Source organism: Ambystoma mexicanum, chromosome 6q (genome assembly GCF_040938575.1).
Source record: "Ambystoma mexicanum isolate Mex_15411 chromosome 6q, UKY_AmexF1_1, whole genome shotgun sequence".
Taxonomy (NCBI): Eukaryota; Metazoa; Chordata; class Amphibia; order Caudata; family Ambystomatidae; genus Ambystoma; species Ambystoma mexicanum.
This window is the reverse complement of record NC_090937.1, coordinates 1270692917-1270765005: the sequence shown is the minus strand read 5'-3', so window position 1 is coordinate 1270765005 and position 72089 is coordinate 1270692917.

Sequence of the window (72089 nt, the reverse complement as noted above, 5' to 3'; positions counted from 1 at the left end):
GTCTAATTTGTTTTGGTGTTCTACTGGAAGGAATAGTAATCGGTGTAAAGTGACACCACCTATGTTGTAGGCAGCTAAACCTGTGGGGGAAGTTACAACAGCTGACAGTTTGTTGTTTGTCAATTGTTGAAGGAACTTGCTGATGATTTTGATTAAGAATGTTTTGCCTGAACCAGCCTCACCACTGACATACTCCTGTTTGGGTAGTATGTGTCTAGTAAATTGTTTTTCAAAATGTCTTGGCTGTTGGGATCATTTTTGGCTATATGTTCTCATATGATTTGAGAACTCCTTTTCTAGATTTAGCAGGACCAAGACTTTGCCATACTATATTTTCAGATTTTCCATACAAAGCAGTACCGGTTAAACAATCTGCTGCTTCATAGGTGCCACATACTCTATGGGAGAGGTTTTTATGCCTAGGCTGTGCAATTTCTGAGATAGTGTTTTGTCTGATGATAGGTGATTCCAGAGGTCTTGAAGCTATGTTTTTTTCTGCTTTTTTTTAAGTAGGCTGTAACATATTATGCAACTGCAGTGGAATTGTTTGCAATGTACTGCACATCTATGTTTGCATTCCATAAGAGGGAAATGATTGAATTGTAATCATTGATATATTTTGATTCTTCTGTTCTTTTTATGTAATACGTGTTCTTAGGTGATTTACCTTTAACGCTATGTCTAACTGAAGACATGAAGTTGTTCACTTCACCTGTTTCTGTAACTGGTCTAGGGAAACCAAAGCGGCATTTGGTGTAGTATTTCCCTTTGTTTTTGTATTTGCGACGACAATATTTGCCACATTTGTGTATTTGAAATTGTACAATTTGTCCATGAAGGTCACTATGTCTCGTTTGTGAAGGGATTTCACAAGTGACATATTTTTGGATGAACTGCAAAACAGTGGTATCACTGTCCTGACCAATTTAGGTGCACCTTTAATCCATAAAAGCATTTGGATATGTGGTGCTCCTCTGGCTTGGTATTCTTTTCTCCAAAAGAAGTGTTGCACTTCTCCGAGGGGTGGAACAGTTTTATTACAAATAAAGTATAGAATAGCAATGAAACGATGGTGGAAATATCTTGAAACATTAACTAGAGAGAAAAGTTCTCCAAGTGCTAGTATATCTATGTTGGTTTTGTTTTTGCTTGATATGCGTAGGAAGTCATGTAAATCTTCCCATGCATATTCTGCACAACTTAATGTAACAAACCAAGTGGGTGGTCCAAGGTTTCTGATCATACAACGTAATCTCCGTGACGTCGGAACCAATATTCTTTTGTGCCATGCATGTTTGCAAACAGATTTGTTATGCTTGATTGTAAAACCTCATCTTTTTCTTGCACTTTTTGTATAAATTGCGTAGCTGACATATTTTGAATGTGGGTTCCCGATTTCAATATGTGTGCAACTCCGTAACATAGGGTTGCTAGTTCACTTTCAAAGAGTAGGTGGAATATGTATTCCACATTTTGTCTAAATCTGGGATCTTCAGAATACATTTGTAATGAGCGCTATTCTGATGCTGTTATCTGAGTGGGTCTATCATCGTATCTTCCTCCTTTGCCAGTAGGAAATAGTAGAGGAAAAGCACGTGCTTCTATACTTTTTTCCCATATGCTCATTGGTGAACCTTTGGTTTGTCGCATTTGGTAAGTTTCTAGTGCATCATCTATGCTGTAATTAGAGTGCAATGGATGAATTGTATAATGGTCTAAAAGATTGCATACTGCTGCAGTATCCAGAAGTTCAAATTTACCAGTTTCTGATGACTCTTGAATTATTTCAGTTGTTTCCCTTAAGCTTTCTTCAATATTTATTTCTTTGTAGTATTCATTATTGTCTTTCAGATAATGCAAGGTTTGTCTAACATTATGTAAATCCACGAGTTGTCGCCAAATTATTTTATCTTTTGTTGGTACACCATTTACTAAGACAATTAAAGAGTGCTCTATTGGACGTTGCACATTTTCTGTCAGATCTAATGGTAAATAAACTTCATTGCCACGGATGACTTTCACCAATTCAGAGGGACATAATTTTGCTGTTTTTGGTTGAAGGCGTATTATTGCATGAAATGGGTGTACACTTTGAATTATGATGCTCTCATACAAATTGAGTTGTTGCAGGGGTTTTGGTAGTGGGAATAATTCCAAGTTATTTGTGATAGCACATGAAGGAGTTTGGTTGTTGTCATGTTTTGTAGTGCAGTAACTGCAAAATATTAAGGGTTCACTTATTTCATATTTGTTTTCTGCTAAAAGGTAGATAGCTAATTCAAACCAATTGGAATCTTCATTGTCTTCTATTTTGTATGTTACGTCTATAGTTTTTGTGTTACTTTTGTAAAAAGTTCTGCTGCAACACACACACACATGGTTTGGTACTTCAGTGGATGTACTTTTAAATTTTAGTATTTCTTTTGTGTGTGTGTGTGTAATAAAAGTTTTCCATGTGCAGAATTGTTGCTAGTCTGTTCTAAAGCTATTGCATTTTGTAAGTGGCTTTCACTTCCAAAATATTTTCTCTGGATACGATTGATTTCTTCCTGTAGGTATTTGGGTGTACCATGCAGAAGAGTGTTATTTAAATTGGCTAGTTCTAAATCAGGACTTTTAGCATAGTACAGTTTATATACTAGATTTCTTACATTTGAATGATGTGTTGATATCATTTTGATATCATGGTAGGTGCTTTTGCAAATAGGTCCTGAAATGCAGGCTAATGAATGTCCTTATAGTCCTGTGTATTTGGGCACTGGATAGGTATCCATATTTTGCAGCACTTTCATTTTGATTTTGTCTTTACCTTTCACATACTGATTGAGGAACTGGTGTAAAGATTTGAAAGATTTGTTGGGAATGTTACACATTGACGTGCACGGCCATTTGTATACTGGATGTTCTGGTTCAGTCGAATGGAGAGGTAATTCTGAGTTGTCTGGGGATATTTTTGTAAGCAGTGTTTCTTGTTCCATGATGGTATTATTAATGTTTTCAAATCCTCGTCCACTGCAATGGATGGCAATTGTGTTTGTTTGGTTTTGTTTGTATGCATCTTCATTAAAATATGGTTCTGTGGTCGTGGTGTGACTCCATTCACCTCCACAGATATTTAAGAAGTTATTTTTGTTGACATTCCATTTATTGAGAAGTTTTGTTGTAGTTTAGTACTTCAAAAGTGGTTTATCCTGTTTAAAACTAAAATAAATAACTTCCTTTTGAGAAGGATTGCACTGTCTACGAGAGCTTCTAGGATTAATTTTCTGGGGTAGGTTTTAAGGGTTGTGGATGATTTCGTTCCTGTTCTTATTAGATTCTGAAGGACTCTGTGGCAGGACATTTTTGCTAAAATACTTTTTTTAGTATGGTTACTTGCTAGTATCTGAGGATTTATAGGAGCATTGTTAGCAGTAGTGGTAGCCGAATTCGTGTTAAGCATTTTCTGCTTCGTTTCACATTTTGATAGAGGAGGCAAAGTTTCTGTAGTTGAAGCGTCTTTTGTTTCGCTAAATGACTGCATTAGCTGTTTTGTTTGAATGTTTTGTACAAACTCTGGTAGAGATGCATGCTTATTTTTGACACTTTTATTTTCATTTGCTCTATTTCTACGTTGCTTTCTACGGACTTGCTTTTTGGTAGGCCTTCTTTGGGGTCTGTTGAAAAAAAAAGAAGGTAAGGGTTGGTCTGTTTTACAATGTATGTGTGCTGTGTGCATGCGTGTATGAGTTTGATGTGGAAGAAGTTTGTGGTGGTGTGTGAATGTGCATTGGGCAGTTACAATGAGTTGGGAAGGCTATTTTCCTGTTTGTGTGTTACTACACTGTGGTTCAGATGAGAGTAGAAAGTGAGCTAGTGGTGAGGAGAAGCATTAATAGTAAACGTAATGGTATAAAATTAAAACAGTTATTTGTTTTGTAGTACTAACATTCCAAGGCTTGAGTATGTTATTTGTGTTCCAAAAAAACAGGGATTTGTGTGCCATTCTGCCTGTTAATCTCTGTTTAATAAATGGCGATTTGTGAGCAGAATGATTAAGAATTCAATGTTTTTTTTGGTGCGCAAATTACATGAATGAACCACACAGTCTCTTTGAGGAACAGTAAGAATATAAAGGTAGTATTGTACTTACTTTTTTTGTGGAATGAGCAGGTTTCTTCGGATATGTTGTTTGTAGTTTAGATGCTGTTGATTTTTAGGAGAGTGGTCTTCACTGCAATTGTAAAAGGAAGAAGTTAGTAATTTTGTGTGTTTACAGCACTGATGTTAATGTACACGTTGATTTTTATGTTTTCGTGGTAGTATTCTCGTTTGATATCTGAACATAGTTTATGCATTTATTTCATTTGACTATGTGCCGCCTTTATATGTTATTTTCAGTATGTTAGTTGAACCTGCTTCACAAATGAGTAGAATTTTAAGTTCATGAAATTCCCTTGTTTTTTTGCAGCTGTGTTGTAGATAGCAGAGAGGTTTGGAAGTGATAGTTCATTGTAGTAGATGGGAAAAATTTGAATAATTTCATATTATAACTAGATATGCGACAATCGGGAGCACCTGAGAGGGAGATTTCACCACAGCAAACGGGAACGTTTATTTTTCTCATACGATCGCATTTGGATTAGCATTAATTTAGGCGGGAGACAGTAAAAAATAATGACATTTTTTAATGAAAAATCGAGTCTCGCGCTTAAAGCGGGAACGTTGGCATGTATGTATTGGCTATGCAGATTTAGTGGCATTACTTTTTTTTATATGGAATCATAAGAGTTGTACATGTACTCTGAATAAAATATGCATACCTGTACTTTGTAATCATGCATGTGGATATGCATGGAGCTCTAAGTAGAAATCTTCGAAACTTGCACAGTAGTTTTTGTAGTAGGTGCTTTCCAATGATATGAGACTTGTATTCAGAGTGATCAACAGTACATTTGAAGTGCAGAACTCTGATGATAGAGTTAGATGTAGAGGTCTTGGATGTGATTGGTGGATGGCTGTCTGACTGCTTAGCTGTGTCCAATGAGGAAATGGAATTGCGAGTGATGTGGAAAGGGTAGAAGAGCTGGCTTACAGTTATGTGCCGTGCAGACACCGTGCCTGTCTGCGAGTAGGGCGTGCCACATACAGGGTTTTACAGCAAATCCAGCATGGAAAGGGGACTGTAGGGATCAGCCAATCAGATGTTGATGTTGTTGATTTGTGTAGAAAGAGAGTGTGTGTAGTGAAGATGGCAGAGGTGGAGACAGTCAGGGTGTTGGTGCTCGGAGATGTTTCTCCATGGTTTACAGCACTATTCTCAATGCAGGCATGTGGCAAACAATTTCGATTTTAGAGGAGTGGAGGTGGTGTGGAGCGCTGCGACTGACTGCAATGTAGAGGCAATTTTCCAAGTTTGTAGAAGTTTGTAGAGATATGTGTAGGATGAATTGTCTCCATGTGGTAGTTTTGCACTATGGTGCTCTCCATTTGGGCTATGTGAGTTCCCCTACTTTGTTGAGAGATTTGGAACAGTTGGTTCAAGCAGTAATCAACATCCTTCCAAATGCGAAAGTTATTTTTTCTGGATTACTTCCTAGAGCAAAATGGGACAACAGTTCTGTTTTTTGTGCTGATCAAAGCATTGCTAGGTGTGCAATCACGAGAATATTGTTTTGTGAAATGCAGCTTGTTTTGAAGCAGATGGTGTTTTTTTTATCTTTTGTGGGAAATGCCATGTTCTTTTGGAATGTAAGGGTTGCTTTGGAACAGGTTATGTGAAGATTTCTGGAGTAAACTAAGAAGAAAAAAAAAAACAAAAAATACAAAATAACATGTGTCTGTCAGGCATCTGCAAAACCCCCCCAAAAAACAGCTCTTCTCAGAGCCCACATTAAAGGGGAAATGGGGAACACTATTTAAATATACATTCGCCACGCTCAGATCGTCTACATGTCCGCGAACATGGTGGTAGTCTGCGGACAGCGCGTATTACATACGTGGGCTCTAGGGTAGAGAGGCATGCAAATGAGAATGAGCGGAGCTAGGGATTGGTCAGTAAAGTTTAGTGGGTGTGTTGTGTATGGAGAGATTTAGAGAGGACGTCTTTTTCCTGAGAGGAGAACAGACAGCTATGGCTGTGTGTGCTCGAAAACAGATTATTTGGATTTTGGGAGACTCATGGATACATTGGTTGAAGGTGCATGCAGAACGTTGTGGTATATCTGCAGATATTGGATTCCCTCATGTGGAAGAGTACTGACATGGAGTGCGTGGAATGAAGTGGCTGAACTTGGTACCTCTCTGTGCTACTTTACAGACAGAGTGTCATCCTGACATAATTATAATTCATTGTGGAGGGAACAGTTTAGGACATGTGTCTGGAATGTCTTTGCAATTTGCAATGAAGGAAGGACTTGAGAAGGTCATGGACATGTTTCCAAATTGCCAAGTAATTTTTTCTCGTATTGCGCAAAGACAAATGTGGCTGCGTTCTTCTTTATTTGGTCCACAAATGGATAAAGTGAGGCGCAGTGTCAATAAGGCTGTTTGTGCCTTTCTAAGAGATGTTGGCATGTCCACAATGAAAATATTATGTTTCGTAGCACATTCATTTTTCGCAGAGATGGAGTCCATCTTACATATGCTGGCAATCAGATTTTTATTCAAAATGTACAAAATGCATTGCAACCTTTTTTCGAAGTATAGTTATCTATTTTGCATTACATGTTGGCGAATCAAACACACAAAACACCACCAAAAGGCTTTTTTCAGAGCCACCACTTACTTGCAGAGAAAAGTGCATTGGTTTTGCGGGGGTTGCACCCCAAAATTTTATCTATCCTAGTACTGTCCGCAAACTTTTAAAAGAATGTGCAGGGGCCTGCACCGTTTACTTGATAGTTCTATTTTTAAACTGAGAAAGGTGGCTCTGAAAAGAGCCTTTTTATTTTTTTTACTTTTTGTTGTTTTATATATTTTTTGGGCTTTTTCTACACCCGACACACTAGGAGAGGAGGGGAAAGGAGGGTAAGGAAGGGACACCAACCACAGGGATAACAAAGGGCACATGGAGAGAGGAAGATGTAGGGTGGTCCTTATTTAGGTAGGTAGCAGCTATTCTGGTGCTCCGTGACCATAGGCTCGAAAGCACTTCGAAGACTCTCCCCCCTGCAGAGTACTGTGTTGCAGTACATACACAATATTGTGACCCTCAAAAGGTAAGGGTCAACAGCATCTCAAATGGCCTGTGAAGCAGCTGGAGGATGTGCTCTCCCACAGGAGTGTCTCTTGTGGTGAGAGGATGCTGCGAAGGAACTCAACCTACTACGTTCTTTACATGGTACAATCTTGCGAATGGCCGCACCGTGGAACAAAGTTAGGTGTCGCTTCATGGATGTCGTACCAAAGCTGTACAAGCCACGACTCAGCACCAAATTGCACTGGTTACAGGTGATCTTGTTCGCACGTGCTTTCGGTACGTTACCATGAACAGTAAACAACCACCACACAGGGTTTGGGGGTGGTGCTGAGGCTGATGTAGCAACAGCAGCTATGGATGCCATTAGGGTTTGTGAGGTAATCTCCGCTAGAGCACTAAAGGCAGTAAAAGTCAATCTCCAATAGCCAGAAGTACAATGAAGATGAGCTCTGGGGTGTGGCCTTTTATAGAGGTGAAGGGGTGCGCCTCGTGACCATATCGATCACTCAAAAGTGATCAAAAAGTTCCAAAAAATATGTGGAAAGCTAGGGCCATTGTCTGGGATATGAGAAATGGTGATTTTTTACTGTAAAATAATTTGGATTGTCTGCCTAAGTTATTTTAAAATGTTGGGGAAGCGGACAAAGTGCGCAAATTAGGACACAAACTCAGCGTGGGTGCGGTCACATGATGACGTCGTGAACATGTCCGCAAAGGGAATGGGTGTCCGCAGGACACCAAATGCACAGGAACGGTCGTGCGCATGCGTGGGGGTGTTCTACGGACAGTGTTCGGGTCCTCAAACTAATTAAAAGTAAGTCACAAGTGAGATGGACAGTTACGGACAGGCATGATGTTTGCAGGACTTACGGGTATGATGCGCATGTGCGTAGATGCTGTGCAAAGTGTACGGCCAGGTACAGTGTCCTTTGGACACCTCCATTTTGTTTCACTGCGGACATCCCGTATACCGCGCATGTTTTACAAACAGTTGCATCTTGGTTGCGCACTGTACGGACAGGTACAGTGTCCTTAGGACATCCCTTTTTTGTACATTTACGGACATCCCGGACAGCTGGTGCGTTCTAAGAACAATTACATCTTGGGTGCGGACGGTACAGAGAGGTATAGTGTCCTTGGACACCCCCTTTTTGTACATTTACGGATATCCTGGACAGCTGGTGTGTTCTAAGAACAATTACATCTTGGTTGTGAATGTTTTCGAGAGGTGTACTGTCCTTAGGACATCCATATTTTGTTAATTACGGACAGGCTGGACAGGCGCACTGTCCGCAGACATTTTAACTGTTTTTTTAAGAAAAAATAGACACAAACAATTTCATTAAAACTAACAAAACATTTTTTTTTATTATACACATATACAGCAATTAAGAAAGAGAGGGGGAAGGAGAAACTGAAACAAATATAGGGGAATTAGGGCTTTGCAGAGGATCGTTGTGAGGGGATGAAGGGATGGAAGTTTCGTCGAAATGTTTATGTTATTGGTGAGGGTTTGGGGATAGTTCACTGGGACATGGAGAGGAGGGACAGGTACAGGTAGTATAGTGGTATCTAATTTTTCTTTGATGTGGTCCTCCACAAATTGCTTTAAACCAGTGAAATTATCTTTCAGTATGTCCACTTTCTGTTTTATCCATTGCAAGGTCTTGTGCATTGTGTCTTTTGGTGGAATTTCTTCAATTTTTGCATGGTCTGTTAAAAATAAATATATATATGTTAAGTACACATGCTGACTATTAATTTGCTTATGCAGAGAAGTGTGTACCATTATTATCGCTATCTTCCGACATTCTCCTTGAGCCACTCCAAAGTACTGCACATTTCTGTGTGAAAAACACAAATACATTAAAGGCATGGTCTAGTAAAAAATTTTATTTCAAAAATAGATAGGCCACATTAAAAAAAAATACTAGCATCCTCCGTTTTAAAACTTCCTATGTAAAATTTTGAGATATTCAAGCTCAAAAGAAAGCACAAGGGCGCCGCCATTTTGTGAAATGGAGGCCCTCCTGTGCTGGCTTTTGCGGCACTGATGAAGGAAAAGCCAGCCAGCTGTAGTAAACAAAGTCTACCGCTGGGTGGCTTTCCCTTCATTAGTGCCGGGACTCGGAGGACGCGGACCGGAGACCAGAGCAGGAAAGCTGCAGCTGAATCTCGGTAAGTGCTATTTATTTTTTTTACAAAAAATAAGCACTAGCTGCGGAGGAGCCCGGAAAACTTAGAAATAAAACCGCAGCTTTAAAAACGTTGTATTTATGTTTGCGGTCGCTTTTGAAGCGACCGCAAACATAAATACAACGTTATTGTGTTGGAAAACGCTGCGGTTTTTCGTTCCAAGTTTCTCAGGCTCCTCCGGCTCCGGATGTGTACATCCATTCGGAATCCATTCGGGCTGAGAATAAAGCCCAGGAATTCCACCTCTGAGATGTGGAATGAGCACTTTTCGAGCTTGGCGTAGAGCTGGTGTTGACAGAGTTTCTCCAATACGGATCGGACGTGTTTAACGTGGTCCTGCTTTGATGCGAAATATACTAGGATATCGTCGATGTACACTGGAGCACAGACATCAATCAATTCCCGTAGGACATCGTTCATGAAGTATTGAAATGCAGAAGGTGCATTGCAAAAGCCAAAGGACATTACTTGATATTCGTACAAGCCGTATTTGGTGCGAAAAGCGGTTTTCCGTTTGTCCCCTGTTTTACGCGAACAAGGTGATATGCCCCCCTCAGGTCTAGTTTTGTGTAGATTTGGGCATCTTTGACTTGATCAAGCAATTCAGGGATCAGTGGCAGGGGGTAGCGATTTTTTACGGTAATCTGGTTCAGTGCGCGATAGTCAATGCACGTTCTCAAGTCCCCCTCCTTTTTCGGTACGAAGAATAGAGGACTGGCTGCTGGAGACTTCGAGGGACGGATGAACCCGTTGGCCAGGTATTGGTCAAGATAGGTCTTCAGGTTCTGGTTTTCTGGTTCTATGAGTGCGTAAATTCACCCACAAGGGATTTGTGCACCAGGTATCAGGTCGATTTGGCAATCGTATCGTCTATGCGGTGGCAGGGTATTAGCCTGTTCTTTCTGAAAGGCATCTTGAAAGTCCTGGTATTCACTTGGTAGGGTGCCGATTCCCACAGTCGCAAGCATGGAGGTTCTAGTGTCTATTGGTTGTTTCTCTTGGCGATAAAATGTGTGGGCGCAAGTCTCGGGAAAGGCCAATTCTTTTGCTCGCCAATCGATTTGAGGATTGTGAGCTACCAACCATGGCATTCCCAAAATCAACCGGAACTGTGGTGCCTTAATGAGGTCGAAAATGAAAGATTCTTGGTGTCCATCCTGGCACAGAAGTGTTAAAGCTGCAGTGCATTGGGATACTGGACCAGAAGCTATTTCCGTGCCGTTGACAGTGGTAACAGTGTCAGTGGTTGATTTAGGGCGTAACGGAAACCCCATCTTTGCAGCAAAATCCTGGTCTATGTAATTCCCAATGGCTCCACTGTCTATGTACGCTCTTACTGTGTGCATCTGGTTGTTGGTGATTGATCAAGACCACAGTGCAAAATGGGAGGTCTGTAGTTCACTTTCTTCACTTGACAAGTGGACCCCTACACTTGCCGGGCTGGGGAGTTTTCCGGTTACTTGATGGTATCTTCCTTGTCCGTGGCCCCTACCGTCCTCCTCAGTGGCTTCACAGGGCATTCTTTAAGGAAATTACCTGACCTTCCACAGTACAGACATAACTGCTGCTGTCTCCTTTTATCCCTTTCCGCTTTAGTCAAGGGGGATCTGACCCCCCTGATTTGCATTGGTTCTCCTGAACCTTCCGTTGTTTGGGCAGTATTGTCCTTTGAACGCACATACATAGGGCGAGGGTCTGGTCTGGTTCGATCTGCTCTTCGGTCCTTCAACCTATGATCCAGTTGAACAACAAGGTCAATGAGCAGTCTTTCTGGGGGTTCACTACTTGTGTGAGAACATCCTTAAGCTCCCCCCGCAACACCTGATGAAATAACATGGTCCTCTTCCCCACTGGCCATTCTGCTTCAACTATGAGTCTATTGTACGTGGCTATGTATGTTTATAGGTCTTGATTCCCTTGGCGTAGGGACAGAAGTTTGTTGTCTAATGCCTGCCCATGAGGACGACGGGCAAACAGCTTTTCCATCTCCTGCTGAAAGCCCCTGAAGTCATGCAGCAAATGATCGTCTTGGGCCACAAAGGGTACAGACCAGTCCGCGGCGCTACCAATCAAGTAGGATAGCACAAAAGTGACCCGTGATTGGTCATTCGGAAAGGCCCCTGGCCTACAAAGGAAGTGCAGGCGGCACTGGTTTATGAACTTTGCAAACCTCTTGGGATCCCCCGTAAATCGCTCGGGTGGGGCCAAGGGAACTGCCCCAGGAAGGGTTATCTAAACGGGATTGGCTGATGGTGCTGGCATCGAGGGCACGCTTCCGGGCAATGGTGCATGCCCTGCTTGTGACTGGAGAAGTTGCCGGCTTAAATCATCAGTGCGTTCTTTGGCTACTATCAGCTCTCTCCTCAGGGTGTTGGTCTCCTGCCTGGCTGCATGTACTTCGGAACGTAGCTGCCCCAACATGTGGACTAACTGGTCAGTTTCTGATGTTTCCATGACGCCCAGGTGAATTTTGATGTGAGGCTTTGCGTTCTGTAACGCTCACCTGGTATCCACGGGGACGTCACTCAGCCTGTTCTGACCTCTTACGACCTCGAACCCTTCCCTGGAGGCTATTCGACTGGAGTCTGGGCCTGAAACGGTCCAACCGTTCCCTTTCATGCACAGCTCACCTTGTTTTCTTGGATAGTGTGCTCTCTGTCCTGCTTTCAGCACAGGGGCGAGTTGATTGATGCGGGCTCCGTTCTGCCTAGTTACTTCACTGGCAAGAGTCCGACAGGTAAGTATAATGAGTTTTTTTAACAGTTCTCTAACTTCGTTCCTTTCCTTCCTTAGATGATGGCTGGCATCCGGGGATGGCGGTGTGCTGCTGAGATGAGCAGTGCTGAAGGTGAGTGAGAGCGCGATGCACGATGCACCCCTTTCGTATTTGCATTGAACTGAGTTCTTTTTCTGTGTCTTTTAGGTAGCGCAACGTTTGCAGCGTGGATGCCGGTTATGAAGAACAAATGCGGTGGGTAAGCGCGGTATGCAGTGCCTTTAAATGTTTCCACGCTAACCTGGAGTGTCTTTTCCCTCTTGCAGATGGATGAGACGTTCCGGAGACAGAGTTCCCCCAGAGCGGCTTGGATTCAGGTAATCGTTTGAAGCTTGTACAGTATTTAAAAAATAAGCAGAGATTTGCAAAATGCTTACTAATGCCTTTTTTCTGTTCTTTTCCATTTTCCTTAGGAAGCGGCGTGCCGGGATGGGAATGACACCACCGAAGATGCTGCAGAACAGAAGGAGCGATGACTGATGGGCAGCAGTGCCACAAGGTAAGGCTGTTCCTAACGGTGTTCTTGTTCTTGCAGGAGCTGAGCGCAGAAGAAGGATGCAGACCTATTGGAGACCAATCCGAACACGGTGAGTGTCGCGCTGCAGGTGCAGAAAATGCAAAGCATGTTTCTCAGCCTGGGTGTGGCTTAAATAGTCTCTGGGTATCCCAGGTACCTCTGGGCTGAACCACAACGAAAAGACTAGACCGCACATGCAGTTCTGGGAACCGAAATATGTGGGGGGCATCCATCTTGTCCCCATCAATGCACTACAAGTCCAATCCCCAATGTTATCCTATGGGAGTGAGTGAGTTTGGTGCCACATGTGTCTGACTCCAAGTGGGTCTTTGGAGGGATGGAGAGGCCCTTGAGGGCCATGTAGGTGATCGTGGCCTGGCTCCAGCCTGACATCTTGGAGGGCTGGGGACATGAGGGGCAGGAATCATGACGCACTTTGACTGCAGATTGTGTCACATCCTCCACTATGAACATGCCATTAAAACAAGGCTTGTGCCACCTTCTAGTGAAATTGTGGATTAGGACCGCATCTCTGGGGAAAATTTTGGGAAGATGTAACTTTTCATTTTCCGTTGTTGTAGCATCTCCTTCTGTGTTCTGCGCTGCCCCACACCACTCGCTTTAGCTGATCTGAAATGATAGAGATACCTGAAGTCAGACATGTAAGATAATCACGTAACTCCTTTCCTAACAATTCTGCTGTTGTTTGGGCATCACTTCTAGTCCTAGACAGAGGTGTGAGATGTGTCCTCATTTGCCTGCCTGTTTGTTTGTTTGTTTGTTTGTTTGTTTGTTTGTTTGTTTGTTTATAGGGCGCCAGAAAACCCCTGGGTAGCTGGGCGCACACAGTAACAAGAATACTTAGAACTTGGTTACAGGTTACAGGTTACAGTGTTATCACATGTTGGTATTATATGAATATACAGTAATTACATTATACACAATCTTTACTTTACATATAGGTACATATAAACAGGAGATGCATTATGTACGTTTTACATGATAGAGTGGAGAGGTGCATATGGTATCTGAGTGGGAAGGTGCGTATGGTATCAGTAAGCAATACACAAGGTCTCAAGTTTCAAAGGTCATTGCGATGGAGCCAGGTGCGTGGATGGTGCCTGAAGCTGTTGTAGGACTGATCCCGTCTTAGTTCAACTGGTAGGGCATTCCAATAGTGAGCTGCTTGCACAGGGAAGCTATTGCCTCCTGTTTTTTTTAGTCTGAATCTTGGGGTTTGGAGGCAGAAAGAGTTGGCTGTTCTGGTTGGTCGTGAAGAGGTTTTTCCTATTATTCTGTCCCTGAGGTATGGGGGGGCAGCATTGTTCAGGCATTTGAATGTTAGTGTGACAATTTTGAAGGTGATCCTATCGCTGATGTTTAGCCAATTGTAGTTTCTACACGCATTTGAAATGTGCTCTCTGGTTGGGAGGTTCAAGGCCGTTCTGAGTGCGTTGTTTTGCAGGGTTTGGAGTTTATTGATGATGTATTTGTTAGTGCCTGCATAAAGTGTGTTGCAATAATCCAGTTTTGAGAGGATCAGTGCATTAGCTAGGATAATGCAGCTAGCTGGTGAGAGGAAGGGTCTGCATGCTTTAATGAGTTTGCCAGTGTAGGCAGTGGATGAGGCCAGGGAGTTCACTTGTTTCTTTGAGGACAAGGTCGAGTCCAAGTAGAAACCAAGGGTCTTCACCTCTTTGGCGACGGGGATTATATTGCCGTCGATATTGAAGGAACTGTAGTTGGAATCGAGTTTTTTAAAGTTATTAGGTGAGCCTAGAATGAGGATCGCTGTTTTTTCGTCATTCAGGCAGAGGCCATGGGTTGCCATCCATGCCTGAATGAGGGTGTACATTTTATTTACTAAAGCTGTATCCGTAGCGAAATTGCCCGAAAGGGGGATGAGGATCTGGGTGTCGTATGCATAATTTGTGTAGGTGACACCCAGTCTGTCCAATTTGTCGAATAGAGGTTTAGTAAAGATATTTTACATCGTTGGCGAGACACAAGAGCCCTGTGGGACTCTACATGCTGTCTGGATATGTTCTGCAGAGTCTAAGGTGGAGAAGACTCGTATACTTCTATTGTCGAGAAAGGATTGAACCCAGGCTATAGCTTCGCTTGAGAAGTGGGCGGCTGACGCTAGGTGTTTGCAAAGTACTACGTGGTCCACTAGCTCAAAGGCCGCCGACAGGTCAAGGAGGAGTAGCATAGCTGTGTTTCCTTTGTCGTTAAGTTCATCAATTTGTGCTTTGAGATCTATAAGTGCGGTCTCAGTGCCGTGCTGAAGTCTGAAGCCAGATTGACGAGTGCCAAGGAGTTGGTTAGTCTCCAGGTATTTTTGAATTTGGAGATTGGCCACTCTGCCGATTATCTTCAGGAGGAAGGGGACCGTGGTGATGGGCCTATAGTTAGTGGGGACGGAGGGGTCCAGGGTTTGTTTTTTTTAGCAGGGGGAGAACCCAGGACTCTTTTAAACTGCTTAGGACTGTGCTAGATGAGAAGGAGGCGTTGATAAGTTTGGTGACGAATGGGGCTAGGTCTCTGGTGGCATTCTTAATTATCTGGGCCAGGCAGTAATCACCTTTGCAGTTTGAGGGTTTTAGTGAGGCAATGATTTTTTCAGTTTCATGAGCAGAGACTTTAGCAAATTTGAAAGGTGTTAAGCTAGGATTGGGAGTAGTTGTGGGTGTGGATGTACTGGGAGTTTCGCTGATAGGGAGCGGGGCTTTTTTTAGGGTAATTTTGGATTGTAGTGTTTTCACTTTATTTGCGAGGCCGTTTTGGATATTGGTACACCATTGCTTATCTTTGGGTAAGTTGTCAGGTGGTGGTATAGGAGATTCAAGTTCTCGCAGGATTGCAAATAATTCCTTTGTATTGGAGCACACGTTAGAGATTCTGTCATTATAGACGTCTTTTTTAGCTTGAATGTTTGTTTTCTTGTAGTTAGTAGCGCATAGTTTGAGTTTAACTTTGTTTTCAGCTGTAGGGGTATGTCACCATACAGTTTCAAGCTTCCTTTTTTCCAATCTCAGTTCTTTTAGATGGGGTGTGAACCAAGTATTGAGGTGGGATTGTTGTTTACTTTTACAATTCTTCAGTGGGGCAACGGTGTCCATGGCTGTGGCCATGGTGTTGTTGTATATTCTGCCCATGGTATCTGGGTCAGAATCTGTTGGCAGGGCATTGATGGTTGGTAGGAGTAGGGGTAAGATATCAAGTGGTTAATAACCACCGAACAGGTTATCATGTCTGTTCTTGCGAGAGAGGGGCGCCCGCTACCTTTGTTAAACTATTTGTTAAGGAACCTGGGATTGGTAACCCTAGGTCTCCTGGGGGCAACCAGACGTGGTCTCCCTCTCACTGTGCTTAGAGAGGCATCAGCTTCACCTCACTGATGATCCCCAACAAGGGTGAAACACGTGTATGGGGTTGCTGGTGGTACTCTCGTTCAGATTGGAATTGCCATTGTATTTCGGTGCTGGACTGCCCCTGGGCAGGACAAAGACTGATATGCAAATGGATATTTCCCATCTGTGAAAGGCACAGTGAGTAAAAGCAGTGGCTGCGAACTCTCAAGTGGTTAATAACCACCGAACAGGTTATCATGTCTGTTCTTGCGAGAGAGGGGCGCCCGCTACCTTTGTTAAACTATTTGTTAAGGAACCTGGGATTGGTAACCCTAGGTCTCCTGGGGGCAACCAGACGTGGTCTCCCTCTCACTGTGCTTAGAGAGGCATCAGCTTCACCTCACTGATGATCCCCAACAAGGGTGAAACACGTGTATGGGGTTGCTGGTGGTACTCTCGTTCAGATTGGAATTGCCATTGTATTTCGGTGCTGGACTGCCCCTGGGCAGGACAAAGACTGATATGCAAATGGATATTTCCCATCTGTGAAAGGCACAGTGAGTAAAAGCAGTGGCTGCGAACTCTCAAGTGGTTAATAACCACCGAACAGGTTATCATGTCTGTTCTTGCGAGAGAGGGGCGCCCGCTACCTTTGTTAAACTATTTGTTAAGGAACCTGGGATTGGTAACCCTAGGTCTCCTGGGGGCAACCAGACGTGGTCTCCCTCTCACTGTGCTTAGAGAGGCATCAGCTTCACCTCACTGATGATCCCCAACAAGGGTGAAACACGTGTATGGGGTTGCTGGTGGTACTCTCGTTCAGATTGGAATTGCCATTGTATTTCGGTGCTGGACTGCCCCTGGGCAGGACAAAGACTGATATGCAAATGGATATTTCCCATCTGTGAAAGGCACAGTGAGTAAAAGCAGTGGCTGCGAACTCTCAAGTGGTTAATAACCACCGAACAGGTTATCATGTCTGTTCTTGCGAGAGAGGGGCGCCCGCTACCTTTGTTAAACTATTTGTTAAGGAACCTGGGATTGGTAACCCTAGGTCTCCTGGGGGCAACCAGACGTGGTCTCCCTCTCACTGTGCTTAGAGAGGCATCAGCTTCACCTCACTGATGATCCCCAACAAGGGTGAAACACGTGTATGGGGTTGCTGGTGGTACTCTCGTTTAGATTGGAATTGCCATTGTATTTCGGTGCTGGACTGCCCCTGGGCAGGACAAAGACTGATATGCAAATGGATATTTCCCATCTGTGAAAGGCACAGTGAGTAAAAGCAGTGGCTGCGAACTCTCAAGTGGTTAATAACCACCGAACAGGTTATCATGTCTGTTCTTGCGAGAGAGGGGCGCCCGCTACCTTTGTTAAACTATTTTTTAAGGAACCTGGGATTGGTAACCCTAGGTCTCCTGGGGGCAACCAGACGTGGTCTCCCTCTCACTGTGCTTAGAGAGGCATCAGCTTCACCTCACTGATGATCCCCAACAAGGGTGAAACACGTGTATGGGGTTGCTGGTGGTAGTCTCGTTCAGATTGGAATTGCCATTGTATTTCGGTGCTGGACTGCCCCTGGGCAGGACAAAGACTGATATGCAAATGGATATTTCCCATCTGTGAAAGGCACAGTGAGTAAAAGCAGTGGCTGCGAACTCTCAAGTGGTTAATAACCACCGAACAGGTTATCATGTCTGTTCTTGCGAGAGAGGGGCGCCCGCTACCTTTGTTAAACTATTTGTTAAGGAACCTGGGATTGGTAACCCTAGGTCTCCTGGGGGCAACCAGACGTGGTCTCCCTCTCACTGTGCTTAGAGAGGCATCAGCTTCACCTCACTGATGATCCCCAACAAGGGTGAAACACGTATATGGGGTTGCTGGTGGTACTCTCGTTCAGATTGGAATTGCCATTGTATTTCGGTGCTGGACTGCCCCTGGGCAGGACAAAGACTGATATGCAAATGGATATTTCCCATCTGTGAAAGGCACAGTGAGTAAAAGCAGTGGCTGCGAACTCTCAAGTGGTTAATAACCACCGAACAGGTTATCATGTCTGTTCTTGCGAGAGAGGGGACGCCCGCTACCTTTGTTAAACTATTTGTTAAGGAACCTGGGATTGGTAACCCTAGGTCTCCTGGGGGCAACCAGACGTGTTCTCCATCTCACTGTGCTTAGAGAGGCATCAGCTTCACCTCACTGATGATCCCCAACAAGGGTGAAACACGTGTATGGGGTTGCTGGTGGTACTCTCGTTCAGATTGGAATTGCCATTGTATTTCGGTGCTGGACTGCCCCTGGGCAGGACAAAGACTGATATGCAAATGGATATTTCCCATCTGTGAAAGGCACAGTGAGTAAAAGCAGTGGCTGCGAACTCTCAAGTGGTTAATAACCACCGAACAGGTTATCATGTCTGTTCTTGCGAGAGAGGGGTGCCTGCTACCTTTGTTAAACTATAAGATATTGTCAGGTGTGATATTTTTTCTGGATCTAGTGGGCACCGATGGTGCCATTATTTTTTCAATCCTGAGCATCTTGTTGAATGTTAGGTAGAAGTTAATGAGGAAGTAGTCAGTCCATGGCTGGGGTGTAATTTTGGTGATGGTAGTAGGGCAGTTGGAGGTGGCTACTCAGTATAATATTCTCCCTTTGTCGTGGGTGGGGGTGAGAACTTTTGGGTGAGTCCGTGTCCCTCAAGCATGGTGGCAATAGCTTGCGCTTGTTTGTCATCTGGGTCATTAAGACCTAGGTTAAGATCACCAAGGATCATTGTCTGGGATGACTTTTTTGTGTTGCTCGCCAAGAGGCTGGATAATTCCTCTTTGAATAGGCCCAGGGGCCCGGGTGGCCTATATATGAGATAGATAGTTATGGTTTGGCATGGGGATATTGGTAATTTAGCAGTCAGGAGTTCACAGGATTTTAGGGTGGGTGGTGGTGTTAATCTTACATTCAGGTTGCATTTGGAGATGATGGCTAAGCCGCCGCCTCTGGCGTTCTGGCAGTCTAGTCTTAGTAGTTGATACTCCTTGGGTATAGCTAGGGAGAGGGCTGGACCTGCTGCGTCATGTAGCCAGGTTTCTGTGACTGCTAGGAGGTCGAGGTTATCTATTGTAAGGAGGTCGGCTATTTCAGCGGCATGGGCCACGACTGATCTAGCATTGATCAGTGCTCCTGTTATGGACATTGTTTTAGCAAGACAGTTGATGTCAGAGGTAGCTAGGGTGGGTTCTTTCGTTATGGTACTAGCAGGTATTTGTGGTTTGAGATGCGTTAAGTTCCTAGTCTGGTTTTTGGGAATGGTGCGACGGTTCGAGTAGACATTGCTAGGTGCCTTCGGTTCGTAGAGGGTGGAAAGTCTAGCGCAAAGCCTAGAGTTTCTATGGATAGTAGGGCAGGGTACATATTTAGATTGGTCCATAGTTACCAGTATTAGTTGTAGGAGCAGCAGTGGGGCATATGTTGATAGAGTTGTGCTAATATGCATTCTGCTGACGTATAGGGTATTATATCTTATACTATAGCGTATAGCTGGGTAGGCTGAGAACACAGGGGCACAGGGGTGGCACGGTTGACCGGCTAAAGCAGCTAAAAAGCACAATATAGTGGCAGGCTAGATGCAACTATCAAGGCACGGTGTGATAACAGGTCAAAGCAGCTACAAAACACAATATAGTGGCAGGCTAGATGCAACTATCAAGGCACGGTGTGATAACAGGTTAAAGCAGCTACAAAGCACAATATAGTGGCAGGCTAGATGCAACTATCAAGGCACGGTGTGATAACAGGTCAAAGCAGCTACAAAACACAATATAGTGGCAGGCTAGATGCAACTATCAAGGCACGGTGTGATAACAGGTTAAAGCAGCTACAAAACACAATATAGTGGCAGGCTGGATGCAACTATCAAGGCACGGTGTGATAACAGGCTAAAGCAGCTACAAAACACAATATAGTGGCAGGCTAGATGCAAATATCAAGGCACGGTGTAGTGGCAGGTTAAAGCAGCTAAAAGCACAATATAGTGGCAGGCTGGATGCAACTATCAAGGCACGGTGTGATAACAGGCTAAAGCAGCTACAAAACACAATATAGTGGCAGGCTAGATGCAACTATCAAGGCACGGTGTAGTGGCAGGTTAAAGCAGCTAAAAGCACAATATAGTGGCAGGCTGGATGCAACTATCAAGGCACGGTGTGATAACAGGCTATAGTAGCTACAAAACACAATATGATGGCAGGCTAAATCACCTAGGAAACACAGTGTGATGGTAGGCTGGATGCAGCTTGCAGTGGTAGTGCACTTTCAAATGACTAAATGTATTTGCATCAGTAGGGCAATACAGTAGCTAACAGTTGATACAGCATATGACTAGGTGTAGGTAGCATGTGGCAGTCTTGGGAGCAGTGATCAGATATTGCTGCAAGTGGTTTCACAGTTACATATTGTAGGTGTTCAATGGTCATATGTAAATTACCTCTCTGAAGTAGAGCACAGCGTCGGAGCACCAAAGTGATCTGTTGTGCTTCAAGTGTGAGGTCCAGGCTCTTGGTGGGTTCAGGTGCCAGGGGGGCAAGGGAAAGTAGGGTGGTGGGCAGCACCAGTGGTGATGGGGCTAAGTGTTCTGGGGCAGCCTGCAGCTTGGTCAGCTCAGTCAGGACCTGAGCCTTTCCACAGTGCCTGTCACTATCTCGTGGGGGATGAGATGGTGGTCTCAACGCATACAATGCCAGTGGTAGACAATGCAACCATCCTTTCTTCAGGATAAGCTTCAATTTGGCTATTCTCTCTTTAAGCAAGCCGTTGAGTCTCTTACAGACCCTGTCGCTTGCCGGTGATATGCTGATGAAAACCTGTGCTTTATGCTAAGCAACAAACTTATTTGTTCAAAGACTTCGTTAACAAAATGAGGGCCATTATCTGATCTTAATACTTCACATATTTCCCATCTAGGAAACACTTCTCATACTAAAAATGTTGCTCAACAGGTGGAGTCTGGCTGTGTACACGGTCCATGATCAATCCACCTTGAGAAAGGACATACCACTACGATCATATGCCTATATCTTAAATACTTTCAGCATGTCGACATAGTCGATATGTAAATGCTGAATTGGTCTATTAGGTCTTGGAATAACTCCTCTAATTGTGTTCAATGTGTGCCCAGCAGTAAACTTTTGACATACGATACAATGGGCTTCATTACGAGATTGGTGGTAGTCATGGCGCTATTTGCGCCATTACTGCCACCAATAACGTGTCCGGCATCGGTCTTGTTCAATGGGGACTTACCGGTGTAGTCCGACCTTTGCGGGACCGGTATGTCCCCATTGAAAAAGCCATTCCCCATTCCCATTTGAGCCCCCATCGGGCGGCGTTGGAGAGGTGTGAGGTGACGATATTATGGTCAACAAGATCAAACATGGCCGAGAGATTTAGGAGAAGCAGGAGAGTAGGTTTGCCTGTATCCATTATTTTTGTTATTTGGTTCTTAAGATCTAAGAGGGTGGTTTCTGTACCATTGCCTTTGTGGAAGCCTGATTGTCTTCTGCCTAGGATGGCATTGGCTTCCAGGTATTGTTGGCTTCGGATGTGGGCGGCTTTACCCAAGGTCTTAAGGAGGAAGGGAACAGTAGTGATAGGGCGGTAGTTGATGGGGCAGGGGGAATCTAGGGAAGTTTTTTTGTTATCAGTGGGCAAACCCAGGCTTCTTTTAGGCTTTGTGGTATGACTCCGGATGAGAATGAAGAATTGATAAATGATGTGATGATGGGAGTGAGAGAGTCTGCACATTCTTTGATGATGGTAATGTCTCCTTTGCAGGTTGAGGGTTTGATATGTTAAAGAAGATTGGTGACTTCTATATCTGTGAGGTCTCTGAAAACGAAGAGGGGTGTTTGAGAGAGGTGTTTAGGTGTTGGGGAGGGAGTGGGTTGTCTAGAATAGGCTGGGCTTTGTGCTGAGTGGACATTTTTTATTGGAGCATTTTAACTTTGTTGATGAGGGCGTCCTGAATGCTGGAGCACCATGCTTTGTCTTTAATGATTTTATCAGGGGTAATGGCAGGGGATGAGAACTTTAAAAATAGTGAAGATTTCTCTGGATTTAGAGTTTGCTTTGGAGATTCTTTGATTAAAGGATTCTGATTTGGCTAGGAAGATGGCTTTTTTGTATGCGGATGAGACCTTTTTAAATTCATTTAAGGAGGACTGGTTGGGTGAGGATTGCCAGTTAGCTAAAGCTCGACGCGTCTTGGTGCGTAGGGTGTCTAATTCTTCTGTAAACCAAGAATTAGAGTGCATTGATTTTATCTCTTTCATGGGGAGCTATATATTTGATAGATTGATTGACTACATAGGCATAGGTGTTGGCCAGCGAGATAGGGTTATTGCTAAATGGAGATTTAAGTTCAGGGATGTTGAGGAGTGGTGCGAGGTTGATTTTGGTCCATTTTTTGTGCTTCAAATTTTGGCGGGAGGGGCGTACAAAGGTAATTTGCAATTAGGCGTGGAGGTAATGGTAAATTGGATGAGGTGGTGGTCAGTCCAGGGGAGGGCTGAGATTTTGGTGATGGTCGATGCGCAGTTGTGATCTGCGATCCAGTCTATGGTTTGTCCTTTGCAGTGGGTAGGTGCAGTGATTTTATGTGTGAACTCCATGTGGGTAAGTTCTTTAGCTAGGGAGGAAGCAGCCTTATCCTTCGTGTCAAGCAAGACTAGATTAAGGGCGCCGAGTAGGATGGTTTTTGGAGAACTTTTTTAGATTATTCTCTAGGATTAGGAGGAGGAGTTCTTGGTAGTCTTGTGATGAGCCATGTGGTTGGTAAGTGATTAGGATATTTATGGTGCAGTAGGGGGAAAGGGAGAGTTTGGCAGTGAACAGGTCAGCGTTGTTTTCCCATTGTTGGCTGAGAAGTCTGATGGAGAGGGTGCCTTTGAAAATGAGGGCGACACCTCCACCTTTGGAAGTTTTGCAATCCTGTCTCAGAATAGTTTAACCTTGAGGGAGGGAAAGGGAAAGGGATCCGCCTGATTTTAGGGATCCGCCTTATGCTTAATGTAGCCAGGTTTCAGTGATTGCCAATAAGTCAAGTTTGAGGTCATTGATCTCCAATGAATGTGCTGGGAGGGACCTGGCGTTGATAAGTGCAAAGTTTAGTTATGTGTGAGGTGGAGTGAGAGGTTGTTGAGTGTGAGAGATGGGGTTAGGGATGGAGGGAGAGATAGTTGTGACATTGTGTGGATGTGTAAGGGAGGGGCTAGGTGTGGAGCATTGTGCAGAGGGAAGGGTGTTAAGTGGCATATGGCGTGGGGGATGTGGGTGAATGTTAGGCTGGCAAGAGCTGAGTCTGGTGTTTCTAAGGTCGATGGTGGGTGGGGTGCATCGGTGGGAAACATGTAGTTTGGTGCGAGCTCTAAGTCTGCAGTGCCTGGGGTTGATGAGGGTGTGGATATTGAGCTTGGTGGAGTGTTTGTTGTGTTGAGTGCTCTGTGGAGAGCATTGGAGGGTAAAGTGGTAGTCCAGTGGAGGTGTGGGGTCTATGTGTGTGTGAGACATGTTGAGGATGGACCAAAGTTGAGGGATATGGCTACATAAGTGAGATGAGGTGAGATGCGTAGTGGTGGTGGTAACGTTAGGCAGGACATGAGAGGAAGCATTTGGGTAGTACAGTGAAGAGACTATATTCTAGAGCTGTAGGTCTAGGGCCAGTACACAGTATGCAGTTTGGAGTAGGCTAGTCTGATAATCAAATAGAGTAGGCTAGTCCAGCATAGGGGCAACATCACAATATGCAGTTAGGACAGACTAGCATGATAAACACATAGAAGAGGCTAGTCCGAGATAGGGGCAAAATCACAATATGCATTTAGGACAGACTAGCATGATAAACACACTGAATAGGCTAGTCCGACATAGGGGCACAATCACAATATGCAGTTATGACAGACTAGCATGATAAAAAAACATAGAATAGGCTAGTCCGACATGGGGCAAAATCATAATATGCAGTAGGGTAGGTTGTTTCTCGATGTGGTGTGGTGATGGCTTGAGTAGTGCAATAGTGTGTTGTGATCAGTGGCTTGCTTGAATACTGTGCACTGCAGGGTGTTAGGATTGGTCCATATGGTCAAGTCAAGAAAGTTTAGACTTTCATGACTCCAGGACATGGTGAACTGGATATTGGGAATCCTGGCATTGAGCCATTGAAGGAACTCCTCAAGGTGCTCAGGGGTTCTGTGCCAGATGAAGATCACATCATCAGTATATTGCTTGCATTTCTGTATTTTATCATGAAACGGATTGGTTGGAGTCATAACATGTTGTCTTTCGCACTGTGCCATGCATAAAATAGCCAAACTGGGTGCACAGGCTGCACCCATGGCTGTGCGGCTGGCTTGTAAATTAAAGCTTTTATGAAAAAATAAGAAGTTCCTTGTGAGAGCTTTGGTCAATATATGAATCAGAAAGTCTGTGGGGACTCTGTTTTGGATGTCTTCGGTGTTGAGTTCTTCCCTGAGTTCTATGGCCTCCAACTGTGGTATGCTCATGTACAAAACTTGGATGTCCATGGTGAACAGTAGGTCAGTGGGTTGTTCGATGGTGGTACCTTTGTAGCATTTGATGGAATCCATAGTCTCTCTCAAAAACGTTTCTGTCAGTTGGTTGAGTGGTTTAAAAAATTAATTCATGAATTTTACAATTGGTTCCAAAATGGAACCACATCCGAGATTATGGGTCTCCCCGATGGGTTTGAAGGGTGCGTGTGTATTTTAGGGATGACATTCATGGTGGGTGTTCTTCTTTCACAGGTATTGGGGAAAGCATGCTCCTGCTTCGTTTTCCATTCATTATTGAGTCTGATGCTTGTTACTTCAGACAGAATCTGCCTTATATCCCCCGTGGAGTCTTTGGTAGGTTTCTTGTAGTTAGTGTTGTCATCAAGGAGGTTGCTCACCCTTTTGTGATACCTGTCATTTTCTAGAACGATTATTCCACGTCCTTTGTCTGCAGGTTTTATTATGATCTTGGTGATGACCCTCAGATATGTGAGGGCTGCTCTTTCTTCATTTGCCAGGTTGCCAGGTTGTTGCATGCAGAAGTTTTTGGTTTCTGCAATTTGAGGATTTCCTGTAGAACGGCTTTTTTAAAAGCCAGGATTTCCTTGGGGATTTGATTATCCTGAGGTGTAAAAGTGGATTTTGGTCTCAGGCCGGTGTCTTCAATGGGTTCCTCATTTTGTTGCTTCTGAAAGAATATTTTGAATCTAAGACTTCTGAAGAATCTGCGCATTTCTAGTTCTAGTTGGTACCAGTCTGTATGGCAGCAGGCAGCGCAAGACCTCTGTCCAGAGGAAGGCTCCCATAGGGTCCTCCATCAGGGACAACGTGGCAGCGGTGGGCATCGTTCCGCGAGACTCAGCCTCATTTCCTACCACAGGAGGGAGAGTGCAGCCATGTGAGGTGGCACTGTGGAACCCTCACACTGTGGTAGGAGAAGGCCAGCTCCATCTTCACTGGGCAAAAGTATGCATCCCCCAGCATAGATGGGCACAATGGGATAGGGAATGGGCAAACACATGCCAATCAGTGCAAAGGCACAGTGAGTACACGCATGTGCCTGACAAGGTGAGAACATTTAGCAATACACATGCACCTATAGGCTTGTGTTAGGTTTTGACACCAGACATTAATGTCGGTGCTCATATTCAATCATTTCTTTGGCAGAGAGGAGGTATAACTTGCATTTCCGCATCCTCCTTCCTCTCTGGCGTACAAATGCTGACCCATCTATGCTGGCATGGCATATGGGGTCTGCCTGCTTCATGCACTACCATTAAGCAGGAGGTCCTCATGGGGATCCATTGTACATGCTCCCTGCCATACAAGCATGCAAGCAGTGCTCTCAAAAAAAGTCTGCACACTTTGAACTGCGGATTGTACACGTTAAGGTCAAAGGTTGGTGTGCAAAAGACAGTCATTTTGCACTGGGTAGCAACATACTTCACTGTATAAATGTAATGGCTCTCCACGGCCAAAACACTATTTTTGCCTGGAAATATGAGAAGCACCCATGTATGCCAAATCAGTCATTCGCAAGTGAACCCCCAGTGCCCCCACAACAACTAACAAGTATGGCAAGACAAGAGGCAATGTGCACATGCATGCACCATGGACAGGCTCAGTGGCACTACCTCCACCTAACAGTAGCTGCACTAATTGGCCTAAAACCACCAATGGCAATTATACAAAATGTGTGTATGCAGACAAACCCAAAGCCGCATAAATGTCTTGCAAGCCCATTGACATGTATGCAAGATGACTGACAGCATGCACATTCCATGGATGGGGAAGAGGCCAGGCCCTCCACTGCCCTGGACACCTCCACTGCTGCTACTTTGTCAACCTCTACCCCTGCACAAGCCAGACCTGTAGGTAGCAGGAGGAAGAGCAGGAGTAAGGCAGCAAGGCCTCCGTATACCACCGCTTTCGAATCTCTGGCAGGGATGGAGGAAAGAAGCAACCCCATATCAGAGCCCAGTGGCCCCTCCACAGGCCTTGGATGTGGCGCGGCTAATGCCGAAGCTGCCACAGCCACTCCACAGCCAACCCCTGTGCTAATTCACAGGACTCCAATCCCCGCTCCGGCACCCAGACATCAAGCACTGGCACACCCTCCACACCATCTTGAGAAGTGCATCACCAGCCCCAACACCATTGTGGCACAGGCAACAATGGCACTACTGATTAGGAGGAGGGGGAGGACATGTGCTTCCTCTCACTGTACTTAAGCCCCATTGCTCCCCACAGTCTGCCAGATGTTCCCCAACACCGTAGCATGGCTCGATTACATTGAGCAATGCCAGGCATCACTGGAAACATTAGGGGCCAGCAGGTGGAACACCTGCAGGCCATGAGGAACAGCCTGCAGGTATCATGCTGCAGGATTCCCTGTTCCCTCTGCCAGGCCATCGTGGCCCTCACCACGGTCGGGCAGAGGATGAGGGAACATAAAGAGGGCAAATCGTCCTTTGTTGAGTCCCTCAATTCCAGCATCTTGCTGACTCTGCAGCATATCTAGGGGCAGGGGTCTAAGCCCTCCATCTCAGTCACCCCCACAGAGCAATCACAGCCCAGAATCCCAAGGGGCCACTCCCAGCATCACGAAACACCAACGGTGCTGGAGCAGACTACTGAAGCCAAGAGACACTGGAAGTGACTGTAATGACATACATTGTGTCTGATATCACAAGGGAGGTGTTTAGGTATGGTGTTTTGGGGAGAGGGGAGGTGTTTTGGGGTGGTATTTTGGGGAGGGTGTTTTAGGGAGGTGCAATGGGTAAGGAGTGTGTTTTGACATTAGTTAATTAAAGGATAGTTCCGGGACTTTTTTTTATTGTCCCTACGGTTCGGCCATGTGTTTTTAAGCATAAATCGGTAGATCGTAGAAAACTTTCCTATGGACCTTACCCGACTTTTCGTCCATTAACGCACTCGAAATCAGCCGCCATTTTGTGATAATCCTATCATTTCACCCCATCGACCTGGCTCACCTGCGTTTGCGGCACTAAATCAAATCCCCCGCCCCTGAGTCTGACATCAGCAGACGCGTACCGCCCATTTGCCAACGCCAAAGCACGTTTCGTGTCAACAATCGCTGCGCCTCAGCTAATGAAGTGTCGCCATGGAAATGGCAGGACGCCTCTTTCCTCAATAAGTATAAACACACCGTTTCACAACACACAGCTGCAGATTTTCGATTCCATTCCTCTCTCTGTGTTACTTTGAGTATTCTGTGACTCGTTTCTGTGCTCTGGTCAGCTACCTTCGCCGCTTCTAGGCCTTGTGAACACCTGTACCATCTCTGTAAATTATTTTACTTTCTTTACCACACAATGGCTACAATAATGCCGTATATGTACGAGCCCGAGTACACCGAGGAGGAACTACTGGAAAGGCAAGCACGCGAAAACGATGGGGATTCGGACGGCAGTTGGGAGGACCAGTCAACGGATGAAGAGCCTGGACCATGTCGCATGGACGGCGTCTCCACCTGGTGCACGTGCAATCGGTGCGAGCTAATGCCAACTGAGGAGGAGAACTGCTGCTGCCGTGAAAATTCCGGGTGCTTGGCCTACATTTCGGAAGGCGAGCCAAGTCCGCAATGCATCACCGAGCTGCCAGAGTTCAGGGAAGCCTGCCTCTCACGGACCGTGTTGAGGATGATGATGGTGCTTAAGCACGAACTTCGCGGCACTGTTCGTCCGCGTAATCCGAGTAACGAGTAAGTATACTCTGGTTGTGATGTCAGTGATGCCACTTGGTTCCATATTGTGCATTTTCTAGATAGAATTTTTTTCAAAGCAGAATGACATTTTTTACCTGAATCGACATTGATAAGAAAGTTTTGTCATTTTAATACAGTTTGCATCTTTCTTTTTCACAGGTGGTACAGGCTGGTGGCCTATCGTTGCTTCACTTGGTGGCTTCACGGGAGGCTCGGACACCGCGTTCGGAGAGTAATACCTGCCTGTGCGGTACTTGCCATTAGACAACATTTCCCCAGCGACAGTGGACAATACCGCGGATTTTCCCTGGATGTGCTGCAACCGGAACTTTACAATGTGCAATGTTTATTATTTATGTTCAATTGAAAATAAGATCTAAAATAAAACCCAACATATATTTTAACAATGGTTGTTACCACACCACTTTGTTCAAGCGTTGGCAATAAAAGGCCGTTGGATTTTATTGATACAAAACCTGGTTATAGGTAAATAATCAATATGGTTGATCATAATAAATCATCCTTTTGGGCACCGGGTACAGAGATGACCCCCTCTGGCCCGTGCCGCCTTGCCACCACAGGCCAGCCTGCTGCTGACTAACTGCCTAGGCATCCAGGGTCTCCAGGGTGAACTGCACCCATATATTCTCCTGGGAGGGTGAGGTATTTATAAACTCACCCCCCTGTCTTCCATGTACTAGATCCTGCAGCCTGCCTCTTACATGCAGTTAGATGGCCTCTCCTTGGTGAGGCCCTGCGGCAAACGAGTCTTGTCTGCACGACCACCTTCCCAATCCACCCCCCCGCCCTATCAAAGGCAGTTCGCACCGGGGTACTTGCGCTGGCAAGTGGAGCTGTCAGGGAGCGATAAAGGCCAAGAGGTGCCAAAGACCATGTACACTTCAAAGTGGTCTATAGAGCATGGGTTGTTGTTCCCATGTCTACCTCAGGACCCCGTGTCTCCTGCCAAGCATCCCCCCTCACGCTGGACGCCCCCCTGCAATCCACATAAGTGTGTCTCCATTCACGAGTCTTCCTGTGTCTTGTCTGCACGACCACCGCCCCAATCCACCCCCCCCTATCAAAGGCAGTTCGCACCGGGGTACTTGCGCTGGCAAGTGGAGCTGTCAGGGAGCGATAAAGGCCAAGAGGTGCCAAAGACCATGTACACTTCAAAGTGGTCTATAGAGCATGGGTTGTTGTTCCCATGTCTACCTCCAGACCCCGTGTCTCCTGCCAAGCATCCCCCCTCACGCTGGACGCCCCCCTGCAAACCGCATAATGCCACGACATATTCACGTCATTCATTCACAAACACACCCCTGTTTCGAATTCTTTATAACCCACTTCATATTTCTAATGAGAACTTCTTTGAGCTTTGCTAGTCAACCCGTGAAGGTGATGGTTATCTGCTCTTCGTCTCTGTGAACTTCCGTGACCACTTTGAGCAAACTCGTCAGTTTGCAACCTGTGAACTGCTCCCTGTTCTACGACAAGAAACTACTCTGATCCCTGCATCTAACTGTTTGTTCGTCAAGGTAAGGCCATGTACCATAATCATTTTGCGTCCAATTTTTTAATTTATATCTATTTGCTAGTAAACATCAAATTGCATCCATGTTTTCTTTTCATTCAAGACAGTACATGCAAGGAACTAGTCACATGTTCTGAGTTTAGTCAAATTATTTTTCTATTTTTTTAAAGTTATTCAAATACTTATCCGCATGTGAATAACGTGTATAGTTCCAAGAACCAAAACGAACCTTGCATTGAACCTTTTATGTGTCATTTAATTTTTTAACACATTGGTATTCATAGAGAATTGTTGATCTTTACTTTTCAGAACTTTCCACAATGCCTGCCTGTTCCATTGGCGGTTGCCCTTCGAAGACCCATAATAAATCTGAAGGTACTATAATGCATGTTTTCCCTAAAACAATAGATCAGATAAGAGAATCGGTCCGATATTGCGGATATCCACTGTCTGAGCTTGAAAGTAGAGTCCTAGAAGTCTTTGCGGACAAAAGGGGTGATCGATACCGCATCTGCAGCAGGCACTTTAGCTCAGACATGTACTCCACATCATTGCTAATAAAGAAGAACACACCGCGAGCGAGGCAAAAATTGCTCTCAACCGCTATTCCCACTCTATTCGTCCACATCCCTCCACTGGTGAGTCAAGTTTACGGATTTAGCTCTCGGCCTTGCAGTAGTGTGTAGCATTAGCTAACAATAATTTCCCCATTTATGTATCCACTCAATATGAAGGCGGAAGATTCTCCATCCGTGTCGTTATTGCAGTCATCAGCCACTTCAAGCGCCTATCGGGTAATCTTACTTAGCTATTCTGCCACTGACTTGTTTTAGGCATGTAAATCAATAGTTTTAATTTATCGTGTAATTATTTTACCTAATGGGACACCCTAGTACTCGTCCTCTAGTCTCTGTTTTCAGTTATAATTATTGTTATCCAAAATAATGCAAGTACTGTCTTTCAGGGAGATGCTGAGGAGTCCAACGTATTGACGACAACCGTTGATGTCACTCAGATGCTCGAGGTACGTTTCCGGACAGTTCCATCGATGGAGATCATCAGATCTTGCATTCTTGTAGCGTGATTGTTACACACAATGTTTCTTTCGTTTCTAGCCATTGATATGTCCTTCTGTCGTTGCCCTCCTATGTGTCTTCTTTTTTCAATATTGTGTTCATTACTAATGAAAGTACTATGTTTCAGGGAGTCGATGGAGCATTAGTCCAAGAAGAAGGGGGAGCATGCAGTTACGGGTCGGCGCAACAGCTTGCAGAAGTGTGCACCGCAGTTACATCGTCCCTTGATGTTCTTATGCATTTCGAGGTATGGATACTGACAGTTCGATCAAGCGAAATCATATGACGTGATTACATCCGCTATACTTCCTTCTTTATTAACGCAAGTACTATGTTTCAGGGAGATGACGGAGCTTCTTCTACAAGAACATCACCCCTAGTAGTTGATGCAGATCTCTGGGTGGTGACACTTCCAACGATCGAGCAAATCGAATCATATTTACATATCCATTATTTATTTTAGACAACTGATCATTTGTGCAGGTCTATTTAGATGAGCCGTTGACGCCTGCACAAAGTCTATGTTCTTTTTAACAAAATAGAAAACCATACTAATGCAATTTATGTATTTCAGGGAGTTACTGAAGCATCATCTTCAATAATATCATCAATGGAAGTCTATGAGGAGCCCGAGGTATGGATCTTGACAGTTCCATCTAACTAGATCAACAATGCGTGAATAATTGTCGTTTGAATGTTCTACACAATGTGTTCATTCGTGTTTTGCTATTGAGATGTACGTGGGTATTGGTCCCCAAGTACATTTTGTGTTTTCAATATTATTATACATACTAATGAAAGTTCTATGTTTCAGGGAGTCGATGGAGCGTCAGTGCGTGATGGATGTGCTTATCATGAAAATATAGTCGTTGCAGCGCAAGAGGAAGTGGAGACATGCACACACGAGTCGGAGAAACAGCGTCCTGATGTTGAAGTTCGAGGCAAGAAAGTTTCAAAGAAAAGAAAGCAAAAGAAGGTTAGTGTCCTCATCACTATATTATGTTGTTTTTCACTGTTAATAGTTCAATACTGTAAGTTGTGTTTAAACTGAACATCCCTTTTCCAATCTGTCCTCTAGTTGCGAGTGGGTGTACGAACTAGATCTACACAGACAGTGAAGCGAACGAGAGATGTTGCTTGTCAAACCTTTTGGCAGGGACTTGAGACTGGAGATGCATCGTGCCAATGGGAAGAATATGAAGTGATTGACAATGGAGCTATACCACCACCAGCCATTGATAGTGAATGTCCTCCTGGTAGTTCGGATGCAGTCGGAGATCAATTCACAGAATCCACACCCGCAAAAACTAAGACCGCGAGAAAGTTGAAGAAATTGTTTTATTCACCCATCGCCGGAGAAGGAACAGATGTTGCAATGGAAGAGAATGAAGTGGACGACAATGAAACACCATCAATATCACTGAACATAGCGGAAGACGATATCAGAGATTCTACCTTTCATGTGAGTGACATGTCCTCAACGTTACAGGCCGAACCAGCTGGGATGCAGAGTGACAGTATAAGGAAAGAGGCCAAATTCATTGTATTCGATAGTTGTTTGATTGATATTATTATTCGGATGAAATGTGGGCATTCGGTTGGTGGGGAAATATGTGGGGAGCCATTGATTAATGTGACTCGTGCAATTCGAGGCACTAACCTTAAAATACATGCCACCTGTACAAAATATCATCCTTTCTCATGGTCTGCACAACCCATGCTGGGGCAACTGCCAGCAGGCAATCTACTTTGTGCAGCGGCTGCACTTTTTAGTGGTTCAAGTTTTAAAAAGTTAGAGTCTTTCTTTCAGTTTGTGGGAATCCATTTCATTGCAAAAACTCAGTTCTACAAATACCAAACCGATTATCTATTTCCAGCCATTAGCGAAGCTTGGAGAATGGAAAAAATGTCTATTGATAGTACATTCGCGGGCAAACGGTTCAGGCTAGCCGGTGATGGACAGTGCGACAGCCCAGGATTTTCAGCCAAGTACTGCACCTACCACTTTCAGGACATGGAAAGTAAGAAAATTGTGAGTTCGGTGGTCGTGCAGGTGTCACAAAGTACATCCTCAGTGGCCATGGAGAAAGTTGGCTTTGTAGCATCATTGCAAGAACTACAATCGCGGGGAATGGTGATCGACCTGATAGCCACGGACAGACACGTTTCAATTGCCAAGACAATGAGAGAAGAGTACAAAAATATAAATCACCAATTTGACGTGTGGCATCTTGCAAAAACAATCAATAAAAAAATGTCGGCTGCAGGTAAAAAAAAAGATATGCAAGGTATTTCACAGTGGTCCAAGTCAATCAGCAACCATCTTTGGTGGAGCTCAAAAACATGTGGAGGGTCGTTGGAAATTCTACTGGAAAAATGGCGGTCAGTAATGCTACACTGTAGCAACGTTCACCAATGGACCACGAACCAACATTTCCACAATTGTGAACATGGCCATTTGTCCACAGAGGAGGCACAGAAGAAGAAGTGGTTGATTCCTTCATCACCCACTCACAAAGCCATTGAAAAGATTGTATTTGATAAAACTATAGCAAGAGATTTGAGGGGACTCACGGAATTCTGCCACACAGGGGATTTGGAGGTGTTCCACAATATGTGCCTAAAGTACAGGCCAAAACGATTGCATTTTGGCATGGAGGGCATGATAAATCGGACTCTTCTAGCGGTCTTGTCACATAACCATAATGTTGGCCGTCAACAAAGTAGGACGACCGGAACTTTAGGGACGCTTCGCTACAATAAGGCCTTCACTAAAAGAAGTAAACAATGGGTGATCAAACCAGTGTTTCAGGATATCCAATATGAGTTTATTGAGAGACTTATTGTTGAGGTCCTAGATAGGCACATACATGGAGTTGTGAACGAACCTGTGCAGGGGACAACTGCATTGCCACCCAACATTGCCTCTGTTCCATGTCCACCTAAAGCAGAGCTCATTGAGAAATACACTTCACGGTTTAAATAATTGTAATTTCATTGTCTGTTCTCTCGAGTCTCCTCATGTCGCAGGCCCATTGAATATGTGTATCTATGTAATGTGTAAATAAAAGTGATTGCTCAGTGTACATGCAATGTGTCTCTCCACCCTTGCCCCTCCCTTCACCGTGCAGTAGTGCGAACCACCCGGGTGTCACCTGTGACTTTGCTCTCGAGTCTCCTCATGTCGCAGGCCCATTGAATATGTGCATATATGTAATGTGTAAATAAAAGTGATTGCTCTTTGTACATGCAATGTGTCTCTCCAACCTTGTTCATTTGCGCATTGAATTAAACCAAACAGTAATATAAATAATTTTTAAAAAAATATAGAATGTCTCCGTATTTATGGTTCTCTGGGGCTGCAAATACACGCACACAAAATGCAAAGATGGAGTGTAAATTTCAAGTCCTGTGAGATGGCCTTACACTGAATGTAGCTAACTAGGAATGTGTGCTCGTTCAAAGTGAAGGTCAGCTGCTTTGATTTTTTGCTCGGGTGCCGGAATGGCCCACGACTCAGTATAAGGTTCTATTGTTATTTGACCTTGACAGGCCGGGAGCATCCCGAAAGACTTCTTTTTGGGGGTGTGGTGCAATAACGTAAACGATAATAAATATAATTTCAGAAACGAAAGCCATTTAATGTTCGTTCATTAGAAGAAATAACGTCGGCATAGAAGGAGTGGTATTTCGGGGCTGCCCTACGCGCAGACACAATGGAAAATGCAAATATAATGTAAGTAATTCTTTAGATGAGTTTATACCGCAATTTAATTACTATACAGTAGCTTTAAAGACGGGTTAAGTTGTACTTGTTCTTTCTATGTGGCATATTGTTTTGTACCGCGCACTATCTTGAGGAGAACCATCTCCTTTTACGGAAGCACCTCAAAACCTTCCTCTTTGCTTCTGCTTTCTCTCTCCCTCTCCCCTGCTACAACTGGTCCACTGTCTGCGACCTCGGTCCTGGGCCCTTCCACTCTCCACCTGCAATGCCTCCCTGTCAACCCCTGCACTGGGGGACTGTCTCAGTATCCTTGCACTGTCCTAGCTATGAAATAATTTCCCGACCTAATATATAAAATGAATAATTTTAATAAAGATCTGATGGTGAGACTAATTTCATTTTTTATGTTTTTGAAACAGGTACATACTTCATTATTGTCTGTGTCACGAGTACCAGACACCGGCGGATGGATTTTACAGCCGCCAGTTGCTTCTCCGCGTGAACAATGTTACCACCCTGACCATTTTATGGGACGATGGCCAAGTACAAGTATGCCCTTACGCGGTACTAACGGCTAGATGCAACATACATACCATTGTGGTGGCCTAGTGCCTCGTTGTTGGAACAGCCATGCGAAGATCAGTGCGACCGAAGAGCTTATTTTATCGTAAACCAACACCCTGTGTACTGCACACGAACATCGCTTGCCTCAAGACGAACTATTTTGGATCGAGAGCAAATAAAAATGCAAATCTCTGAATATTCTATAAACATTTGATGTCCAATAAATGTACTTTGCCAAATGTACAATCTTGCCGTTTGCTTTTAAACCACAGTTTCATATTTCGAATTGTGCCGCTGTATTGTGAGATGATCAAAGACCCTGTGTACAGCAAAGGAACATCGCGTGCCTCAAAACGAACTTTTTGGAACGTGAGCAAATAAAAATGCAAATCGCTGAATATTCTCTAAACATTTCATGTCCAATAAATGTACTTTGCCAAATGTACAATCTTGCCGTTTGCTTTTAAACCACAGTTTCATATTTCGAATTGTGCCTCTGTATTGTGAGATGATCAAAGACCCTGTGTACAGCAATGGAACATCGCGTGCCTCGAAACGAACTTTTTGGAACGTGAGCAAATAAAAATGCAAATCGCTGAATATTCTCTAAACATTTGATGTCCAATAAATGTACTTTACCAAATTTACAATCTTGCGGTTTGATTTAAAAGTACAGTTTCATATTCCGAATTGTGGCGTGCTGTGTTGTGAGCTGATCTGTGTAGGTTTCCGGGTTCTGTGTGGAGTCGCGTAGAAGACGCCTGGGCGCGTTTGCCTACGCAGCACAGTCACGTCACGGATAGAGGCGGGGAATATGAATGTTTTGATAAAGTCTGTTTCAGGGGCGGGGGATTTGATTTAGTGCCGCAAACGCAGGTGAGCCAGGTCGATGGGGTGAAATGATAGGATTATCACAAAATGGCGGCTGATTTCGAGTGCGTTAATGGACGAAAAGTGGGGTAAGGTCCATAGGAAAGTTTTCTACGATCTACCGATTTATGCTTAAAAACACATGGCCAAACCGTAGGGACAATAAAAAAAAAGTCCCGGAACTATCCTTTAAATAGTGGTTCACTTAAAGCAATGCTAGGACCTCCCTTATTGTGTACATTTGTTTAATTAATATTGTGACTGTATACAGAGGGATGCAGCAAGTGCATTTTAAATGTGCTCCACAAAAGTGTCCATTAGTTCTTTCCATTACCAGACGTCCATCCCTACCCTCTTCCCACTCACTACATGGAAGCACAGCCCTGGAGGTAGTGAGTCCTCCTCTTCTAGGGTTAGCATGTCCTCCTCAGGGCATAGAGGAACATTCTGCGTGAGGAAAATGTGCAACATGGCATAGGCAAGAAATATATGGCTCACATTCTCTGGTCTGTACATTAAGGCCCCTCCCAGGCCAGTGTAGGCACCGGGAATGAGCCTTCAACAGGCCAAAAGTCTGCTTGATGCAGAGCCTGGTCTGGACCTGTGTCTCGTTGTAGGCCACCTCCTGTGGCGTCTGTGGATTCTGGATAGGTGTCATCAGCCATGGTAGCTGGGGGTATCCAGAGTCACATTCAAGGTCAGAAGTCATAGGGGTCAGTCACAGAGCATTGGGGATGTGTTGCCTTTAACAATGGCATGTTGAGACAGTCTGTGCATGCATTTTACAAGTCTTGTCACACAACATGATTTACCATGACAGTACTTGCATCTGGACTCATTCACTTAGATGGAACATTTGCTCTGACTTGTAACACCAAGCAGACAGCTCACAACCAGCACTCGTTGCTTTCAGGGTATGTGATTGATAGGGTAGAAAGTCATGGTGCCTGTGTTGGGACTGTGCTTTGTTCCCATGCATGTGCCCTGAAGTGTGATTAGTTGTACTTGTGTAGGTCAGTGTTGTCTGCATCTGTTCCATAATGGCTTCACATACATGGTTACCTGAGCACGGGGCATTACTTCTGCCAGTGTTGCATTCTTTTGGTGCAGTGTTGAACTGTGTCATTCTAAGTATATGGATGTGTGAAGTTGCATTGTGAGTCATGTAGTCCTATGTCTGTGGGTTGCTACCCTTTAGCATTTTCAGTCACGTGCAAGTCATGTGGGTTGTAGGATGTCATATGCAGGGTGAGAGGGCAGGTCATGCATGTGCAGGGCCTTAATAGGGCATTCATCGTTCACTTGTTGTAATGCCACTCTTCGCATGGTATTTCGCTAGTGCTCATCCAATATCCACGCACATTTCTGTCTGTGATTGTACATGTATCCTGGTAGTGTGCTGTTCCACAGGACAATGGTATTTTGGGTGGAAGCAGGGAAGCAGGCACAGCAGTGTTATGAGGTCAAGACTGCAGGTGACCTGGACATTCAGGGAGTCATACTGCTTCTGGTTTTGGTATAACTCTTCAGCACCGACGAACAAATGGATGGGTCAGATTTAAAAAGTAGGTTGGATATTCTGTTTGGGCCAGGGTCCCTTGAACAACTAATGTGTTTAATTACCTCCAGTATTGTCTCACTAGTTACATCAATATCAGGGAACCTCCTACCAGATTTAATAAGTGGCAGGATATGTTTCCCAGAGTCTTTTAGGCAGTTTAAATAAAGCTTCAAAATGCAGCACCCATCAACTGGAGTTCCTATATTCTGGTCTTAAGTATCATTGATTAATGACCAGAATGCCTTAGAGCTCTTATCCATAATTGCAGCAAGCAGTTTTTCCCTGTCTAGTTGTTCTTTTTGCGCAGGTTCCCCTTAACCAATTTGTATAATGCTAGCGTACAATACGACATTGCTCTACTGTCTCGATGTAGTCAAAGACACATTCCGACAAATAATCCTAATCTGACTCCTCATTACCTTTCGCTGTTTGGGTACCTACGCATTGTATGTATGTAAGCATTATTTTTTTTACCTGGCCCGAAAACGTGTTTTTTTCTGCTTTTCATCAACGATCTGCCCTATAAAGCAGTCAAAGTTATCCACCTTAAGGTACTCTATACATCATTAATTAGGTTTGCCAGCCATACAAGCTTTTACAGTTTGGGTCACATGGTCAATTAAATACTTATTCCACACAATAAGGTTACCCTTATAGTTTGTAGTCATTAGAGTTCTAGCTTCTACTATTTTGGAAGTTGTCCTTCCCATATCACCTAAGTCAAAACATACTTTCAGGAGCGAATGATCAGTCCAATGAATTTTTAATTTCAAAGCTAAGACATCTGTCATAAAGCCAACTCCCAGCGAATATGTATTCCAGTGTAGAACTAATATTACCATTCTACCACGTGTGCTGCAGAGGGACATCACTTTCAACTGTTCCGTTCAAGATAGTTAAGCCCATTCCTTCCAATGCCTCCAGCCATTCTTTCCCATTGACAAAATTAGTTCCCTGGCTCTGAGAGAATCCCAGATCTTTGGCCATCCCCAGGCTCTGTATACAATCCGAATTTCGATCTCCCGCTACCAATATATGTCTCCTTGGATAGGTAGTAATCCAGAGATCAATATAAGAAATTAGTTTCGGTATGATATCTATTAAGCGGCCCAGACCCAAATGCCAGTAGATGTTAACAATCGAAATATGTATACAAGCTGCATTCCAATAAGCACATGGGTGGCCATTATCCCAAACGAAAGATCAAAGTCTGATACCACCTTTATCTTGGGATGAATTGTTGACAATGTTAATAACCACCATAGGGGCAACCTAGTTCTTTTTCTTTAGCAGCTTTAAAGGACATAGTATAGCCATCAAAGGCAGGGCAAGTTAAGAGCCAAGATTCTTGAATTAGTGCAATTGCACTCTCTCTCAAAACTGAACATAATTCAACTTTATTGAACAATTGAATATGAACATGAGTATTAAGGGGGGTCATTATTGTAGATCTTGTGATTAAGAGAGAGTTGGAGTGGTCTTGATTGCAATCTGTCTAGCTCGAAGAGCCCTCCTAAAGCCAAGACCAATCTCTTTATTCTTCTGAAGCATGGATTTTCTTTTTTAACAGCGTAATCTGTTCATCCATCGTTTTCCACCCTCCACTCTGCAGAACCGAGTGTGTGTTACATCGAGTTGTGGTAGGGTCACCTTCCCGACCCCCTGTAGCCTCTCTTCAGCATAGGGCAAGAGGTCAAATCCCAACTCACGGATATTATCACGCTCCTTCAGAATTATATCATATAATAGCCTTGAATTTAGTAACAACAAAGCCTCTGTGGAAAATATATTCTATCCATCACCAAAGCTGAAATCTCACGTAATAGAGCTAGAATGCTAGTCCCATTTAAGATTATAGAGTGTGTATCTGGGATGACGCTTTCAAATATAATTTTCAGCAAGGTTGTTGCAGAAGTTTCCTTACGCCGATGCCGTTGTAGGTTCAAGGGGTAGTTTCGTTCTTAAGGTACCCTTGGGCGTCTTATTGCTCCTCCCCTTTCATGAGTATCCGTGTTTAATGATAAAGATGAATCTTCCAAGACCACCTTCTGGGTTGCAATCCTCATGGAAAAACATCCTTTGCATGTAAGTGGTGTTGTGAGCCATAATGACCTACTTCTCCAGAATCCCAATTTAGTGACTTTGTGCCCATATTCAATTTCGATTTAGTTCCTGCCATAGAGAGATGTTGAGGATTACCTGACATGTTGTTTTTGTCCATGTTTGCTTCATTTACTTCAGCAATCTGAAGCTGGAATTGCTTCTTTTTTTGCATCCTTCTTTTTGGATTTTTTTCATCTCAAAGTAAAGTCACTTGGTTGGTGAAGTTCAGTTAGTTGGGCTGTTGCAATCACGCCCGCCCAGGTACAATCCTCCGTCTAATGTATGTGTTCTTTCTGTTTCACAGTGTGTGTTTGTCCTGTGCTTATAGAACCTTAGTTTAAAATCTCCGGAGTCATAACGGCAAGATCTGATAATGGTTGCTGATCTGTAGGCAGCAGGGATAGTTTTTTCCCTTTATTTAATTTTGGAGTCGGATTCAAATGGTCCTCCACTCGTGCCATTTTTCCTTCCTGTTTATCATCAATTATTTCTACCTCCTTCTGACTTAACGGCTCTAAGTAACCTTTAGTTGAGGTATGTTTTAGTTTATTAGTAAGCAGTAGTTCTTTAGCAGCCAAGTGTAAGTTGTTGTGGTTGTATTTAAAAAGTAGTGACTCCAACATCACTGAGTTACCTTTAGTTTGCCGCTGGATGTTTTCATAGCACGATACTAAAATACAAAGCACTTGGTTAATTTCTGTAAACAGTTAATCACGGTCTGTCCAATACCCCTTACCCATTCCTCGCATTACTGCTGAAGGCCGTCTAGGCGGTAGGAGTGTTGGAGAAGCAGGTGGGGTTGATGAGTAGAAATTGTATCCTATTGCGAGTCACTGTTTGGAGCCGGGACATTAGATGATAGCATCAAATCTGGAGGGGTGTCATCCACCTCGAGGTCAATAGAGGCATTTTGTGCCTCTCCCACCCTCTCCCACCATCAAATGTTCAGACCTAAAATAAGAGTCTATTTTTTTTCAAATTGAGGAAATGAGCATTTTTGCTCTTTTACACGTAGAATTCCTGTTTTAATTATTTTGTCAAGAAATTTGTCATTGAGTTTACCAATTGGTGAAAAAAAAGAGGTAATTAAGCGCATCCAGCTATTTTTCTTGTCTAGTTCTTTCAAATAGACTTCCTTTCGGTCATCAACTGATCCAAGCTGTTGTTCAGTCTGCTGACCAGAATCCCCTTGATTAATTAGATAAAGGAGGGAGAGGATGGTTTATCACAGTCAACATTTCAGCGTCGTTATAGGTTGAGATAATAATGATTCTGACCAAATGCCACTTCTAAGATCATGCATGTTGTAAATTAAGTACGTCTGCTTAGAGGAATGATTGAAAAAAGGAAAAGAGAAGGGGTTCAAAGGCCAAAGGCCTGCAGTCACCCCTTAATTAGTGATGTTTGCGGCAAATATACCAGATAGTTATCGGGAATCTAGTGAATGTATACAGCAAAGCATTAGCGCAGCCATAAAAATGTCACCATCAATTTTACAACTCTTGATTATTTGTACTCCCTGCTCCAAGCTCAGAACTCAAGACCTACTGATATTGCTGCGATAGAAAGGCCAAAAAATGTTCAAACTCCAAAAACATTTCAAACAAATCCTTTTGTGCGGCAGAGGGGGTCTGGTGTTGAAAACTGTTGGAGACCGCTGGAGACTGCCAGACTGCCAGACTGCTCCCAACTCTGCTCCAGACTCATTGTGGTGGTGTTCTTAAACTCTTGCTCCTCCCCAATGGAAATTAAAGAAACACTCCAAAAGCACAGTGACTGTCAGACTGCTCCCAACTCTGCTCCAGACTCCACACATTTTCTGTGTTGCAGTGGTGTTTTTAAACTCTTGCTTCTCCCCAATGGAAATGAAAGAAATGCTCCAGGGGACTTTAGGAGCAAGCTGGATTCGCCAGATTGCTTCAATGAAGGCCATGATGGATGTGGCGTTATTGTGTGTACCACAGGATTGTTATTCATGTGAAGTGGGTTTGTACTAGCTGGCTGTCAGTGTACTGTCCCTGTGCCATTTGGTCTGCTAAGGGAATGGGTGACTCCTGTGGATGAGGGTGGAAGCCCTTCTGTAGCACTACTGCTAAGCCACGATGTGTGGCAATATTATGCAGGACACGACATGCCACAATGATTTTGCATACTACAGAGGTTGCATATAACAATGCACCACCTGAGTGGCCAAGGGAGCGGAAGTGTGATTTAAACACTCTGAATGTGTGCTCCACTGTAGCATGCCTCATCTGGGGTGTGCTGGATTCATGATGAGTGTCAACAGAAATGGTGACCACAGGTAGGCACTGTCAATCGAAAGGGAACATGGTAATTAATTGCATGTATTGTTATTTCTAGTGCTTCTGTGTGTCATCTGATTGATTATGTGTGCACGTTACAGCAGATACTCACCCACGAGCCAAAGGTTCTTGATGCCAGGGCATGTCATATGGTTAAATGGTGCAGGATATAGCTGTCACGGTGCATCCTGGGAAATTCGCATTGGCCTGCATGATGTGTGCCCTGGCATCACAAATCACCTGCACATTGGTGGAATGCCAATGTTTCTTGTTGCAATATACCGGCTCCATCTGTCAGGGAGGGGTTGCAGCGCTACATGGGTGCAATCGATTGCTCACAGGATCCAGGGACAGTGTGCAACTGCATATAATTCCAGGCACACTCTGCATTGCCTGCAGTGTGCGTGGCATATCAATGTGCCTATGCATACGTGCTAGGGTGCAGCATATGACCTGGTGTAGGCACCTTGCTTGTGTTGGCTGTGATATACTCCGAACATTGGCTGTGGTATGTTGGAATGATCAAGTGGCCAAGAAGTGTAAAGCTGTTAACACCTTGACCAGTGGTGTCACATCCTGTGAGCACATGGTAGGTGGTACGAGGCCATTCTCCCACTTCCTGATCAGGTCTAGGATGACATGGGGAGGGAAGTGGTATCTTACATGCATCCTCTCATCTGGCATTCCAAATAGTAGTTCATGGTAGGAAGATTCTGACCCTCCTGTTCATCCTCTTCATCCTTCTGTAAGTGATTTCAATCCGGCACACACCCAAGTCAAAACCTAGCGTGTAATGCACAACTGAAATCCTTATTTTTTTTTGTCTAAAAATTCTTTATTCTGAACGATATACCTCTCATATCGCGCCCCTCTCCTGGAACCCCCCACCCCCAACCCCTGGTCAGACTGAACCAGGAATCAGACTGGTTTGCAAAGTTAAAATATTTATTTATGTATTTGAAGTTTTATCACAATATGTCTTAATATGTACACAATAATCACCAATGAGATGATGTAACACAGAATAATCTCGTTGATACACAAGGAGTAATAGTGAGCAAAACAATTCAGCACAGAAATAATACTTTTGTGTGTGTTCAGATCAGATAGCACTGTGGTTAGAGGATCCCCCTGCACACCCCACAACCCCCAATAGGCAATATAAAGAGATAGGAGGAGAGAGCAGGTTTTCAGGAATGGTAAAATTCAAACAAAATATCAATCCCACTTTCAGAATGGCTTTTAAAGTTATCTTAGAATGGACTGGGCAAAAACACCAAATATAATCAAAATTGCTGAAATTGTTATAAATTCTTATGTGAGCCACTTTGGATAGTTGCACACAAATACAAGCAATTATTTAATACCAAGAAACAATTTGAAATTTTAAAATTCGAGTTGGAAGCAATCAAAAGCTGTTTTACACGTGTCAGAATTTCACAAAATGAAATCCGTGGCAAACCTTTCACTGTGCGAATGCGGATTTAGATGTGATTCAAAGCTGTAGATGTTAGCTACAAGCAGAAGTTGAAATTTTATTTCTAGCACAAAAAGTGAGGAAGTTATGGACATTTTAGTGGAGGTTGTTTTTTTGAGATAGGCGCAAGAATGGAAAACAAGAATGCCCTTTTAAAATGACAAAAGGATTTCTTACACTAGAGGATGACTATGAACAAAACGAATGACCCACAGGAATGCAGCCACTTGATCAGAATGACTGCCTGCTAAGGACTCGCCTTCTTCAGATGGGAAAAGATCAGCGCAAAGATAGTATTAGCAATACTAGTACAGAGGAAGATAGGAGGCTTGAAAAGAGAGTTCAGACAATTCAAAAATACTCCTAACAATACGGTTCTGAATACAAGATAGGATGGCTTTTCAGATAGGGATTAACTAAGCAAGGTACAGATGCTAGTGACACAGTTCTATCTATATATACTCGCTGGATATGTTTTTAAACAGACCCGTCAGGATTCTGGTCCGTCAAGATTCTGCTCAGGGAATTGGATCTGGCTCTATGACAGACAGCTTGGCACATCGGATTGGATCTGCAATCAGCAAGGCGCTCTGGTCACAGCACAGCACAGGACTGGATTGGATCTGTAATGCACTCTGGTCACAGCACAGGATAGGATTGGATCTGCAAAGCACTCTGGTCACAGCACGGCACAGGACTGATTGGATCAGCCCTTCTTGGTTCTGATGATAATATTTCAGCAGTCAAGCAGTACAGTGCAGCCCGGCTGTATTTGTATGCTTCCCCTTAGGTTTGTGGGGTTCTGGTTCTGGAATTTGAGGCCTATCTGAAAATGGTTCAGTTATGCAATGGGTTTCTGCTTTGCCAATTTTCTGGAGTCTGGAGCAATGAAGATGTAGAGTTCAGCAGCAGGCAGCTCTGCCAGTATCCGGATAGTGAGTGAATCTGTCTGTACTTTTTGAGTGGTGAGCTGTCTCTATGCTATGATAAAGGGGTGTGTGGGCTGGTTTATCCTAAGCTCGCCCCTTTGACTGGTGATTGGGTCAGAGTCTCCTCTCTGCCTTGATAGGAGGAGAGTAACAGTGTGTCACCTTTATGGTATGATTTTATGAGGCAGAGAATCCACCCCTAGCCCCTTGAACACAAAATCTACTTTTGGCACCATACATATTTACACATGTGCAACCTCTATAACAATCACATATACAGATTACATATTTTATATAGCTGCTATCCCTCAAAACCCCGTAGCTGTGGGATCTTGTCTCGGCTTTTCACAGAATTTTGCCCTTTTCACAAGGAACACAATGTCCAATTTATAAGCAAATTTCTTTGCGTGCGTGTGCGTGTTTAACATGGGCATAAGTATATAAAGTTTCAGACTTCTAGTGAAAATACATTTTGTGTAAAATCACATTTTCTGCCATTTCTTTTCTCTTGAAACTTGCAGCCAAAATTTAGATTCACCAATCTGTGACTTTCATATTTTGTACCATTTTCACTGGCAAATTATAATTCCTTAAAAAAAAATGTTCTTTGTGAAGATTCAGCCACAGAAGGTTGTTTGTCTATGCCTCTTTTTGTCTCACTGCAGTACAGAAGCAGTCTCCTCCCTGTTTGCTCTTGGCAGAGGCCATTTACGACTGTCCTCACACTCCACATTTCCTTAGTAGCAGCTGTTCATCGCTCCCTTTTGCTTCTATAGAGCAAGTTCTTTCCAAACCCTATAATTACCGCGTGGGTGTGATTTCCTGGTGGGGGGAAAGGCCCTCCTTCTGTGGAGAAACCTGATATTCCAGTTTTGTAGCTTGTAGCCGGGCTTGATTTAATTGTTAATTCTGTTGCATTTTCCCTTAGCTTAAAACAAACTTGTGATTTCAAAATAGCAGCTAGAATTCTGATTCAAGATTTTAAACCATGGGATAAAAACAATTACAAGATGGTTACACTCAGTAACAGGCCTCTTAGATTGCAAACATTTGATTTCAGTTTATACATGTTTAAAGTTTAATCAGGCAGGCTCTTGACAGCTGTCATCTCAGCAGTCTACTGCTGCACAGGGATTTTTGAAATCCACAGACAGGCCACTTTTGCTGTGGAAATCCCTTTATGCTTTCTGCTTTTCAGGACCTTGCAATATCTTCAGTTCACAATGAGTTCTTAACTAAGTGAATTGTAGCAACCAGCAAGAATTTTGGATGTTTGAGGGTGATTTGTACCGGCATTTTGCAGTTTCAGCAACAGAAAAAAGGATTTAAAGCAAACTTTTGGGGTTTCATTTAGCCAAACAGTGCTTTTTCTGTACTCCATTTGTACTTGTCGTGGAGCTCAGTGACATATTTCAGGAGTGAGATCGCTGTTCCACCATTGACAACATGCGTGGCTGATTGGGCAGCCATCTTTTTGTGCATTGCAAAGCACGTTATTCAGGGGTTTTGGCGTGCACACGGGTTTTGCGGCAATTTTGCTATTTCTAGCACCCTCATAACACAGTGCTGCAGCATAGCACAGCAGAAGTGGGTTAAAACATCCCACAGAGCCCCCCTCACGACTTGAGTTTGACCGCTCGTCAAGGGGAAGTCGGGAGATTGGGATGTTCTTTCTTTCGTTGGTCCATGTGGAGAAATTCCTGCTTCTCCCATCAGTGCTGGATCGACATGCTCTCCTTGCCGGTTCTGGATGGGAGTATGGAGCGATACTCCGGGCTCCTTGTTTCTTTCCTCCCGGTCCCCAAGTGGACTTCCTTGGTACTTAGAAATTCTTGGTTCCAGTGATATGAGACAGAACAGAGCATGGTTATGGAAATGTTCCCACTACTACTCATGTAGTGGGACAGATGCATACATTGAATATAATTTACAATACTCCCCGCCTGTATTTACTAATGGTTTTAACAGGTGAATTCTTTTAAGGATCCGGAATTTCCCCCTCTGGGTTTCCGATTGGCTCCTCTATCTGCCGCAAAGTATGCCTAGGATGGCAACTCTTCAGATGGTTTATGTGGACCAACTTATCTTCCCCTTCTGCAAAACTGCCCTTGGGGATGTGGATTTTGTAGGCGACTGGTGAGATTCTGTCTACAATTTCAAAAGGACCCTGCCAAATTGGGAGGAATTTGCTTTGTTTGGCTTGGTTCCTTTGGAAATTGTACAAATAGACCCAGTCTCCTACTTGATATTCTTTTTTGGTTGTCTTAATGTCATAGTGGGTCTTCATACTGTCTGCAGATCTTTCTATATTCCGCTGAGCATTAGCAAAAGCATGTTGAAGGTGTTTTCTCAGATTCTCAACATACTCATGAGTTGTGGAGGCATTTATTAAGGTCTGCTCTTGGGTTCTGTAGAGCAGATGCTGGGGAAGCACCATCATTCGTCCAGTCATCAGCTCAAATCGGGACATTTTTGTTGCAGAAGAAGGGGTAGATCTGATGGCCATCAGGACAAGACGTAATTGAATGTCCCAACTTGGCCCAGAATCTGCCACAAACTTTTTTAATATGTTCACAATAGTCTTGTTGTATCTCTTAACTCCACTACTAGAGGATTTCCGGTAGGCGATGTGTAGTTTCCTTTTGACCCCAAGTATCTCCCACATCTTTGTCATCACTTAGCTAGTGAAGTGACTATCTCGGTCTGACTCATTCCTTTGGGGTAGTCCAAAATGTGAGAAGATGTGATTGATAATCAGGGCAGCTGCTGATTCTGCCTTGCAATTTGGGGCCGGGAGACATTCTACCCATTTAGTGAACAAGCATGTTACAGTCAATATGTACTTGTTCCCTCTCAAGGAGTGAATCACGGGCCTGATAAAATCGACTTGTAAATCTGACCAAGGCAGTATCATCCCCCTCTTTTGTGTGTGAGTGATGTTGGCTGAAATTGTGCACACACAAGACACCCCTTCAAGTATTGGTTGAGGTCCTGCCCCATGTGTGGCCAGTATGCAACCTCTCGCAAGATTTCTAATGTCATATGAAACCCCTGATGTCCGGCTGTGCCCGCATCATGGCTGTGACTTAGCATCAGGCTTTGGAATGAGGTAGGGACCACCCACTGGTCATGGCCAGTTATCGATTTCCTCACCAACAAACCATCTTGGATTCGGAACATTTTTGAACATTTCATCAGCACTCTGAGGTCCTCTTTCCCAATGTAATTGGTATCCGTCAGGGGAAAGTTCTCAGGGTCCTCAAATGTGTTGATAAAACTTACCAATTATTGGATCCCCTTTTTGAGCCGTAATAAAATCAGCATCTGGGGTCTCCTTACTCCATTGTGAACTTGAGAGTTCATTGTGAGCATTTGTCTGGGACCAAGTGATAGCAGTGACCTGGATTTCTCCCAACAGGGACTCAATCTCATGTAGATCCCCTTGGATGGCTCCGGTTTTGGGCAGCTGATCAGCTAGGTCATTTGCAGTTTTGTCTGGTCTCTCTACTTTAGAATGACCCTTGATCTTTTTCCAGTAGATGGTCATCCCATTCGAGGTGACCAGATCATGTATATTTTGTACTAATTTTCCATGTTTTAAAGGTTTGTTATTAGCACATAGCATGCCTCTGGTTTTCCAGTTAACCAGGTGCTCCACGAACCCGTTCCGTAAATAATCTGAGTCAGTGATTATGACCAGTTCGTGGAGTTGGTGTTGGACAGCAGTGAGTATGGCTTGATGCACAACCATCAATTCTGCCACTTGACTACTTCGGGGACAGATTTTGAACCCAGCGGAGGGTTCTGGGGCATCATTCACCCATGCATTCCCTACGCCGGCCACAAGTTCCTTTTCCCCATTGTTGTCAACATGGTAGGAGCACCCACCCACATAGACAGTGGGCATTCACTCACACGGGTCTTCTTCGTAGACTTTTTGTGGGGAATTAAGGTATGCCTCCATGTTGTCCTTGGTTTTAAGACTTTCGTACTCGAGACAGTTTTCTCTGGCACAATCATGCAAGTCAGCCAGACCTTGGACAAGGGGACTCTTCTTGTTTTGGCCATATCTGACCTCCACAGGAAAGCCTTGCATTGACAGAATCCAGGAAGTAAAATCGGGAATTACTCACATTTCTGACCCAGATTCTGTCACTCTGAAGATATTGCAAAGGTTGCTGTGGAGTCTCGACTATGATGTGTTCCCCCTGGATAAACCGGTGGTAATTCTTCAATGCCCACACCGTTGCCAGGAGTGCCCTCTCACAATCGTTGAATTTTTCTTCCACGGAGGATAAAGTCTTACTCGCATAGGAGAATACTTTATTGACCTTGTCATGCTTTTGATATAATACTGCAGTCAAGCATGTATTTGAGAACCCTGTGTCCAAGAAAAACTCCTTGTTTTTGACAAGGTAAGCTAGGCAAGGTGCTTGTGAGAGGCTTCGTTTGAGTTGTCTTACTGCCTCGGCTTGTTCTGGACCCCACTCCCACTTGACCTCCCGCTTCAAAAGATGGATCAGGGGTCGAGTGATCTCTGCGTAATCCTCAATGAACTTTCTGCTGTAGTTAGTTAGTCCAAGGAAGCTCCTTAGTTCCTGCAGAGTTGTGGGGTCTTTTATTTTCTGGAGGGCTTCTACTTTCTTTTCCTGGGGACAGAGACCCTGAGGAATGATCTCATGCCCCAAGAAATTGACACGGGTTCTGCACCACTGTGCCTTTTCGCAAGAGAGTTTTGCTCCGGCAGCTCTCAACTGTGTCAGAACATAACGGATCTCCGCTATGTATTCCTCCACAGTTGAGCTTTTGACTAGAACATCATCCACATAGGCCAGGTTACCCCTCTCACCCAGGTCGGGCATGGCCTTATGTAGAAAGATATTAAATTCATTGCCGGAGTTGATGTATCCGAAGGGAGTCCGGGTCCATGTGTACTGCTGCCCTCCGAAGGTAAAGGCCAGCTTGTATTGGTCCTCCCTACTGACAGGTACAGTCCAGTACCCATTGGTCAGGTCAATGGCAGTGAATACCTTCGACCCCTGGATCTGGGCCAGCCCTTGGTCAATGCAGGGAAGAGGCCATAGGGAAGAATGGACCCGTTTGTTGAGCTCCCTCAGGTCAGCACAGAGTCTCCACTTGCCGTTTGGTTTCAAAATCCCCAGCACTGGATAATTGAAGGTGCTGTGGACTGGGCAAATTATCCCACAGGACTCAAGGTTCTTAATTATTTTAGTAAGTGACTCCATTGATGCGAGAGGCAAGCGATATTGCTTCACAAACACTGGAGTCATGCCAGGGTCCATGGGAATTGTTGTTGTGTGGATGTCGGTGCGACCACAGTCATATGAGTCCACCGCAAAGAGATCTTAAAAATCTAAGAAAACTTGCTTCAATTTTGCTTTTGCTCCACGGTCTCGCAGGCATCAGCTAGGTTGACACTCTCTCTTCAACCATCTGCCTGAAGCATGGAAAGACTTCTGGTTTGGCTGTCTCAGCCGCCTCCTCCAGCTGGGTGGAGAAGTCCCTGGTCATGGTATTGATTTGGACTGATGGCTTCATGTGGGGAAGGCAGTCCTTGTGGACTTGAAAGATCACCTCATCCCTCCTGAAGTCACAGGTCACATCTTCGTTACCATAAGGGCAGGAAGAGTACACCAGGAAATCCCCCCCATGCCAGGTGAAGATCCTGTCGGGTGTTGTGTCATTGTCACTATCACTGTCAAAACAGTCCTTGGGGATTGGTCCTAACAGTGTGTTACCTAAATCTATGGAAATATGTCAGTCATCAACTGCCATTCCAATAATGTAGTGGTGTTGGGTTTACCCCCAACCTTTGCTGTTCCAAATTATCTTTGAGATGCACATAGGCATCAGGATTTTTCAGTTTCTGTCTTCTTTTAATTTTTACTTCCAGTGAGAATTGTCGAGTCCGCTCTGGGATAGTGACTTCCTCTCCAATCTGAATTTCAACTGCATATGGCAGCAGTTGAGCTGACTGAACTGCTTTCTCTGGGTCATCAAAGTTCATGGGATTACCCGGTAATCGTGACCAAGCTTTGAAGTTTATTAGGTCCAAACTAATAGCAAAGCGATTGAGAATGTCACTGCCTAAATAAAATGTAGCAGGGACATCTCGCACGATCCAACAATTAACGACTATGCTCTTGTTGCCTATGGAAATTTTGAGCATACACCTGCTAGACAGGAGATGTTTGTAAATGGGTGTTTCCAGGTCCATTTCCCATTTGTCTAATAGTTTAAATGTGGGAATGGCTGGATCTTTGGCTGGGAGTTTGGAGAGCATGGCCTTGCTGATGAAGCTCTTACTGTTGTTCACACATACTCAGGCGAGAACAGAATCCTTCCCCTCATTTAACTGAATGGGGATGAACAACTGCTCTCCAATTTTCTGAATATCAGCCAAGCTCTGAGCCAATTTCTCATAATTTTGGACTATAGGAATGGGATTTTCTGATTGTGAATTTGTATAGAATTTCAGAGTGTTTCCTTCCAGTGTGGAATGACACCTTAGACTGGAAGGAAGGTTGATTTTCAGAAATAGAGGAGACTCCCCATCACCAGTTTGTTGTCCTACTGCAATTACAGTCACGTCTGGGATTTCGTAATTCTGGAAGTGGAATTCAATTTGGTCAGGGTTTTGTTCAACCATGTGGCATGTGCCATTTAAACTAACATGGATGACACTCTGTTTTACTTTTATTGGTCGGTTAGTCTGGGTCCAGAGGACCTTGTTTACACCATCTATGAGGGGAGACAATCTACGCAGGATGTCACTCCCTAGTAAAGATGGTGTGCCCTCTGGAGTCACAACCATGACCGGGTGCTTCACCTTGTGTTGCCCAATTTTAATGTCTAAAGCCGCAGTCCCCTCGGCAGGAATTTTCTTTCCATCAAAGTTCTGAAGTTGTCCAGGAAGAGGGGTGAGAGAAATTTGGTATTTCTTCCCCTACCCGAATTCAGCTGATCAAAGGCCCTTTTTGACAGAAGGGTAGCTTGGGATACAGTGTCCACCGGTGCCAAAATTGTACATTGCCCCTGTATTTGGACCGGGGCACAAAATCTTCCCTCCTTTTCCTCAGGGGGCAAAGATAATGCACATTTTTGGCCAACTGGTGGGTTAATTTCCTTGCTTTGGATACTGACAGAGAGGTGATTTGGGCAGGATTCTGTTTGGGATCTTGGGAACCTGTAAGAAAAAGGTGACAGCTAGATATGGGGAGGTTTTGGGTTCCCCTGGTTCCGATTCTGGGTTAACCCCTCCATTTTTGGAGACAGTCACCAGGATGGGTTTACACCAGGGGGTTTTCGTTCTGGTCATTCTGGGGTTTGATGATGGCCAGTTTTAACTTGGTCCCCACTTCTACCCAGTCTGAATTTGGATCCTTTGGGACCCATTTTTCTTTGGGAGGAGTTCCCCCATCCCTGAAGGAGAAGATCCGTTTCCCAGAATCCTCTGAGGACCCCTCTCCTTCAAACTGGAAGATGTGTACCTCCTCCTCAAAATGGGCTTTTTTACGGTCTTTGTTTCTCCTCCCCACCCTCTGCTCCTTGGGTTGCAGACTTTCGGGGGCAGGAGATTTTGGTTCCGGTTCCTGGGTTTCCAGGGGCTTTTCACAAGTGGGGAAGGAAGCTTCCTCTAAGGCTTTACACCCCCTTCCCCTTGTGCCTCCTCCCTGGGAACCAGTGGGTGTTGGAGTTCTTCCCCCTTCATAGGTCTGGAGCACCAGACCCTGGATTTGAGGAATTCTGAGCCACCATGCTCATCTGAGGGTTCTGTTGAGCCCTAAGCATGTGACCCAGATCCTGTGCCATGTTCTGGACCTGGCTCTCTAGTTGGGACATCCTTTCTGGCTGGTACGGGGTCCTCAGGTCTACCCTGGGTTGATCCCAGGAAGGGTAACTATCCCTTCTCACATAATACAGCGGGTTAGGAAAGTTTGGGTACCCCTCCACCCTTGGCCTCCCCTCTCCCGGATTGGGCTGTCTGGGCTCAGGAAAGTGGGGAAAGAAAGAAGGGTTGTTTTGGGGGTTGAAGTTTGGCGGGTACCGGGGAAAGGCATTTGGTCCGGCATTTGTGGTGTTGGGTGTCCTGCCAACGTTTGGACTATTAAGCTGCAACATTTGGTGTTGTGGGCTTAGAAAATCCAAGATGGCGGAAAAGCCCACAGTTGCGGCAGAATCCGGGAAAACCGTGCAGTTTGTGCGCACACCAAAATGGTTGCCTAACCTGCCACCCACCAGTGCAAGCATGATGGGCCAGGAATGCCATGAGTGAAATGTGTGCCAAAGGAAAAACAGCAGTGCCGGTTGGCTAAAAAAGCGCTTTAAAATCACCTTTGTTTCCCTGAATGCAAGCTCAAAATGCCTATTTCAAACATTGCAGGATATTCAAAAATCTTACTGAACACCAGCAGACATCTGGCAGAATGAAGTTTTTTGTGCATACACAATCTGGAAAGATGAAGAGCCCAAAACAATGTTTATAACAAAACTGGCTGAGCCGTGGATGTCAGCAGCTTAACTGAAATTGGATTTAAAACCACTAAAATCGAAATTTTTAAATTAAATGAGTGACCTACTTTTGAGTGTCACATAGTTTGCAACTGTTAAATGTCATAGTTTAGAACTTAGAATCAGCATTCTAGCAGCATGTGTAAAAATTGTAAGTTTGATTTGAATGAAGAAAAACTGGGAACAAAAGTGACATTTAGCTGAAGCCTGGCTTAATGAAACTGGATTCTGCCTGACAACTACCCCCGACAGGAGAGGGAATACAGGGAATTCAGCAGCTGCCCATGCCAAAAGGAGATGACACCTCTCTGATTGAATTAGGGGAGTGGCACCTGGGGACTAAAGGAAACTAAACAAAGCACTGTCCCTGCCTCAGGCAAATGTTATATTGGGGGGGTCGTAAAATTGCTTCCTCTTGGGAGAAACTGGGAGGGGCACTGCATCTGTGAGCAAGCTGAGCTTGGGGGAAGTGGATAAACCAGAAATTCCACCATGTGCTTTGGAAAACCACACCCCTTTGGGGCCAGAGCATAATTTTAAAAAGATGGATAATTCATAGTGCGGACTTGTAAAAATTATATAAATAACATCATCATTCTTGTGAATTTTCTGTGCACATTTTAAGAGGTGTTAGGACCCTGTGGTATGTTCTTGGGGATAGTAGCGGAAAAAAAGGTTGTTACTCCAAATGTATGCATGTTAAAAATCTGACACTTTATCATCCGAAACCCATATCCCTGGTGCACATTTATGTAAAATCTGGAAAGGTTTAGAGGTTGTGATCTGGATGAAAAGGGCAGAATTCTGTCATAAGTGGACACGACATCTTACAAAGACAGGGATCAGATGGTTTGGTGCTACAGAAAATATGTTAACTGGACGTATAATATTAGAAAAATGGTGCATAGATAAATATGTATTTGGATCAGAAATAGATTTGTGTGCAATCAGACAAGGGGAGGATCCTCTGACCATAAACCTACCTCATCACTCTGACTCACAACCCAGTTCCCCCAATCAAGGGAGAGAGGAGGAACTGGCCAATGATAAGTTGAGAGGGTTGGGCATGCAGAATGAGCCAACCCACCCACTTTCTAAACACATAAAAAGAGCCACTGGAAGCCAGAGAGGGGATTCACTTTCCACTTTCTTGCAGGACACTTTGCCGGGAGACTCCAGACTTCAAATCCAGAACTCCAGAGATCCAGAACTTTACTTCAGAACTTGTAGCAGAGAGGCTAACCCACAAGCTGAGTTCTCTTCAGCAGGCCTCAAAAATCATTTGCAAACTATTCAACCGCCGGGCTGTGCGATTTGCTGCTTGCTAAGAATCCACTTAATCCAGACCCGCAGAACCAGAGACCGCTGTATCCGGAACCGCTAGCAGAACCGATAACAGAACCGGAGACCCAGAGACCAGATCGCTGTGAAGAACCGCTAGCAGAAGTCCAGCCAATCCTGACCCGATCGGTGACGAAGTCGCATTCCTGTCCAAAATCTAGTGTGAGTACCCAGCTAGCACTGTGCCAAAATCTCTTAGTTTAAAATAATCTAAACCAAACTATTTTAGCCTATTAGAACTGCCTCCTAGAATTGTGTCATTCTGTCATCTTTAAAACTGAAAACTGTCTGTCATGATGCCTACCTCCAAGGAGCCAGGTCCGACCCAGCAACCCCAGAGGCAGGCATCATTTCCCCCAGGGGAGTGCCAGTGGGCCCAAGCTGGGGCCCTTTGGACGCAGTCCTGGCGCCTTAGGCGCCAGGCTCATGTTGGACCTCTGTCCTGGCGCCTTAGGCGCCAGGCTCATAAAGCTAGACATGTGTTCAAGTGTTTTTATGTGCACTTACCTGATGCAGACCATGCTGCCACATCCAGGCACTCTTGAGGCCTGAATGGAACTACTTTACCTGTGGGACTACTTTCCACCCGGGTGTGGTCGGGGAAGGATACATACCTGATCGGAGGAAGGATACACACTATTTAAACCACACCCGATCAGCAACTCAAGCTTCGCGTTGTTCTGCTCCTCGCAGCTGGACGCTCACTGTGTCAGCTCCTGCATCTGGACTTCAGCCACGCCTGTCAGCATCCTGGGTCACCTGCAAAGGGAGACAAGAGACCTTACCAGCTAAATCTGCTCCACGGAGACATCACCGTCGATCCTGAAAGGGAAGACATTATTTTTAAAAGCATTTCGTTACGATCGCTGCAGCGCTGCATTTCACTCACCTTTCCTGGGTTCCTCCATCTTCAGCAGCGATCATCCGGATACACAGCCACTTCCCAGAGCCTAGAGAAAAAGACAAGAATAAGAGGTGAGAGAAGGAAGGGAATAAGACTTACCTGTTGGGTCATTCCTATTTCATTTCGGGTCTTGCCGCTTCCAGGCATTTTCCGGACCCCGGCCCCTATGGGGAAAAAAGACAAAGACATTAAATGAGCGTATGCAAAGACAGTTCCCGAGCGCTCATCCAGAACTAACCTGCCATTTACTGGAACTGGAACTGCACGTTTCACTTCGGGTCGGCGCCATATCTCCGGCATTCCGAACCCCAGCCCATAAGGGGAAAAAAGACATAAGCATTAGCGCTTGCTGCAAAAAGACAATGAACATTATTATTAAGCTTGGACTTTTGAACTTGCAACAGAACTTTTACAGAGCCTTACCTGAATAGTCAAGCTTACCTGAACTCCCATCAATCCTCAATCCAGTGAAGTAACTGAGTTTCAACGCGCCCCTGCATCAGAAGCAGGATGGAGAGCTCATCCTTCCTGACCCTAAGGTGAGACTTCACGGGGAATCGTGGAAGGGAATCGTGGAGGGTTGGAAGAGAGTGGGAGGCTTGAGCATAACTCAGTCAGTAGGTAATACTCCCTTTTCACGCACAGGGGAATATTCCTGCGAGCCGGAGAAGCCAGAGTAGAGGGCCCTTCCTGTCCAACTACAGAGTCCTGCGCTTCACCATTGAAGAAGCATCAGCACTCGAAGCCAGACCTGCGCCTCCGTGGGAATCAGGTGAGCGTTACAGAACGCAAAGCCTACCCACAATTTCCCACCCGGGCGCTATGGAGACTTCCGAGACTGACCAGCTGGCCCAGCTTTTGGGGGAATTACGGGCAGAGGTGCACTCAGCCCGCCAGGAGACTAACGCTCTCAAAAGAGAACTGATCTTATCCAAGGAAAGAACAGATGACCTAGCCAAAAGGTTATTACAGGCCCAGGCAGGGCACACACCTTTACCTAATTCCGGAGACATTTCCACATCAATGGGTTTGAGTAACCTGGTACAAATTAATCTACCTGGACACATGCCTTTGGCCCCGCCTGAACGTTTTGCGGGGGATCCCAAGAAATATGCCGTCTTTATGAACCAATGTCGTTTACACTTTCTATGCAGACCCGGAGCCTTCCCTAACGACCAGACCAAGGTAGCCTTTATACTATCTTACCTCAGTAGCAGTGCTGCCGATTGGTCTATTCCATTGGTAAATCAGGATGATCCCATTCTCCAGAATTTTCAGGGCTTCCAGGCCAGCATGGAAAGATTGTTCGTTCGACACTCTCAAGGACAGGCCCTTGATAACGAACTGCTATCCTTACGACAAGGTAATCAGGATCTTCTGTCCTACATAGTCACCTTTAACAGACTGATTGTGGAAACTGGATGGCCAGAAAGCAAAAGGATCACATTGTTTCATCGAGGCCTGCGAGGAGAGCTTAAGGATGTTCTAGCTCAGATAGTAAACCCACCCCAGGTCTGCGCAGACTACATTGACTTGGTGGTTCAACTTGATCACAGACTTCAAAATAGAAAAGCAGATCGGTTCAAGTATGAAAACCGAGCACCGATCAAAACCCACGCTAACTCCAAGAGTACCGACATATCTGAACCTATGCCAATCGGTGGTGTTAAAGGACCATTAACGCAGAAAGAACGAGAGAGAAGGCGGCAAATGCAACTTTGTCTGTATTGCGGGACTTCCGGTCACTTTCTTCGAAATTGTCCAGTTAAACCACTTAAGAAGGTGGTTGGAGCTACTGATAACGAATTAGTGACACCTGATTCGGGAAAATACCCAGCCTGACAAGCGTAGGGGTCCGCTTGCTGAGCTTGAAAACTAACTCTTTGACCTCGCATTTTGTCATGCCAATGGTGCTCGTGGACCCAAAACAGCCTCAGCAGTTGCATGCTATAAAAGCATACATCGACAGTGGAGCTATTGGAAATTACATAGACCGTGAATTGGCTTCCAGGATTAAGCTTCCTCTCCGCCCGAAAGTAACCCAAGATGTCATTACTACAGTAGATGGAACCGAAATAGCCTCAGGGCCTGTAACGCATTCCACTGTTGAAGTGACACTGGTGGGTCAGGATGGACATCGGGAAGCAATCGTGTTTAATGTGATCAAGGCCCCACAATTTCAAGTAATTCTTGGAATTCCTTGGTTAGAAACACATAATCCCAGAATTGACAGGCGAGCAAAGAAGATAAGTTTTTCTGATTGTGAACCAACTTGTTATCCAAGAAATTCAGCTATGGGTCTAGCCTCAGCAACTTCCACCCCTGTACAGCTACCGTCAGAATACCAAGAATTCCAAGACGGTTTTCAGAAAGAACAGGCTAACACGTTACCTCCCCATCGGTTTTATGATTGCCAAATCGATCTGGTACCCAATGCTCAACTACCTTGTAGTAGGATTTATGCTCTTACGGAACCTGAGAACCTGCATTTGCGTCAGTATTTAGATCAGTATCTAGCCAATGGTTTTATTCGCCCGTCCAAGTCTCCTGTCTCTTCAGCTCTGTTCTTCGTGCCGAAAAAAGAAGGTGACCTTAGAACGTGTATAGACTATCGCGCCCTAAATCAAATAACGATTAAGAATCGTTATCCTCTGCCCTTGATCCCTGAGCTTATCGACCAGGTGAAAGACGCTTGTGTGTACACCAAGTTAGATCTCCGAGGAGCTTATCACCTGGTGCGCATAAAAGAAGGCGACGAATGGAAGACTGCATTCCGCACCAAATTTGGGCTCTTCGAATATCAGGTGATGCCCTTCGGTTTGTGCAATGAACCTTCCGCCTTTCAGTATTTTATGAATGATGTTCTTCGGGAACTTATCGATGTCTGTGTCATTGTTTACATTGATGACATCCTGGTGTACTCTTCTTCATAATCTGATCACAGAAAACATGTTAGGGCAGTTCTTGAGAAACTGCGCCAGCACAGACTATTTGCAAAACTCGAAAAATGCGTTTTTCATACCACAGAAGTTGAGTTTCTCGGATTCATCCTGACACCTCAAGGAGTCCGAATGGACTTGCGAAACGTGGACGCCATCCTCAAATGGCCATCTCCAGGCTTGGTGAAGGGAGTTCAGAGCATGCTTGGCTTTGCCAATTTCTATCGAAGATTCATCCCGGAATTTTCCTGAACAGTCCAACCCATCACCGCTCTCCTAAAGAAAAACAAACGGTTCGAATGGACTCTTGAGGCCGAACAAGCCTTCCAGGACGTGAAAACCAAATTCACCTCTGCACCTGTATTGAAGCACCCGCACCCAGATCTCCCGTACATAGTGGAAACAGATGCATCCAGTTCGGCCATGGGAGCTGTCCTGTTGCAAAGAGACCCAAAAACTAACCAACTACACCCAGTGGCCTTTTGGTCCAGAAAATGTTCTCCTCCTGAAATCAACTACGCAATTACCGATAAAGAGTTACTGGCCATCAAATCTGCTTTCAAGGCTTGGCGTCGCTACCTTCTCAGGGCAAGACACACCATCACCGTAATTACGGACCACAGAAACTTACAGTATTTAAAGACGGCCAAAGCTCAATCTTCACGACAACTCCGATGGGCTCTATTCTTTGCCGAATTTGATTTTGTAATTACCTATCGCCCTGGCTGCAAGAATGGAAAAGCGGACGCCTTATCCCGGATTGGCATGGAAGAACCTAATTCGAGCTTAGAACCTGTGCCCATCATACCTGAGCAAAGAATCTTAGGCTTAACTTCATTGCAAACTATTGAGGATATCCAAACGCAAGTAAAACAACTTCTAGACTCTTCAACCTTACTGGAATGGAATCAAAAGGGTCCTCATTACACCGTTAAGGATGACTTACCCTACTTCCAGGAGCGGTTGTTTCTGCCAAGTAAAGAATTGCAAGAACTTGTTATTGCCCATCATCATGAATCTTTAATGGAAGGACACCCTGGTATCGTTAAAACGGAGGAAAAAATCAAACGCCACTTCTGGTGGCCTTCTTGGAGAAAAGACATAAAGTCTTTTGTACTGTCTTGTGGAATTTGCGCCCAAAACAAGGCTCAAAAGAAAAGGCCAGCCGGCCTACTTCAACCCTTGGATATTCCACCGGCACCATGGCACACCCTGTCAATGGACTTTATAACAGATCTGCCTCCTTGTGCTGGTTACAACACAATCCTTGTAATTGTGGACCTATTCTCCAAAATGGCCCACTTTATCCCTTTAAAGGGTTTGCCTTCAGCTTCCACCTTGGCCAAGGAATTCCTGGAGAATATAGTTTGCATACATGGTTTCCCTTCCATATTAGTCTCGGATCGTGGAAGTCAATTTATCTCACATTTTTGGAAGAAGTGTTGCCAACTAGCACAAATAGATGTGCGGTTATCCACCAGTCACCACCCCCAGACCGACGGACAAACCGAGAGAACCAATCAGACTCTCGAGCAATATCTTCGGTGCATGTTACACCAATCCGAGTTAAATTGGAAAGACATCCTTTGGATCGCAGAATATGCATACAACAATTCAGTGCATTCTGGAACCGGACAAACCCCCTTTTATACTTTGTATGGTCACCATCCTCGGACCTCTGACCTAGATCCACCTCTGACCCTGGAAATGCCCGCAGTAAATCATCTGCATTCCACAATAACCCGAGCCTTCAAAGAAGCTGCAACTCATTTACAGCAAGCCAAAAAAAAGTATAAAGAAAACGCTGATTTGCACCAAAGTAAAACTCCTCCTTACCAGGTAGGAGACCAGGTATGGCTAGCAACTAGACATTTACCCCTCAAGGGCCCGCGAACCTTCAATCCCAGATTCATAGGACCTTATCCTATCAACGCTATAATCAACCCAGTGGCCTTTAAACTGGATCTACCGTCCAACATGTGTATTCATCCAGTTTTTCATGCATCACTTTTGAAGCCAGTACAACCAGGAACCCGATTGTCCAAGCCTCCAGATCCAGTGCAAATTGAAGGGGAATTAGAATTCGAAGTTAAAGACATTTTAGACTCCAAGGTGGTAAAGTCGAAATTCTTCTATCTTGTTGACTGGAAGGGATATGGACCTCAGGAGAGATCGTGGGAGCCTAGTAACCATGTCCACGCACCTCGATTAGTACAAAGGTTTCACCGGAGATTTCCGAACAAGCCCAAACCCCCGGAGGGAAGAACCTTGGGAGGGGCCTTGAGGGGGGGTACTGTCATGATGCCTACCTCCAAGGAGCCAGGTCCGACCCAGCAACCCCAGAGGCAGGCATCATTTCCCCCAGGGGAGTGCCAGCGGGCCCAAGCTGGGGCCCTTTGGACGCAGTCCTGGCGCCTTAGGCGTCAGGCTCTTGTTGGACCTCTGTCCTGGCGCCTTAGGCGCCAGGCTCATAAAGCTAGACATGTGTTCAAGTGTTTTTATGTGCACTTACCTGATGCAGACCATGCTGCCACATCCAGGCCCACTTGAGGCCTGAATGGAACTACTTTACCTGTGAGACTACTTTCCACCCGGGTGTGGTCGGGGAAGGATACATACCTGATCGGAGGAAGGATACACACTTGGAACTTCTTCCAAAGCTATTTAAACCACACCCGATCAGCAACTCAAGCTTCGCGTTGTTCTGCTCCTCGCAGCTGGACGCTCACCGTGTCAGCTCCTGCATCTGGACTTCAGCCACGCCTGTCAGCATCCTGGGTCACCTGCAAAGGGAGACAAGAGACCTTACCAGCTAAATCTGCTCCACGGAGACATCACCGACGATCCTGAAAGGGAAGACATTATTTTTTAAAGCATTTCGTTACGATCGCTGCAGCGCTGCATTTCAATCACCTTTCCTGGGTTCCTCCATCTTCAGCAGCGATCATCTGGATACACAGCCACTTCCCAGAGCCTAGAGAAAAAGACAAGAATAAGAGGTGAGAGAAAGAAGGGAATAAGACTTACCTGTTGGGTCATTCCCATTTCATTTCGGGTCTTGCCGCTTCCAGGCATTTTCCGGACCCCGGCCCCTATAGGGGAAAAAAGACAAAGACATTGAATGAGCGTATGCAAAGACAGGTCCCGAGCGCTCATCCAGAACTAACCTGCCATTTACTGGAACTGGAACTGCACGTTTCACTTCGGGTCGGCGCCATATCTCCGGCATTCCGAACCCCGGCCCCTAAGGGGAAAAAAGACATAAGCATTAGCGCTTGCTGCAAAAAGACAATGAACATTATTATTAAGCTTGGACTTTTGAACTTGCAACAGAACTTTTACAGAGCCTTACCTGATTAGTCAAGCTTACCTGAACTCCCATCAATCCTCAATCCAGTGAAGTAACTGGGTTTCAACGCGCCCCTGCATCAGAAGCAGGATGGAGAGCTCATCCTTCCTGACCTGAGACTTCACGGGGAATCGTGGAAGGGTATCGTGGAGGGTTGGAAGAGAGTGGGAGGCTTGAGCATAACTCAGTCAGTAGGTAATACTCCCTTTTCACGCACAGGGGAATATTCCTGCGAGCCGGAGAAGCCAGAGTAGAGGGCCCTTCCTGTCCATCTACAGAGTCCTGCGCTTCACCATTGAAGAAGCATCAGTACTCGAAGCCAGACCTGCGCCTCCGTGGGAATCAGGTGAGCGTTACACTGTCATCTGTCATTCTGAGCTTTAAAATTTCAAATCTGAAAAACTACCTTTACTAAATTGGCCGTATTTGCGCTTGACGCACGCAACTAAATTTGCCGCAATTTGACATTTTGCTTAATTTCAGCCACGTGTAAAAATATTTGTCCTTGCTTTCCTTGCTGAAATTCGTGTGCAACCTGACAATCATTCATAGAGCATTGCTAAAGTGATCCTGAATTAATTTAAGTATCTCTCACTCACCCTGAACCTCCTATAGGGAATTAAAAGCAATTTGAGTATATTTTTCACTTCATTGCCACCACATTTAAAAGGATTTTGCCTGTGTTTAAAACTCCTACCTGTTTTCCTCTAAGCTTGCTAGGGGGGAACTGAATTATATTTGATTGCATTCCTGAGAACTGTGTGCTTTCCTCCCATCTCTTTACCTTGCATAGAGGGGGGGTTGAATTGTCAAAGAAAAGTGATTACATTGTCTTTTGTTGAAGTCATATCATGTTTATTTTCTGTAGTTTTACAAAGGTAGCGGGCGCCCCTCTCTCGCAAGAACAGACATGATAACCTGTTCAGTGGTATTAACCACTTGAGAGTTCGCAGCCACTGCTTTTACTCACTGTGCCTTTCAAAGATGGGAAATATCCATTTGCATATCAGTCTTTGTCCTGCCCAGGGGCAGTCCAGCACCGAAATACAATGGCAATTCCAATCTGAACGAGAGTACCACCAGCAACCCCATACACGTGTTTCACCCTTGTTGGGGATCATCAGTGAGGTGAAGCTGATGCCTCTCTAAGCACAGTGAGAGGGAGACCACGTCTGGTTGCCCCCAGGAGACCTAGGGTTACCAATCCCAGGTTCCTTAAAAAATAGTTTTACAAAGGTAGCGGGCGCCCCTCTCTCGCAAGAACAGACATGATAACCTGTTCAGTGGTATTAACCACTTGAGAGTTCGCAGCCACTGCTTTTACTCACTGTGCCTTTCACAGATGGGAAATATCCATTTGCATATCAGTCTTTGTCCTGCCCAGGGGCAGTCCAGCACCGAAATACAATGGCAATTCCAATCTCAACGAGAGTACCACCAGCAACCCCATACACGTGTTTCACCCTTGTTGGGGATCATCAGTGAGGTGAAGCTGATGCCTCTCTAAGCACAGTGAGAGGGAGACCACGTCTGGTTGCCCCCAGGAGACCTAGGGTTACCAATCCCAGGTTCCTTAAAAAATAGTTTTACAAAGGTAGCGGGCGCCCCTCTCTCGCAAGAACAGACATGATAACCTGTTCAGTGGTATTAACCACTTGAGAGTTCGCAGCCACTGCTTTTACTCACTGTGCCTTTCACAGATGGGAAATATCCATTTGCATATCAGTCTTTGTCCTGCCCAGGGGCAGTCCAGCACCGAAATACAATGGCAATTCCAATCTGAACGAGAGTACCACCAGCAACCCCATACACGTGTTTCACCCTTGTTGGGGATCATCAGTGAGGTGAAGCTGATGCCTCTCTAAGCACAGTGAGAGGGAGACCACGTCTGGTTGCCCCCAGGAGACCTAGGGTTACCAATCCCAGGTTCCTTAAAAAATAGTTTTACAAAGGTAGCGGGCGCCCCTCTCTCGCAAGAACAGACATGATAACCTGTTCAGTGGTATTAACCACTTGAGAGTTCGCAGCCACTGCTTTTACTCACTGTGCCTTTCACAGATGGGAAATATCCATTTGCATATCAGTCTTTGTCCTGCCCAGGGGCAGTCCAGCACCGAAATACAATGGCAATTCCAATCTGAACGAGAGTACCACCAGCAACCCCATACACGTGTTTCACCCTTGTTGGGGATCATCAGTGAGGTGAAGCTGATGCCTCTCTAAGCACAGTGAGAGGGAGACCACGTCTGGTTGCCCCCAGGAGACCTAGGGTTACCAATCCCAGGTTCCTTAAAAAATAGTTTTACAAAGGTAGCGGGCGCCCCTCTCTCGCAAGAACAGACATGATAACCTGTTCAGTGGTATTAACCACTTGAGAGTTCGCAGCCACTGCTTTTACTCACTGTGCCTTTCACAGATGGGAAATATCCATTTGCATATCAGTCTTTGTCCTGCCCAGGGGCAGTCCAGCACCGAAATACAATGGCAATTCCAATCTGAACGAGAGTACCACCAGCAACCCCATACACGTGTTTCACCCTTGTTGGGGATCATCAGTGAGGTGAAGCTGATGCCTCTCTAAGCACAGTGAGAGGGAGACCACGTCTGGTTGCCCCCAGGAGACCTAGGGTTACCAATCCCAGGTTCCTTAAAAAATAGTTTTACAAAGGTAGCGGGCGCCCCTCTCTCGCAAGAACAGACATGATAACCTGTTCAGTGGTATTAACCACTGAACAGGTTATCATGGGTTTACCTTTGTTAAACTATTTTTTAAGGAACCTGGGATTGGTAACCCTAGGTCTCCTGGGGGCAACCAGACGTGGTCTCCCTCTCACTGTGCTTAGAGAGGCATCAGCTTCACCTCACTGATGATCCCCAACAAGGGTGAAACACGTGTATGGGGTTGCTGGTGGTACTCTCGTTCAGATTGGAATTGCCATTGTATTTCGGTGCTGGACTGCCCCTGGGCAGGACAAAGACTGATATGCAAATGGATATTTCCCATCTGTGAAAGGCACAGTGGGTAAAAGCAGTGGCTGCGAACTCTCAAGTGGTTAATAACCACTGAACAGGTTATCATGTCTGTTCTTGCGAGAGAGGGGCGCCCGCTACCTTTGTTAAACTATTTTTTAAGGAACCTGGGATTGGTAACCCTAGGTCTCCTGGGGGCAACCAGACGTGGTCTCCCTCTCACTGTGCTTAGAGAGGCATCAGCTTCACCTCACTGATGATCCCCAACAAGGGTGAAACACGTGTATGGGGTTGCTGGTGGTACTCTCGTTCAGATTGGAATTGCCATTGTATTTCGGTGCTGGACTGCCCCTGGGCAGGACAAAGACTGATATGCAAATGGATATTTCCCATCTGTGAAAGGCACAGTGGGTAAAAGCAGTGGCTGCGAACTCTCAAGTGGTTAATAACCACTGAACAGGTTATCATGTCTGTTCTTGCGAGAGAGGGGCGCCCGCTACCTTTGTTAAACTATTTTTTAAGGAACCTGGGATTGGTAACCCTAGGTCTCCTGGGGGCAACCAGACGTGGTCTCCCTCTCACTGTGCTTAGAGAGGCATCAGCTTCACCTCACTGATGATCCCCAACAAGGGTGAAACACGTGTATGGGGTTGCTGGTGGTACTCTCGTTCAGATTGGAATTGCCATTGTATTTCGGTGCTAGACTGCCCCTGGGCAGGACAAAGACTGATATGCAAATGGATATTTCCCATCTGTGAAAGGCACAGTGGGTAAAAGCAGTGGCTGCGAACTCTCAAGTGGTTAATAACCACTGAACAGGTTATCATGTCTGTTCTTGCGAGAGAGGGGCGCCCGCTACCTTTGTTAAACTATTTTTTAAGGAACCTGGGATTGGTAACCCTAGGTCTCCTGGGGGCAACCAGACGTGGTCTCCCTCTCACTGTGCTTAGAGAGGCATCAGCTTCACCTCACTGATGATCCCCAACAAGGGTGAAACACGTGTATGGGGTTGCTGGTGGTACTCTCGTTCAGATTGGAATTGCCATTGTATTTCGGTGCTGGACTGCCCCTGGGCAGGACAAAGACTGATATGCAAATGGATATTTCCCATCTGTGAAAGGCACAGTGGGTAAAAGCAGTGGCTGCGAACTCTCAAGTGGTTAATAACCACTGAACAGGTTATCATGTCTGTTCTTGCGAGAGAGGGGCGCCCGCTACCTTTGTTAAACTATGTTTTTTTTCTGTACTGCATTTTCATTCATCATTGCATTGTCCTTGAAGCCATAAAAGCATTCTCAGCTACTTTATCCTCTCTATATCACTTCTAAGCCATCAAAAAGAGTGTACCACTGTAACATTATCCATTGTTGATCACTATCATCTTCACAAGTGTGCTATCAAACATTAATTTATTATAAAAGTGTGATATATATATATTGTTTAATTTTCAAATAGACCTTTTAATTTGCAAAACAAACCTACTTCTTGGCTCAGTGGGGTCAGGGGGATTCTAAGAGAGGGGTGTTATATAAGGGTTGTCATCCAGAGTAAACGAACTGGACATAAAAATATATCAATAAGGGTTTCCCTCAGCATCCCATCCCAGACTAGGCATTGACTTAGCTGTAGTGTTGAATTGAATCTGCTTACAGGGGAATTATTGCCCTCCTGGGTGTAAGAGGATTCAATTCAACACTACAGCTAAGTCAACGCCTAGTCTATAATACTGAATGGAAACCCTTATTGATATATCTTTATGTCCAGTTCATGCGTTCTGGATGACTACCCCTATATAACACCCCTCTGTTGGAATCCCCCTGACCCCACTGAGCCAAGAAGTAGTTCTGTTTTGCAAGTTAAAAGGTTTATTTGAGACTTTAAACAATATAGATATATATATCACACTTTATAATAAATTAATAATTGAATATCACACTTAATCTGGTATGATAAAGATTAACAACGGAGAATCTGGCACTAGCACACTTCTTGATAATCACTAAGGAGTTGACATGAAATGGATAAGATAGCAACAATACTTTTATGGTTTCAAATGGATGCAATGTGGAATGAAATGCAGTACAGAAAATACTCAATATGATTTCAACAAAACAATGTAATCACTATTCTCTGGCAATTCACCCCCCCCCCCTTTTATGCAATGCAAGGAAATGGAAGGAAAAGCACACAGTTCTCATAAATGCAATCAAATGTGATTCAGTTCACCCCAGCAAGCTTAGACAACAGAAGTTTAAAACACAACCCAAAATGCTTCTATATGTGCTGGCAATGGAGTGAAAAATATGCTAAAATGCTTTTAATTCCCTGTAGAGGTTCAGGGTGAGTGGTATCTAGTTAATATTAGTCCAGGCTCACACTAGCAATGATTCAGGGATGATTATCAGGTTAAACGAATTTCTGGCAAATGGAAGGCAAGCAGCAGCTGATTTTTACACGTGAAGAAATTTGCAAATCGCGGTAAAATTCGCGAATGCGCCGAGCGCTATTACAGAGGAACTACAAGGACTATCGTTTTGGGGTCCTAGGAAAGCCTAGGATCTCAGCTTCCAGATGAAAGTTACTGCAAGTCTCTAAGACAAACGGTCGCGGAGATATGAGCGATTTTGTAAAGGTCGTTTTTGGTTTTGCAAATTTTAAACGCAGCACTTTTTCAGTTTTAAAAATGATGGCAGGATAACACAATTGCTAAGCTGCAGTTCTACTTAGATTAAAAATGGATTGAATTATATGATTTTAACTAAGAGATGTGTGCTGAGTTTTGCTGAGTACTCACAAGAGATTTTAAACAGGAAGGCGGCTTTGTCACGATCTGGTCAACAGGTCTGGACTTCGGACGGTCTCTGGGCACAGCGTCTGGTCTCTGGAACTGCTAACATGGGTCTGGGTCAGCTCTGCTCTCTCTCTGGGTACAGCACTGCTTCTCGATTCTGGAGATTGAGGGATTTGAAGTCTCTGTTTATCTTGGAGTCTAAGTGTTGGCTCTTTGAAAGTTGATGGAGGTAAGTATGGATTTTTCCGGCAGAGCTTCCAGCTGCAGATGGAAATGAAGGTCCCTATCTGTCCTGTCTGTCTGCTTTTATGTATTTTGAGAGTGGGTGTGAATGCAGCATCACTAGACCCTACCCCTCTCCACTTGCCATTGGTCCAGCTTTCATTTCTCCCCTGATTGGGGAAGCTAAGTTGTGTCAGAGTGATGTCATTTTGTGGCTTACAGAGAGGACACTCCCCTGTCAAATTGCACACAATCTATATTTGATAAACAAAGACATATTTGCACCGGTAAACATTGATTTAAAATTACATGCACCCCTCACAGATCACAGGAGGTACCCCCTGTTCAAACTTTGCTCTTCCTGGGGGCTTGCATTCATAAATGGCACATATTTCACTTTTTAACTGACTTTGCAATTTCTGACATTAACCCAATTTGACACACATGTGCGCAAGGAGTATGGTCATTAATAGATGAAGTGCCAGATTTTTAACATGCATACATTTAGAGTAATATCTTCTTTTCCGCTAAAACCCCCCTGAACATACCACCAGGTCCTACCATGTCTTAAAACGTGAGCAGAAAAATCACAAGAATTATGGTATCATTTATAAAATTTTCACATGTCCGCTCTATGAATGATCCATCATTTTAAAGTTATGTTCTGGCTCCAAAGGGGTGTGGTTTCCCAGGTCACATGGTGGAAATACTGGTTTTTCCAGTTCTGCCAAGCCAGCTTGCTCTCACAGGCAGTGCCCCTCCCCTTTCCTTCAGGAGGAAGCCACTTTTTACGACCATTTACGACTCCCGTCATAAACCATCTGCCTGGGTGAAGGGGGTTACATTGTTCAGAGCTCCTGTATTCTGTAGGGGGCTCCCCTTAATTCAATTATCAGAGAGATGGCATATCCTTAGTGTGGCCAGCAAAAGGCAGATAGGCCTGGGAACACAGTTTTGACTCAAGTTTCACTCCAGATGGGGGTAGCTGTCAAGCAAAATCAAGTTCCTTAAGCCAGACTTTCAGCTAACTGTCATGTTTTTTTGTTGCTTTTTAAATTAACTTGCAATTTTACACATGCAGCTAGAATGCTGATTCTAAGTGCAAAACTATGACATTTCAACAATTGCAACCTATGTGACACTCAAACATACGTCACTCATTTAATCTAAACATTTTCGATTTTTTGTGTCTTTAAATCCAGTGCAACTTAAACTGCTGACTCCATAGCAGTTTTGTTATAAGCATTGTTTTTGGGCTCTTCATTTCCCAGATTTTGTAGGCACACAACACTCCATTCTGACAAATGTCTGCTGGTGTTCAGTGAATATTTTGCACATGTTGCAATGTTTGAAAATAGGCATTTTGAGCCTGCCTTCAGAGAAACACAGGGTGGTTTTAAAGCGCTTTGAAGCTAACCGGCGCTACTGTTTTTCCGTTGGCAACCAATTTCCCTCATGGCAACCCGGCCTATCATTCTCGCACTGGTGGGTGGCAAGTGAGGCAACCATTTTGGTGTGCGCACAAACTGCGCAGCTTTCCTGGATTTCGGCGCACATGTGGGTTTTCCGCCATCTTGAATTTTCTAAGCCCACAGCACCAAATGTTGTAACATGATAGCTTAAACGTGGGTCAGGACACCCAACAAGCCCCCCCACGCGACTGCACTTTGAATTTGAGTCGATGGGGAGTCGGGAGCACAAGGGTTTTGACCCACGCACCGGTCTGTCCACATAATCTTCTTCCAATTCTGCAAATGGCACAGCTCAGCATCTTCTTCTCCATCCGGTACTGATCGATCGGTTCTCCTCGCCGGTCCTGATGGGAGTATTGGGCGGTACACAGGGCCCATCGCGTCTCTGCTCCCGGTCTCCGGATCGTCCTCCTTGGCCCGTCTCCAGGTTTTCTTTCTCCTAGGACGACAAAGGAAGAGCGGCAATACCTACTCATAGACGTTTTTCCACCACTGTTGAGATAGTGGGGCAGCATATGCATTTCATCATCACGAAACATTACATTCTTATTTTGAAAAAAAACACAGTATAACTAAGAGACAGTTTCATGCAAATCACAATATTTTAGAGACTAGATGTGGTATGTTTTATGATTGGAACTGAATTAGTCCGAGACAGTACCCGCTAGGATTCCAGAGGATTCCTCCAGTTGTTGCAGAGCGTGCCTGGGATGGCAACACTTCAACTGGTTTATGTGGACCCACTTGTCTTCCCCCGCTGCCAAAGGACCTTTGGGGATGTGGATTTTGTAGGCCACAGGGGAGATTTTGTCGAGGATCTCAAAGGGTCCCTTCCACGTAGGCAAAAATTTCCGCTGTTTTGCCTGGTTTCTTTGGAAGTTGTATAGATAGACCCGGTCTCCCACCTGATATTCCTTCCTGGAAGTTTTCAGGTCATAATGGGTCTTCATGCTATCAGCCGATCTTTCTAGATTCCGCTGAGCATAAGCAAAAGCATGTTGAAGGTGTTTTTCCTTAAATTCTCCACATACTCATGAGTAGTGGAGGCATTTATCAGTGTCTGCTCTTGGGTCCTGTAGAGCAAATGCTGCGGAAGCACCATCTTGCGCCCAGTCATCAACTCAAATGGTGACATTTTGGTTGCAGATGAAGGGGTAGATCTGATGGCCATTAGGACCAGAGGTAATCGGATATCCCAACTTGGCCCAGAATCTGCCACAAACTTTTTTAAGATGCTCACAATTGTCCGGTTATATCTCTCTACTGCCCCGGAAGAAGCTGGCCTGTAAGCAATATGCAACTTCCTTTTGACCCCCAGTATCTCCCACATCTTTGTCATTACTTCACTGGTGAAGTGGCTACCCCTGTCTGACTCAATCCTTTGAGGTAGACCAAAACGAGAAAAGATGTGGTTAATCATCAAGGCAGCTGCCGTTTCTGCCTTGCAATTTGGGGCTGGGAGACATTCCACCCACTTGGTAAACAAGCATGTCACAGTCAACATGTACTTATTCCCCCTAGCAGAGCGAATCACAGGGCCTACAAAGTCGATTTGTAAATCTGACCATGGCAGGGTCATCCCCCTCTTTTGGAGAGGCGCACGGTGCGTGAGGGATGATGGCTGAAATTGTGCACACACAAGACACCCCTTCAAGTATTGGTCGAGGTCCTGCCCCATATGTGGCCAGTATGCAACCTCTCTTAAGATTTCCAATGTGGTGTGAAACCCCCTATGACCGGCGGTGGCCGCATCATGGGCGTGACTTAACATCAGGCTTCGGAATGAGGTAGGAACCACCCACTGATCGTGGCCAGCTTTGGATTTCCTTACCAGCAAACCGTCTTGGATTCGGAACATTTTTGGACATTTCATCAACACTCTTAGGTCCTCTTTCCCAGTGTAATCGGTATCCGTCAGGGGAAAGTTCTCAGGGTCCTCAAGGTGTTGATAAAACTTACCAATAATTGGATCCCCCTTCTGAGCTGTAATCAAATCAGCATCAGGGGTCTCCTTACTCCATTGTGCAATTGAAAGGTCGTTGTGAGCATTTGTCTGGGACCTAGTGATAGCAGTGACCTGGATTTCCCCCAACAGGGACTCAATCTCAATTAGATCCCCTTGGATGGCCCCGGTTTTGGCCAGCTGATCAGCTAAGTCGTTTCCAGTTTTGTCTGGTCCCTCTACTTTGGAATGACCCTTGATCTTTTTCCAATAGATGGTCATCTCATTCGAGGTGACCAGATCATCAATGTTTTGGATCAACTTCCCATGTTTCAAGGGTTTATTGTTAGCACATAACATGCCTCTGGTTTTCCAATTAACCAGGTGCTCCACGAACCCGTTCCGTACATAATCCGAATCTGTGATTATGACCAGTTCGTGGAGTTGATGCTGGACAGCAGTGAGGATGGCCTGATGCACAGCCATCAATTCTGCCACCTGACTACTTCAGGGACCAATTTTGTATCCAGCGGAGGGTTCTGGGGACTCATTCACCCATGCATTCCCTACGCCGGCCACCAGTTCTTTCTCCCCGTTGTTGTCAACATGGTAAGAGCATCCATCCACATACACAGTGGGCATTCCCTCACACTTGTCCTCATCAAAGACTTTGTGGGGGGAATTAAGGTATGCCTCCATGTTGTCCTTGATTTTTAGACTTTCATCCTCGAGACAGTTTTCTCTGGCACAATCATGCAAGTCAGCCAGACCTTGCGCGAGGGGACTCTTCTTGTTTTGGCCATATCGAACCTCCACCAGAAAGCCTTGCATTGACAGAATCCAGGAAGTAATTCGGGAATTACTCACATTTCCGGCCCGGATTCTGTCACTTTGGAGATATTGCAGAGGCTGGTGTGGAGTCTCCACTATGATGTGTTCCCCCTGGATAAACGGGCGGTAATTCTTCAATGCCCACACCGTTGCCAGGAGTGCCTTCTCACAATCGTTGAATTTTTCCTCCACAGAGGATAAAGTTTTGCTCGCATAGGAGATTACTTTATTGACCTTGTCATGCTTTTGGTATAATACTGCCGTCAAGCACGTATTAGAGATCCCCTTCCTCCAGGAAGAACTCCTTGTTTCTGACAGGGTAAGCTAGGCAGGGCGCTTGTG